Source organism: Pieris napi, chromosome 6, assembly GCF_905475465.1.
Source record: "Pieris napi chromosome 6, ilPieNapi1.2, whole genome shotgun sequence".
Lineage (NCBI taxonomy): Eukaryota > Metazoa > Arthropoda > Insecta > Lepidoptera > Pieridae > Pieris > Pieris napi.
This window is the reverse complement of record NC_062239.1, coordinates 5,111,511-5,183,599: the sequence shown is the minus strand read 5'-3', so window position 1 is coordinate 5,183,599 and position 72,089 is coordinate 5,111,511. Positions and strand designations below refer to the sequence as shown.

The 72,089-nt window shown below is 31.9% G+C and overlaps 1 protein-coding gene across 3 annotated transcripts; it reads right to left on the bottom strand.

Moving 5' to 3' along the window:
• Nucleotides 1-31,539: 31,539 nt before the first annotated feature.
• On the bottom strand, nucleotides 31,540-48,386 carry LOC125050667 (cell adhesion molecule 1). 3 transcript variants are annotated; one of them, XM_047650649.1, is made up of 8 exons: nucleotides 48,223-48,386; nucleotides 42,702-42,803; nucleotides 39,764-39,910; nucleotides 36,918-37,081; nucleotides 36,372-36,585; nucleotides 33,127-33,541; nucleotides 32,914-33,017; nucleotides 31,540-32,506 (listed from the first exon to the last, which is right to left on the bottom strand). In XM_047650649.1, exons 2-8 carry the CDS (start codon nucleotides 42,760-42,762, stop codon nucleotides 32,385-32,387), a joined length of 1,227 nt encoding a protein of 408 aa, XP_047506605.1. In that variant the 5' UTR covers nucleotides 42,763-42,803; nucleotides 48,223-48,386; the 3' UTR covers nucleotides 31,540-32,384. The 3 variants fall into 3 exon arrangements, with proteins under 3 accessions (XP_047506605.1, XP_047506607.1, XP_047506606.1); XM_047650651.1 differs by lacking the exon at nucleotides 39,764-39,910 and having other exon boundaries at nucleotides 48,223-48,385; XM_047650650.1 differs by lacking the exons at nucleotides 42,702-42,803; nucleotides 48,223-48,386 and having other exon boundaries at nucleotides 39,764-40,291.
• Nucleotides 48,387-72,089: the final 23,703 nt, after the last annotated feature.

The following is a 72,089-nucleotide window of genomic DNA, read 5'->3' as shown; positions in this document are numbered from 1 at the left end:
CATTTACCTCCTTCTCTATATCCATACAACATACCTATCAAACAAATAATTTTTTTTTTTATTGAAAAATGCAACCATCCCATCAATATATTTTTATGACGTTGTCACGTTCAACTATCGTCAGTAAACCGACTTTACAGACAACCGATTTTTTTTCTACAAAAAGTTTCTTGCCTATAAATAGTATGCAAAACCAATATATCAACGTGACTATACTAAAACTGCGCACAAATAAATCAATGTCCACCTACCTAAAACAGATTTAAATTAACCTAACCAAAATCACGACAAATGAACATCTAATTAGCATGGATATTGAAACAGCTATTTTAGTTGCAAATGAAACCTACTAATTATTTAGTTTAACGTTCATTGTTACACTATTAAATGTATTCGCTGCAAAGCGAAATTTATTCAAATTGCATAGAAAAATGTATATAAAATCGTAAGAGTAATCTATGTTTTAATATAATTTCTTATTATCTTTATTGAACAGTATATATTTGAGAGACTGTAGCTTAAGCCTGCGACTTTAAATTTTAAGGTTGTGCGTTCATATCGCGGCTGTAGCCATTTCTTCCTTTATAAAGGCAAGTATTGCGTTATGTGGAAACTGCCCAGTCTTTTGTAATAAACTACTTCATGGCGACACTAAAACTTAATACTTATTCTTTATTTTTTTGAAGCGGCTGAAAAAAATAAAGCATGCAAATACAGGCGTCTGGGCTCAGAATATGATTTTGTCCCATTCGGTGTCGAGACCCTTGGTCCGTGGGGTCCTAACGCTTTTAGGGTTTTTAAAGAAATTTCAAAAAGGTTAGTCGACATCACAGGTGACCGAAGATCTGGCAGCTACCTCGGACAAAGAATTAGTCTAGCAATTCAAAGGGGGAACGCTGCCAGTATCTTCGGAACCTTGCCTAAAGGGACTCCTTTTAATGATATATTTTAGTTTAGGTTAAATTTTCTATTTATTTTTAATTCATATTATTACTATGTAGGTTAAGAATATTGTAAATTCTGTATTTTAATTGTTGTACATGCAGTGTTATAAACAAATTATACTATTATGACATAATATGCTATGGTTTTTCCTGTCATCTTTTTCTAACGCGTAATCGAATGTGTTGTAACTAAAGGCATTTTTTTAACTACATACTATATGAACCATTTTACTGCAGACAACTTTGAATGAGATTTGTATGCTTTGTTTTGGTCACGAATGTTTTTCCACAGAAAATGTTCGCAAAATTCAAAACAAAGAGATTTCGGGTTTGCGAATGTAGAATTATGTAACAAACAACTTTTAGAAAAAGAGTATATGTATTAATTTTGTATGTTCAATTACATAAATTTAATAAACTAAATAATAACAGTAGTGTATCCTGTTAAAATCTAAATCTAAAAAAAAATCATAATCCATTATCATAAGTTATTTTATAAAGTTTGGCATCAGTAGGAAGAAGCACATAAAGTGAGAAGGACAGTAAATTTGAGATATTCCTAAGCGTTATGAAAAAAATATATTCACAAAGTTATTACACTATAATTTCTATTATATTAATATCCATTTTTTTCCATGTCGGAGGACACAGCTAGGCTTATAAGCACAAAGTATATTCTTAGCAAATAAAATAAATCTCTTGAGCTCATCGTAGCGGAAGACATTTACTTGGGGAAACGATGGGAGGAAATTTTAGAATACCTTATCTGAATGGTAAGATTTGTTCTGAGAATGATATTGCTTATTTGGTTACATGCATGTATTTAATATATGATACTCTCGTAACTGAAAATACACTTTAATACGCGTTTTATTATAATAGTTATTCAAATTGTTACGGCGTTTCTAGTGCTTTATGGCATGCATGATAACGGCTGATTCATTGAAATAATACTTTTTGTCAAACGTAGTTTTTAAATGACGTGGCTGCTCTGTGTAGACTTTAAAGCAGTGATTCCCAACCTTTTTGTGCCATTCCCCACCTTAGCCTTTCTAATAATCTTATTCCCCCCGAATCTAAGATAATATTTATTATTAAAAAAAAATATTGTTCACTAAAGAAACTCAAATGTTACGTTTTAGGAAGAAATTACTAGGAAATTATTTACGAAACACAGTAAGTAAATTTTAAAAACATGATGAACAACTGCAATTTAAATTCCAAATTATTTTAATAAATTTTCTTTCTTAACAATCTAATTGCCCCCCTGTGGGGCGTAGGCCCCACGTTATAATATATAATGATATTCTTTAAAATGGCTAAGAGACGTTCATAAGCGATCGTCACGTTGCATGGCGTTAATTAGAGTTGTTAATTAAGTTACATAAGTCATTAAACAAATCTAAGTTAAAAAATAAAGTTGTCACCCAAAAAAGGTTTGTTGGTAAATCAGACAATTTTAAAGCCGAGTAGGATTTAAAAAATTATTATATTAAAATAATAATAATTTAATATCATTAATTTTATTATCTACTACAGCTGTATTGCAGTTAAATGTCATCTACGTATGCCCTGTAGATGACATTATAACATGGAAAGAAACAATACCTGTCCAATTCACAAAATGCAGATTTGTCAAAGGCAGAACAAGTGTGTCCATTTCAACTTCAATATCGGCATTCTGAGTGCTCGAAATTGGAAAATGGTTTTGGTGTGATACCAATTGCGTCAGGTGAATTTTGTAAATCTCACTTGATCGCCAAGACTACTAAAGAATACTTAAAATTGGTATGTTATAATTAAAATTAAAGTGACTAGTTTGTAACTGACAGTTTAAATAATAATATTTTTTTTCATGGATTAAAAAATTTCAGTGTTTTAATAACTAGATATAGAATAAGTATATGCTAACATTATATATATCTAAAAGTAAAAAATATACCTAAAATTTCACGTTTTGCTTATATCAACACCAATTATTGTCACAATATATTTTCTAATGAAAACACGTTTATCATGTTTCGGATCAGGAGTTCTAGGGACTATTTTAAAATCAAATAATTTTTGCCAAAATGTTATGCAAATTTAGTACAAAAAGACGCAATATGCTAAAGTATAGTTCTCTTGAAGGACTGCACAAAAATTAATAGTATATAAACGTAGGATTGCAATACAGGTTTGGAAAATACTTGCATAGGTGAATAATGAATGCTTTTTGAAAATGTTTTCAGCAACTATTTTAACAGGATTAATATTTATAGTATAGGAGGAATGTTATACATATATTTAAATTAAGATTAGGATTAACCGTTAAGATTAAACTATCTACTTTAGGTACATTTTAGTCCGTCCTAACATAGACTAATAACTATTTGTTGTGTTTTCTAGTTTATTCGTGACCATACAAATAAGAATTTCCTCTTTATATTATTAAAAGAGATGTTTTTAGAAATATTTACAAAAGCTATGAATAGCTAATGATTCTATTCTCAGTATTAAGGATGCCCGGAAAAGAGCATCCCCATAAATCTAATCGTGGTATCTGCATTGAAACTCATGAAAATTCACACCCTTGTCCGAACTCGACAAATGAATCCTGACGAGGGTCAGTAGACATGGAAATAAATACGCCTATTCAGATCTTGTATTGTGCCTCGATTTCCATCTTTTGTGTATTTTTCATCATACATAACTACAATTTATACAAGATTTTGAAAGTAGGTAAATTTCCGTTAACATTGTATAAAGGTCAGTTAAGTCCGGTGGCATTTGTTGGAGGGATGGTCATACTACGAACTATCACATTAATTAGCCATAACAATTTTCCTCAGGTTCGCGGACTTCAACGAACTGTAATGGTTGAAGTCAGTAAGTAAAATGTCAGCCAATTTTTGGATTCAGGAAGTTCTAATAAATAGAATGGACCCAATTACAGCTACGAGCAAATCAAATCAAATCAAAATCATTTATTCATACAGGTAACACAATATACACTTATGAACGTCAAAAAAGAATTACATGTTAAATGCTAAATGCTTCTAATTTTACATTTACTGCCAGTTCTCAAATTAAGGGCGTAGAACGGAAGAGAAGAATAATTTATTGCTAGAATAAACTCTCCAACACTCTTTGTAATCGCCAAGTTTTTTGTTTTACACAATGTTTGTAAGGAGCTGCAACCATTACACCATGTTCCACATAAGATATTAAGTAATTATAATACAGAGACCTAGATGTCTTATAGATTTTCTTCATTATCTAAATGGTATTGACCATTAACCCCAGAGGCTAACAGCTTAAAAACGTAGCAATGTACGACCTTAATTCATTAAGAAAATGTTGTCGTATTGATCCGAACTTTAATTCCGAGCAAATCATATACTTAAATGCTCGCCAGCTCCCTTGCTATTAGTAGTAGGGTTGCGACGCTAGACTAAAAAAACTGTAACTATTTTGTTTATGGGTTCTTATATCTAAGTGAAACATCTGTTACCTTATAACAAATATATTAGGTGTTGTTGACCTATTGTACTTTCTCGGAAACGGGAATATTACAATATAACCGAAGAACTCAGTTATAACTACCAAAACTAACATTACAGAATTTATTGGTATGCGCTTTTAAATTATGAACTAAAATATATATAATGTGCGTTTGTTGTTTGTAACTCGTGTCATCTAACAATAATATCAAATAAGTTTATTATGTATAGTTCAAATACTTACAACTCTCTGAGACTGAATTTTAAACAATTTTATAAATACAAGTTGGCCTGTATACATGTGATGATGTTAGTTTAGGCTTCCAAACTTGTGCACCAAACTTCATAAGTGTATGTATACTTGTCTGGTTGTCTAATATATAAACTAAAATATATTTATAAATGAATCCGGTATTTCCCAACTAGGTGTTTTTGACATGCAAGTAAACACGCATTTTGGAAAGAAGATATGTATGAATATATAGGACCTAGGTAATAATTAAACGTAATAATTAAACTAGGTAAATAATTAAACGTTATTATAAACGTTACCACATCGATTTACATATTGCCACAATGTATATTTTAGTTTAGCATCAGGTCAGTCTAAGCGTTCCTTAAAAAAAAAAATGTGTGCGTGTACTAGGTGTACACACGTAAGAAGTGAAACTTCTTTATGACCTTATTTTTCGAAAAATGATCTACTATATGCAACTTAACGAAATTGGTTAAACATAAATGAAATTGGAGTTTAACAAAAGGCTTTTATTATCATAGACATGAATACAAATACAATTATTTCATTTTACCTTATTACTACTAAGATTATTACAGAATTTTTTGATTGTAATATAATTATTACTATCATTGTTTTCGTATTTTGCTACAAAATTTCTCCCATACGTCGATAAAAAATTCATTCTAACGCCGATAAAGAAGTTTGACTTCAAAAAGCAACATGGCGCGTAACGGAAAAATGTGACGCGTAACGAAAAAATGTTACACTAAATTTTTTTCCAACCCCGATAAAGAAGTTTCACTTCAAAAATTGTTACTTTTTCTTGGTGTCTGCGGTTGTGTAACGTTGTTTTCGTAATAAAACGTTTCAGTCGACAGGGCGGGCGCGTGCGGACGGCGTGAAGCAAATTGATGGTGCACTCCATCGCCAATGAAATGGCCCTTCAAAACGTACGAGTTCGGTCACTAAGTGAAATTCACGTTTGATTAACTTTCGCAATGCTCGAGAGCGCTCCAAGTTGGTCTAAAGATCGAATTCTATGCGCCAATTGTGAACAGCTCCCCAAACTTTATTACAAACCCTAACTTTAAATCAAGACGTTTATGAATTGATTAAAAGAAAAGTTATTACTGCGCAAGCAGTTTCAGTGTAAGTTACCAAGGATCTTATCAATTTTATTCTCTATTTAATGAAAATTCTTACAACTATAAAATCAAATAAATTTTTCATAATGTAAATAAAGATTCCTTGTACTATTTCAAATAATCTTTAACAAGCACAGTGAAGTGAGGCACTGTAACCTGTGTTGATATTCGAATTTAAATGAAGAACACACGTAATATGCTTACTATTGTATTCCTTAAGCAATAGACAATAGAAATGGTTATATTTAGTATCAGCACGCTTGAATAGCTTCTGTCGCCGGCCGCTATCTTAGAAATTATGTGTTCCTTCACAATAAACTAACAAGGGCCGCGCCGGTCCAGTTTCCAATTTATTATCTGTTAAATTGTTTCGCTAAATGGACTGCTTTATCGACGAAGCGGACCTTTTAGTTGTTATGAAACATATGTATCTTTCATATAATTAATGAGTTAGTCAAATTATATCATTTATATTTCTTGCTTTGTTAAATCACATATTTATAGTTTTTAAGTACTGTGTACGGTAGTTATAGTTATTAAGTGCATATGTACGTGTATACATGTGTTTAGTGTACAATTATTTTTGCAGTTTCTAGATATAAGATTTTACTGTGAAGCCATCTTGAAAACCTTTTTTTAATAAATAAATTTTGCTTTACATCAATGTCGCATTGTTTAAGCATTCAGATAATTCTACTATGCAATTCAATAAAGAAACATAGACATAAACATACATCATAGTTTTAGGATTAAAATTTGTAACAGGTGCGCGAGGCGACCACGTGATTTTAAATGAATCAACAATATCACAATACAAGGCCATATACAAGCTAAAATTATATTGCTAGGTTCGGTCAGCCTTTATGCGAATCTATTGTGTTAGATTGTGTTTGCATTGGGTACGTTAGTGATATTGGTTATTCTAAGCAGTAGGTACGGGCGCATATATCAATAAAGTACGTTAATCTAGCTGGGAGGAGCATCTGATACCTGTCTTAAATGTACTATAAAAAGCATGTTTCTCTTAAAAAGATCGAAATAATCTGTGAGGAATTGGTGACTGAAGAGCCACACAGCAGTACATTATCAATTACCTGAAACTATAGCCCTAAGAAAAATAAATATAAAATTATGTTTGAGCCTGTATACAATAAGCCTGTATATAATATTCTATAGCAAATTGTTTGTGTATTAATCGCCTTAATTTCATATTTATTTCTAACTGCCTGTATGACAAAGATAAATGGACTGCAATCTTACGAATTAGTTGCCTAGGGTAATTTACAGTTAACATATCCCTGAAAATGCAGTTATAATAGTAAAGTGAATTCGCACTTTCCAACTAAGTCCAAGTAAGACTGTCATTTATGACATATTTTAAGAATTACCAACGAGTAAAATTCAGTATGAAAACTGAAATATAAAATGTCGACCAGCTCATCGACATAATTTAATAAAAGCTTCTGAATCTGTTGGAAATACAACGAGCCTGTCACGTCCCTGCCCTTAGTAACGTGGGTGACAGGTGTGTCTAGCATTAACTTCATTCTAACATTGTTATGGGCCGTTACACCCGGATAAAAATTCACAAAAATAACGATTACAATACATTTTAATTAAAATCGTCGGAGCATGGCGATACTGTCAGCTGCCATTGTCATTATATATCACAGAGATTAAAAATAACAACGTCAAAACCAAATCAGTTAAACTATTAATAACATTAATATGAATTTGTATCGGCAATTTTTCACGTTGGGAAAAACCTATTATGACCGATCTTCTAATTAGTCATTTAGAACTTATTGCCGGATACGGGAGCACACGCATTTTTATGTAAACTTTTTATAATGTAAAATTTTATGTTGGCAATTTAATTAAATTCCAGTTTAACAAAGCAGACCACTTTTTGTATTATTTTGATGCAATTAATATAATTGCTTTGTATTACTAAGATAATTAACTATTAAGTGTAAATATATTTATTTATATCCACGAAGTTAAACACAAGTCTAATAAGGTTTAATAATTATTTTAAAATTAATTAAATTTAGTACTTGCAATATTTAATATATACGACGAAGCACGGTACACTGCTGACGTCAGCATTTTCTTTGTTAGCTGATGCCGTTTATTTTCCATTTTTCAAACATTTAGTTTTAACCACTAAATGGGATTTGGCACTAGCATTGCCAGTATTTATAGCACCTCAAATCGTGACAAGCAAGCTTCGTAGTTGGTAAATTCGACCGTGTCACTTACGATTGTCAAACATTTCATTTCACTTATACACCCCGTGGCATTGGTATATGCAGTTGATAGCGCAATTTATAAATTAATAATAATAATAAAGTCCGTTTTATTTCTAATCATGACAAAAACAAATTATAATACACAGCTTAGATTATTTAAAAAAAAAATTTCTTTTGCTTGTTATTCTATATTCTAGCTTCCTTCAGTACCGTCGATCGGAACCCCTTCACGGGTAAAGGCCTCCTCCAGCTTTTTCCAACTGACTCTGTCTATGGCTCTCTTTCTCTATTCGTTTCCTGCTACCGCTTCTATTTCTTCTATCCAGCTTTTTTTTTGGGCGACCTCTTCCTCTTGGTCCCTTTCATACAGTTGTCTTTAAGGTCCACCTATTATCGGTGTATCTTGCTATATGCCCCGCCCATTGCCACTTCTGTTTTAGGGCTAATGTAAGGCATCTATAACTTTTGTTCTTCGTCTTATTTTTTCTCATTTAATGTAACGTATTTTTCTTAGAAAAAAAAAATTAATAAATTAAATACATATAATTTACAGGATTGCTTTTTTGAGATTCTCTTCTTTAAGAAGATGATGTACTTGGAAATGTGGCACCCGTTTTGTAGTCCTGCAACTTTTTAATATTAAATTAGACATATCATGATTACAAATAATCACCTATCGACCCACAATTTCACCGTAAAAAGTCAACTGACCTAATATAGTTAATGTGCGATAATGACTTATCCTTCGCAAATTACCCACCCGGTCACAGTCATGTCGGATTAAAAGCCTACGCCATAGATTTGTAAGAACAGTTTTAACATAAAAACCCGTTGAGGAAAAATTATTTTATTATTTACATTAATATTCATACTAACTATACTATAATTTTTCATACAGTGTTATGTTGTTTAGTTAATTTTGATGTTACTCAGTATATCGCCATAATTGTTACACAATCTGGATGTTCATTTTTATATAATACTTTGTTTAAACAAAAACGCTATATTGTTTGTAAAATGTAATTTAAAATTACTAAAAATTATTATAGTACAGCGATGTCACAAATGTTTCAATAGGGTAAAAATTTTATGTCATACTGAATATATTTTAAGTGATCATTGGCAAGCAGCCAGTCAGAAACAATTTCTGTTTTGACGGGACCGGGTTGAACGTATTGAATAAAGCAATACTTAGAACAAATAAGTTATATATCTACGCTATATCATAAAATAATTTAAAAAAATCAGTGGCGTACAACCTCTTTAGGTCTTGGCCTCAGATTTCTGAATCTGTTCCAAGATCATCTAATAAGCAAGTAGGTGATCAGCTACACGCCGTCGACTTTTTGGGTCTAAGACATGTCGGTTTCCTCACGATGTTTTCCTTCACCGTTCGAGCAAATATTAAATGTGCACATAAAAAGAAAGTTCATTGGTGCACAGCCGGGGATTGAACCTACGACTTCAGGTATGAGAGTCGCACGCTGAAGCCACTAGGCCAACACTGCTTTTCACACGCTAAATCATAACCATCATAATTAATAATTTTATTTCTGGAGATGCAAAAGATTGAGCGTTTCTATGTATTCAAACTAAATTATTATAATCTGTTGTAACGCGTTGACCGCTAATCAGTAATCAGACGTGCCGAGCGTGACACACACAAATCATAATCTGAGCGTGTTAGGAGTGAGAATGAGTGACACTGTTATAATTATATTGCGAACTAAAATTATTAAATTTAGTCATGTTTTCACGCATAATTATTATGGGACTGACTTTGAAACCGTATAATATGTGTGACGAGGGGCAGTTTTAATTTTATTAAACTTCTAGAAGTTAATGTTTTCTAGAATTTCATATAAACTTACATTACAATTTAGCCAATTACGTCATCCAGTTTTAAGAGTTATAACGATTTGTTTTGTATTTATAAAATCGGGATAAAGTGGTATACAAGACACAATTATTTCAACCATTTTTTTGGAGCATGAGTAGTATAAATGAATCAGAGCGCCGTAGCATCGTAGCGACATATTATCCAATGTCTGTAAAATGTTATGCTGTTTTAGAAGAGTAAAATTAATAATTATTTATTTTCATCGGAATATTTTTTTGTTTCCCCAAGATCGAAATTACTACCTCGCTTAAAATAAGAATAAGAGATCTACGAACCTATAAACTGCATATACAAGTATTTTATTTACGTGAAAAGACGGAACACTTTTAAATTACGGACGTGATGCCGTATCAGTGCTTTTAGTTCGGAATTACTCAGACATACCGCGGTCATAAACTCTCTTCCAGCCATTTTTCACCTTTACGGGGCTATGGTACATTTGTGTTATATGCTTTTGTTTTGCAGGAATTTCGTTACATTTTTGAAGTTATACTTCTTTAGGCGCGTTATGAAAAATTGATGAGAGTGAAATTTTACGATGGGCGCGCACCGTGACATAAAATTACCAGAATGAAGTTGCCCACGGAAGATACTACGACAATAGACATAATTTAAAAACAACATTCGAATAATAATAGAGTTTATGTTACACTTAATGTAAGAGAATAATAATAACTATTTATTTATTTAATTTTTCAAATGTAAACTTAACTTTATTGACTATAATGACTCCTTTTCCAGTGTTTGATTATTTAATTGTAATTAATTATTTGCATGGAATCAAAAACTATTTTTAATAATGCCAAAGAAGTATAACTTCTTACGCGCGTACATAAGTACACGCACCCTTTTTTTTAAATATAATAGATACGGTAACTTGATTGTTAGTATAAAAAAATGAAACTTAGCGACAACAATTATTACATATATATTGTTGAATTTAAATATTTATTAAATTGTTTTAAGTCCTTATTTTATAATTTTTACTTGAATGTCTATTAAAGATTCTATAAAAATTACAAGGATATAGTTGGGATTTAAAATAAAATTATAATTAAAAATAATCGCCCCATTCTCTCAATGAAAATGACACCTGAGTTAAACTGTAATATCTTAAGATTTAGTATTGGCGTGTAAACTCCACAATCGCGCTACAATCCTGCAAAATTGAAACGTATTTAGAATGTACTCGTAGAATGTATTGTTATTTGATAATATACACAAAAACATTTCTGTAACTTCGCCGTTGTTTAGTCGTATTATACGTATAATTCTACTGGACGTAATCCAATGCTTGTATTGACGTCCAAGTGCGCAATAATTAACCCTCACAATGCTTTGAAATTAGACTCGCAATATTCCTGCTATAACATTTAACTCGGATATGGAGTATTTGCAATCACGTAACAAAGGGGCATGAGGGCAGATATATTTCTGCGCCTGTTTCCTTGATAGTGTTATTTTGTGTAGGTTTTTGTCTGTCCCGGTTCGCTGGGAATTGAACATCAATGGCCACAGAGGCTTCTGTAAGAGAGATTGGAGCAAAAAAGCTTTTTAATCTAGTTCTATAAATTTTTTAAAAGAAAGAAAGAAAACCTCCTATTTCTCTGCCTTTCTATCCTAAGAAGGTTTCATTCATTACTTTTACACTTCAATAAAAATGTAGTTCCACTATACCAATGTTATTATTATTATAAAACTATATTATATACTAGACATATTTTAAGTAGTTTTTCTCTAAGTTTAGGAATCTAACTTAACAGCGAATATGTTGAAATCACTTACCACTAAGTTGACGCTAGTTTTGTTAAGTATTTGTCGGTTTAGTATCATTACTGACAAGAAATCGTTTTCAATTCGAACAATAATTAAACGGTGTACTTTCGTTTAGTTCCTAAACATGGGTCGCTGCTCACGTATTCATGATATTATTTTATTACAGATACATAGTTTGCCTATAAATATTGTTAGGTCCACAGGATTGTTATCTCCTAAAGGGTCAGTAATGAAACCGCTACACGAATATTGCTAACCCGTTTCGTGTAAAATGTATGTCTCAGTGTGATAGCAAATGTATCAAATTGTTATTTTTGTTAACTGATATCATATGCAGCTAGACGTAAAAGACAATTTATTAACATCATAAAACTTGTATGAAATAAACTGAAGTAGTAATGCATCGTTCAAAAACAACGCGAAGTTAGAACACTGTGGACGGCCTCTGCCTAGGGGATATAGGAAAATTAGTCAAGTAAGTCATATAACAAAAGGAGATCAAAAATATATTGTGACAATATAATGCTATGTTTTGCCAGAAAATTCTAACAAAACATAGCTTACAAAGACTCTTTAGGTCAGAGACTCAGATTTCCGAATCTGTTTCATGATTATTTTTCAATCTAATAGGCAAGTAGGTGAGCCTCTTGTGCCTGACACACGCCGTCAACTTGTTGGGTCTAAGACATGTCGGTTTCCTCACGATGTTTTCCTTCACCGTTCGAGCGAATGTTAAATGCACACATAGAAAGAAAGTCCATTGGTGCACAGCCGGGGATCGAACCTACGACCTCAGGGATGAGAGTCGCACGCTGAAGCCACTAGGCTAACACTGCTCACTGTTGTTGTGAGCTGTTTCGTCCAAGATGATTAATTTTTTTTACTTTTATTGAAATCCAAAACTTATTCGGAAATTCAAAATTAACTATTACCTATCGTACAATAAATTGACAGTTTAGTAGAAATAATTGAAATAATTTCAAAACCAGCAGTTACCGTATCCGGTAGTCATATTCAATACTGATTTGACCAAACCATTATCATTTTGCCTTTATATCAAATAGTTTACCATTGTGGTAAATGGCTATTAAAATTGTCACCGCTAAATCCAAATTGTATGTACAAAATATTTATCGATTATTATTATTTCTAGCTATTATATGAAAATACATATATATCATACCATTCCACGTAAGGTTAAGAATCTATTGTATATGCTTCTACCCAATTCTCTGAAAATTCTAGAGCACAATTCTTTCTGATTTTTTTCCTTTGCTCTTTGATATTCTTAGCTCTATTGTAGCACGGGTTTCCCAGAAGAGATCCCATATAAGAGATAAGCCTATGTACTAAGCCTTTACATTTATTCTTGCGTGTCATAGTTATTGTTATTTTATTTATTTATTAGTAGTTCGATCGTAAGTTTATTACATAGAAATTTTTAACTAACCACACCTTTATTGTCAAGTTGATTTTTAATTTGTTTTGTATGTTTCAAGTATATATCTAAATATATTACATACACTAAAACATCATAGGCATGTATCAACATACGTAATAAAATAAAATATATAAGGCCATTGGGTTAGAATAATTAAAAATAAAGGGTGCGTGTACTTATGTACGCGCGTAAGAAGTTATACTTCTTTGGCATTATTAAAAATAGTTTTTGATTGCATGCAAATAATTAATTACAATTAAATAATCAAAGACTGGAAAAGGAGTCATTATAGTCAATAAAGTTCAGTTTACATTTGAAAAATTAAATAAATAAATATTTATTATTATTCTCTTACATTAAGTGTAACATAAATTCTATTATTATTCGAATGTTGTTTTTAAATTATGTCCAATGCCGTAGCATCTTCCGTGGGCAACTTCATTCTGTTAATTTTGTGTCACGGTGCGCGCGCATCGTAAAATTTCACTCTCATCAATTTTTCACAACGCGCCTAAAGAAGTATAACTTCATTGAAAATAATATAAAAACAAAAAAGTTCTTAAATAAAAAAGGACAAAATTATATAGTGTATCTTATGCGGGTATGAATGTAAGGTCGTGGGTGTGGTAAAGATCTCACAAACATAGATTTACTAAAAGATAAGATGAATGAAGACTGGTTAGTACTGCGAGTGTTGTTTATGTAATAACGATTTCGAAATCGTGTACCCGCTACATTAGTTTTGTTAAGTAAGTTTTAATTCAATTAGTTTCTCGTAGACTTGTAAGAGGTTTTAGTTGGTAGCAAGGTTTTCTTTACAACACTTACTAACGACTAACAAACTCAATAACAAGAATTTTCGAACTCAATTAATGGTAATCCAGTTTTTCAGGTGTCTAGTTAGAAGTGACAGGTAATTAAAATAATCTTTTGTGAGGTTCGTATAATATCTATTAGGAATATTCGTGCTATCTATTTGGCATTGTTGATGCTGCACATTGATGGTATGTAAATTCAATTATTTGTAAAATTGTATTAAATCTGTTTTAATCCGTAACTGTCTAATCCAATAACTCGTGTAAACAACAGATATTATAATGTAATAAACATTTGAAATCAAATAAAACGAGGGGTCAGTGACCTTATCTTTATTAGAACCACTTCAATAGGACGTTGATTTGGAAAACTTTATCAATATTATCTATACATATTTCCAAAGTTCTATGACCGCGATGATTCTGGAATTCATATTTACGGTATAAATGAATGTTATTTGGTTTTTAATTTCTCATAAAATTTGATTATGAATTGGGATAAACCAATATAAGGCGTCAAATGCATTTGACAAATTTGGAACACGTTATTTTATATTACAATTTGTGTTTTTAATACAAAATAATTTATCAATTTACTTTATTTTCGAATAATTTGATAATTAATTATCGTGTAATTCCAATAAATTATATTAAAATGATTTAATATTGTGAGGATTTATAGCAGAAAAGACTGAATTAAAATATATCTATCTCTCTTCTATTGCCTTTTTCAGAAAAAAATATTTGAAAATAAGTGGATTCTATGTTATGCAAACATGAATATTTAAGATATTCTATACATTCATTAAATTAATAAAATTTACAGGCACGCAGTACAAACTAATTTATTATCTATAATCTTTACCATATCCATACAAGAACAGATGTTATGTACCCACTGAACTACTGGCAGACCAATACTTTCATAAGCCGATTCCCAAAACACCATTTAACCCGACGGCTTAACCCCTTTGTTTTCCAGTACAAAGGTTCAAAAGCCTTATAAAGTACATTCCTAACACATGAATAGGCTCGTGGAAAACTACTTTCATACGAAAAATTTGTACGTCATTCTCCGGCGTTTTATTCGGAGCCATTTAAAGTTTTTCTCCAAGTTCTAAATGGTAGGAAAGTGTTTTTAGGCTTCCTAAGTGGGTGATTTAGGTAATGTTGCTTGAATAAAGAAAATACCTTTAATGTACTTGAAGGAACGTTACTCTTTACAAGGTTTTGTTGGAGTAAGTAGAGATTTATACAAATGCTGTCGAAAATGAGGTCCTGGATTTCTTATCACTAACCTGACATTAAGTTGAAAGTGTTGAATGTGGTGATGGTCATTTCATTGTACAGTTGTTAGGTTTAAACGAAGCATTAAATGGTGATTGATGGCAATATAACCCCGTTTATATTCAAAGATAAAAGTAATTTTTATTATTATTTTTATATTGTTATTTTTGAAAATATTGTTCGATTTGTTTAAAAACTGCGAACTTGTAAAACATGAATGAGCCTAGATGTGCCATGAGATATTTTTTAGGTATCTCACACTGTTTTCGCCTTTTTCTCGAATATCGTTGCGTTACTAAATTTTGCGCGTCACACACACATATAGAATATCAAACATACTTCACTAAATTTAAATATTTGGAATTTACCTTCGAAAACATACATTCGAACACTGAATAAACTTGATCCACAACAGAGATGTGACATGAATGAGAATTTTTATTTTAGTGACGTATTAGTGCATTTAAACAATCTTATAAAATTTAGTTTTATTTTTGTTGAAGCAGCTGAAGTATTAGTAGAAAAGAGCTTACCAATTCTTAAAGGGCCGGCAACGCACTTGCAAGCCTTCGGGCAATGTCCATGGGCGGCGGCATAACGCCAGATGAGCCTCCTTTAAATAATTTTAGAATGCAATTGTTTATTAGCCTCAAGAGGCTAGATTACAGTATCAATAGCAAGAGGGTTCCTAGCCATCTTCACCATTTCGATCTGAAATTACAAAAATCAATAATTAAAGTATTTTAAAATCTCCCAAAATATACTGTATTTTCAATTATTTGCGTCTCGCAAATAGAAACTTTAGCTAAAATTATATATACTTACTTTAGATTAAGAACAAAGTCACTTTGAAATTACGAAGAACATTGAAAAAAAAACTGTCATTTATCTCTAGTACCGTTAATAGAAGCAAAGTGTTCACTAAAATGTAAGACAATTGAGATGATCAAATCCGTTAAAATCGTTTTCTCTTTGAAGTGTAATGTCCCAACGATATTTATTCAATGTCAAGAATGTTCGATTAAAAATCTTTTGTAAAAAATTCTCCCCATATTTTATCAATATTGAAGACGGTACCATTCTTTGACCTTAGCAAAATGAGAACGCAAAAATATTCGCCATTACAACGCTGACAAAGGTTCGTCCTTTGGGGAGTTTTCATTGATAAATGATTCAAACAAATCTTCAATCATAATAATGCGATCTGTATCTATATTTTAGATTTAAAATTTGTTAATGATAATCTGAAATCGAAAGTCATTAAAAAGTAATTGCTAAAAAATTGGTCTGAAACGCATACGGTTTATTAAAATTTTAAAGAGTAGGTTATAAAATGAAGATGTATTAAATAATAATAATCTTATCTCCTTATAGTAATTAAATGACTCGACTTGTTTAAGCTATCGCGGAATATGCTGAAGAGGAGTATTAAGAATATTCACAGCGCTAAACAACTTCCACCATCACACAACACAGCCGAATTTACTTATTACTTGGTTAAATGTATTTAATATTTTTTATTGATTTTTTCCTTTCTAGTTTTCGTAAATGTTTGAATATTTTTGTTTATATTATGTATTCTATTTTGGATTATAACTTAAGTATAATTGTTTTTTTTTTTATATTGTTTGATAATGTCAGTTAAAAAGAATTACTTGATGAATTTTTGTTTTCACAGTTTAACTATTTTATTTATTAGTAAGTTCGTTGCTGGAACAATTGATGTGAATGTGTGATGTAACTCAAAAAGTCTGTATAAACCCAAACGTTGATACTAACAGTGACACACATATACAATTATCCGTAGTAGCTATGTGATAGAATGAAGTATTAAGGTTGTCGATGCAAAGGTTACATTGCTGATGGAGTTGATGGTAGGAACCTACGACTCAAGACCAATCAATAGTCAATATGTAAAACTTTCAAAATTAGTGCGTTATCATATTAAAGCAGTTTTGCAATACAGTCATATAGATTAAAGAATACACCTGCTTTTCTTTTATAGAGAATGGCCTGCAATAATAATGGATTCACCGCGATGGCGACACATGACACTAAGGCCTACGTGCGGCGTGCCTCTGCGGTAGGCCGCGGTATATACGGTCTGCCGTAGCGGCATGCCGTATTCCGGTTAACCGTCCCTATTGCGGTCCTATTGCGGTCTGCCGCAATCATCACTCGTCAGTGCTTCTTGAAATATTACAAATTCAAATTTAATGACGTGGAATAAGTGATACATGTATCTTATGTTCCATAATAAACATATTTTATTTTTTACTCTTTTAAAATAGGTTTACAATATTTTGTTTACATTTGTTAAATAATTATATGTGACGACGTAGGTAGGACGGCTAACCGCGCCGAGTGCGTGGAGGGGACGCGGCGCGCCGCATCATTCAACCGGTGCGGCTCGCCGCAGCTCCAGATCAACCGGAGCGGTTTCATGTAATAATCGATGTGCGGCCCGCCGCCGCAGCGGCACACCGCATCACGGCCAGCCGCTAGTGCGTTGTAGGCCTAAAGGCGGTTACCTGAACTGCAAAGTTAAGATATTTGTCAGTCCTAAATCCCACGAGGTAACAACTCCCAACAAATTATAAGGGAGTGCGAAGTAACGAAACTTTATGCACATAAATGCCATAACTTTCACCAAAGTATACAATTACATTATCATATACAGTAAATAAAAGGAAGTTAGAATATATATTTTTTTGAATTGAAACTTCTTTAAAATTAGGCGCATGAGGGTAAAATTTTTACGGAACGTCACGAAGATGTGCAGCGTTTTTGTCGAAGAAAGGGAGAGAGCGACGACGAGCGTCAAATGACGAATTTTAAATAGAATGCCACGTGTTTTTATTATCGAAGAAATAGATTAAATTTATTATTTGTATTAATTTTCGACACTTTTAATATTTTAATGACAATTCATTAAATTCCTAACATATCTTCCTTTTTCCCTCCCTCTAAGTCTCGGAAATCTATAATTTTAGATTTGTATAAATATGAACAAGAGTTAAAAATTAGTTTGCCAAAGAAGTGTCACTTCTGACATGTGTACTCTGTACGCAAGCACTTTTTTTGTATGAAGACGCCAATCGACCTGTAACAGCCAATTGACAATTAAAGTAGTAGTCAATTTTAGCTCAGACCAGCGTTTGGACTTTGGTATTACAAAACATGCTAACTATAAATATTTTAGAAAATATCGCTATAGCTATGAAATATTTTTTGTTTTATTTTATTTTGTGGTTGTTTATTTAATTCTTCCTTTGATAGATTGCTTATGTTCTAATGTAATTGATGTGTATGTGTGTTAGATTTTGATGTCATATCTTCTTGTATTTTTAGGCATGCACATTGTTTTAGAACGGATAAATAAATACACTCGGTGTATACATACAAAAATCCGGACTATGGTCACAATATATCTTGAGAAGTTTGGTCCTGAGTCATGTTATTCCCGTGTCATAAATGGATATATGGTTAAGGCACTTGATAATCATACTAACAAAAATATATTCCACATGCCGCTTCTTAAATTTATAAAGCAAAACGTATTATAACAATTAATATCCTATCAACAAAATGAATCTACGTTGTCACATTAATTATTTAGATAATAACTCCAATCTGACCATTCGACCAAAATATCGAAAAAGGTGATGACATTTTTTCTTAGTCAGCAGAAATATAAGCTTCCCGCAGCAATTTTCAACAAAAAGAGCCCGTATATCACACAAATAACCGAATGGGACACTCAATATGGGCGAAAAAAGATACCTATCGCTGCGGGGACGTGATCGTCTTGTCGATTCAATGTGTCTTCCAATGTTAATACTTTTCTATTGATGTGAGTGTTATAACCGAATTGTTTTAGCTGTTATTATTTATATTTTATAGTCTTAAATATAGGTTGAGGCGTTGTTTTATAGACAAGTGTTTTTATTGTAATTAATCAAGCGCGTATTTCGCTTAATGGAGGGTTAACATTTTTATTTAAAGAATATTTATCGTTCACTTTAGATTCTTTAACTACGTATATATGTAGAAAGAATACGTGATTACCTAAATTAATGAAAACCTTATTCATTAACCTTAAATAGCTTTCATACACTTTGTCCCTTCCACTTCAATTTGAAATAAACGAATGTGACTAGTATTTAAGGAATTTAGATATCAATAAAACCGTATAAAATTAAAAAATAAATTTCTAGAACCTTAACTTTATTTTTAAATTTTCTATCTACGTCAATATAATTTTAATATTAGAAACATTGGACGGAAAATACGCAATATTATTGTTGACCAAATGCCTGAAAAATGTGTTGAGAGGCCAAACTTTTTCTCCACTTTTTCAAAACTTTGCCTAGAATATTCCTTTATTCTTTGGCAAGTTCTGCTGATGTGTGAACTATGAGGAAACAATATAAAATGAATTATTCATATCAGCCGAACTTGATGGTAAAAGACAGGCTGGGTTTGCGAGATTCGGCCCTATTGATGATATTCCTATTCATATTGACGAGGTATAACGATATTTCCGTTATACTTAAGTTTTTTGTGATTTGTACGATTTACGTCTTACATTAAATGTATCCTGAAGTATTTAATATAAGCTTGTATATTGTAGAAGACATGACCTTTCTTATTTTTGATGAAATAAACTTGGAATATTTGCCGTACATGGAAAAATCTTTGGTGATAATTGAAAATACTTGATAATATTATCAATATTACTAATAATCCTTAATATTTTTACATAGATTTGGAAATACTTAGATAACGATTTGAGTCAATAATGTTAAATTTAGCATAAAAATTCAACTTAATGTTTCAAACATCAGGTCAAAGCTACCAAAATAAAATGTTCCCTAATGATCTATTGAATTTCTACATAAAGGCTATATTGCCAATTTTAACCCTTTCAATAGGCCAAGTTTGTTCATTATACAACTTTTGCTGAGTTGATATCTAGTTATAATTCAAAGCGAAATGAGCGTTTTAGTCAACTAAATTATCTTACTATGATTAAATGTTCCTGATGTAATATTGCTATTTGACAAAGGGCTCAATCTCTTAGGGGCAATAATACATTGGGTATAACTCAGAGCTACAACGAGTTTGTCCGCGGAATAATAATTGTATCGAATTCGAAGACACAAAATCTGTACTAAAACCTTAAATATTCTAGCACGGCATAAAATCTCATAAACACATGCAATACTAATAGTAGTATTTCCTTAGTTGTAAAAATATTCAGTCAGTATACTACAGTATATTAATAACAGCTGTATTCAGAGTCATTCATCATCTATAATTAATCTTAAATTAAATATGTTAAGAACGACTGTAATGCCAATTTGCTATCGACTGATCAAAGAAAGCAGAATGCAGTAAAAGTTTTTATGAATTAAATGATCATTTAAATCTTTAATAAATAAGTTGAATAACCTTTATAGCAGTGAATTTATCATAGTTACGATATAGTATACATAGTAATTAGGATGGCTATATTGTGTAAATATTTTTTATTTTGCTAAATCTAATATATAAAATTCTCGTGACACGTGTTAGTTACCATACTCCTCCGAAATGGCTTGACCGATATTTATGAAATTTTATATGCATATTCAGTAGGTCTGAGAATCAGCTACTATCTGTTTTTCAACCCCCTAAGTGATAAGGGGTGTCTATCCCAAAAAAAAAAATTGTTTTCTTAAAAAAAAAAATGTTTTTATTTTTTCATGATACAGCATACAAAAATACATACAGCCCTTAATTGTCAACCCTCTAAAATGAACCCTTATTTTTTATTTTAGTAGATATATATTTTATTGAACTAAAAAATTGTTTCCTAGAAATAATATACATGGCAATACGACGTTTGCCGGGTAAGCTAGTAAAAGATAAAAATGCTATGTTCTAGACATTAAAATATATCGCATATCGAATAAGGAAGATTATTTGGTCATCAAAGTTTTACAACGAAAGTTTTGATTGTGAACCTCAAGTACACAACATCTTTGCTGGCTGTAAACTTTGCGAAACTGTTTGAACACAGATAAAACACCGCCAACACGATACAACAATGTTTTCTATTACGGTGATATACATTTAGTAGCAAATGAATATATAGCACTTGATTCTAATATATATGTACCAAGTATTTAAATTCAAATTATTTATTTTATACTATAAAGTAACAAAAAATGTATACAATGTGTGGGCCTGTTTTAAATACAAATTACTTGTGCCAAAGGACCCAGCTCTTCCGTAACGTATATGGTAATAAATAAACAAATACGTGTATTGTACGAATGTACTATGTAAGCGTTTGTGTGTGTGCGTGTGTGTAAAAACTCAAGTTTTGCAGCCATATATTCAAATAAGTGATCACAAAAGTACAATATATTTAAGACATTGTCATAGTATCGGGCCTTAAATGGGAAAACCATATTATACGTCATAAAAAAAAATTCATTTGTGGTATTAGGTGAAATTTACAGGTGTTTCAGGTAAACAACTTGTAGATATATTTCTTAGACGAATTTCAATAAATGTACATTCATATAATTATTAAGTTAAAATTATATTTATTTTAAAAACGTTAATGGTATTGATCAAGTTATTACGTAATTTGTACATCATGTTTCAATCTTTTCATAATATCGTAATGTGTAAATAATGAACGAAGTTATATAGTGTCCAGAAAATTAACTATTTTTTCATTTAAGTACTTTTTATGTGTCTAATATCCAAAATATTTGTATTTATTGCGGTTTATATAACTTTGGTTCTTTAAGAGGTATTTGATAAGCTTTTTTCTATGGAAATACATAGTTTGTAAATCGTGGGAGTTAATTATTACAACAAACATAATGCAAACTGTTAGTCTGTATATGTTTTACCTTTGAAAAAGTAATAGAGTCCCTTATTTTAGGGTTCGTTGTATAATAATGACAATAGTTTGAGGTTAGCCGCTACCAGTGGCTACAATGTATGTGACAAGACCATTAATTTGAAAATTTGCCTGCCAACCGCACATACCGCCCACTAGATAATCTATACAGAAATCTGTGAAACTATTTATTCAGATTAAATTTTTGTTGTTGACGACTCATTGGTCTAGTGGTTAGTACCCGTGACTGCGAATCCATGGGTCCCGGGTTCGATCCCCGGCTGAGACGAACATCGATGTGATGAGCATTTGGTGTTGTGCTTAGGTCTTGGGCGTTTAAATATGTATTTATATCTCTATCTATATTTAATATGTATGTATATCCGTTGCCCAGTACCCATAACACAAGCTTCACCGGCTTAGCAAGGGACTAGGTCCATTGGTGTGAATGGTCTTTTAAAAAAAAATCATATTGCTTGAAAATACCTTATCTTTTGCTACCAAGTTGTTATTTTTAGTTCCACTTTATGACTGTAGATGACTTCACGACTTAACTACATTACATTTATTCTGAATTGATTTAAAGTCTGAACAAACAGCGTAATTTTATCATGATTTTATCATTAACACTTTCTAAGCGTATGATTTAGGAACTTAGTATTAGATGAATCTAATAAAAAAATAACATTAATTTAACGTTTTGATAATAAATAACCACAAGATCGTCATAAAAAATACAGGATCAAAATAAAATGCCAGTTCGACATTTTAATATTCTAACGTTGAAACATCGTAAGGATTTAATCAAAGAGCTTTAGAGTGGAGAATGATTTGTGATCAGTAAAAATTCGTAAAATTTATATTGATTTTAACCCTATTCTTTAATGATTGTTTATGCATCATATCCGAATTTATGTACCATTGGTCGTTAGTAAGTATATAGTCTAGTCGACAAGTTGAAAATGGAACAAAATAGAGATACTGCTCTTAAAATTATATGCGATAGCTCATTGGATCCGGAATGACGTCTAGAAAAATGTGCTAAAAGCGTGTATTAGCACATATAAAATTGCAAAAGTTATAGACCATTAAAGATGAAAAAAAAATGGCATTTAGTTTTTTGCCAATATTTAATAAACTATTAATATTTAAGAAATTTCAAATAAAGATACTGAAAGAGGAGGAAATTTCCAATAAAAAACTCTTGACTCCCAGAACTCTATCTTCATTATTTATAATGTTAATTTAACGCTGAAAATAGGTCTGCGGGTGACATTTTTAGGATTCGCGCGTGGCGTCAAAAGCGACTACGGCACATTAATTAATTTATTTAAGGTATTGAATATTTTTTTTTAAATTTGAAAAAATTATGGTGTGTTCTGAACACTATAATTAATTTATTCCCGTTGAAAATTTTACTTAAAGTTAATTTTTCAACAAGTTAAATAATTGTTAACTAACGAAATTTTCTCGAACGACTGTCTTAATTGTAAGTGAAAAAAAATGTTTAAATAATGGTCGTAAAAATATTTCGCTTCGTAGAGCCTTTCTTACATACATACTTAACAAGATCGTGCCATAAAAGTTAAAAAAATATTTATACTTTGTTTATAACAATTTTTTTACTAAAACAAAAACTTAAAAATCCATGTAATGATGTTAAAAAAAATTTTTTTTTTCTAAATTATCATATAATCGTTTTTTTATTAATCTATATATATAAAAGAAAGTCGTGTTTGTTACAACACTTATAACTCGAGAACGGCTGGACCGATTGCCATGGTTTTTGATTTGTTGGATTTGTTTCCGTCCCGAATAGCAGAATAAGCAATAAAATATCGGATAAGTTATCGAATAACAATTAATTAAATCATTTAAGGAATGCAAAAACCATATGGTGCCATCTGTTGACAAAACTACGCATCATTTTACGTCGAATTTGTGTCAGTTCAAGAAATTCCGATCTTGAGGTGAATGAGGAGATGCATAACCATGCTTTGATCCTGATTAAAAGATGTTGGATATCAGAAAGTACTTAACATGCAGTATCGCCATATTGACGCTAGAGAGATGATGCCTAATGTGTAAAACTGCCATTCTTCTTTCGCAATGGCAAGCAATAAAACATTTCTGTATTTGCAAAAAAGTTGTATTAATGTAATACTTAACATTAATGAAATCCTAAAATAAGTTAAATTAAAGTAACAACGATATTATAAGGTTGTAGGGCGGAACGAAGTTAGCCAGGTCAGCTAGTACAAGATATTTATTGATTTGCAAAAAAAAAAAATTCCCGCCACTTGTTGATAATTTTTTTTTTAAACAAATTGATTAAATCAATATTTAAAAAAAAAATTTAACACCTTATTACATTAAAAATTGTATGATTTTTAAAAAAAAAATTTTTCCTTAATAACAATATTTAATTGTTTATAATAGTTTTTTTTAATTTTCTATTGTTTAAATAATAAGTTAAGAATTTTTTTTTTTCTAAAACTTCTAAAATTAACAAAAACAACCATATATAACAAAGTATAAATAAAAGTAATATTCATGATAATCAAAAAATTTACAAAAAATTTTTTTCTATACTTTGTTATATATGGTTGTTTTTGTTAATTTTAGAAGTTTTAGAAAAAAAATAAACAAAAGTTGAATATTTGTTTATAACAAATTGGTAAGTTAATAAACAATAGAATTGTTGATTAAAAAAAAAAAAATTTCTGTTACTTTATAGAAGACTGTCAATTATGATTTTTAGGAAAAAAAAATTTCTTTACTAATTATTTAAACAATAGAAAATTAAAAAAAACGATTATAAACAATTAAAAATTGTTATTAAGGAAAAAATGTTTTTTTAAAAATCATAAAATTTATAATGTAATAAAGTTGTGTTAAATTTTTTTTTAAAAATATTGATTTATTCAATTTGTTTAAAAAAAATTTATCAACAAATGGCGGGAATTTTTTTTTGCAAATCAATAAATATCTTGTATTAATAAAAAAACGATCATATGATGATTTAGAAAAAAAAAAAATTTTTAACATCATTACATGGATTTTTAAGTTTTTGTTTAAGTAAAAAAATTGTTATAAACAAAGTATAAATATTTTTTTAACTTTTATGGCACGATCTCGTTAAGTATGTATGTAAGAAAGGCTCTACGAAGCGAAATATTTTTACGACCATTATTTAAACATTTTTTTTCACTTACAATTAAGTCGGTCGTTCGAGAAAATTTCGTTAGTTAACAATTATTTAACTTGTTGAAAAATTAACTTTAAGTAAAATTTTCAACGGGAATAAATTAATTATAGTGTTCAGAACACACCATAATTTTTTCAAATTTAAAAAAAAATATTCAATACCTTAAATAAATTAATTAATGTGCCGTAGTCGCTTTTGACGCCACGCGCGAATCCTAAAAATGTCAACCGCAGACCTATTTTCAGCGTTAAATTAACATTATAAATAATGGAGATAGAGTTCTGGGAGTCTGGAATTTTTTTATTAGAAATTTCCTCTTCTTTCAGAATCTTTATTTGAAATTTCTTAAATATTAATAGTTTATTAAATATTGGCAAAAAACTAAATGCCATTATTTTTTCATCTTTAATGGTCTATAACTTTTGCAATTTTATATGTGCTAATACACGCTTTTAGCACATTTTTCTAGACGTCATTCCGGATCCAATGAGCTATCGCACATAATTTTAAGAGCAGTATCTCTATTTTGTTCCATTTTCAACTTGTCGACTAGACTAAATATGTCATTGGTTATATAACATTATTAACCATTTATAAATCAAAAATAAGTCTAGACTATATTTTAAAATACTATACTTATGCAACTACACAAGATCTTTGCAACCAACTTTTCATTCATTCTTAGATGTATGATTACATAACGTACATATTTCTTGTCCTTCTTTAACCTGTCCTGGTTTAAGGCCATCTTTGTTTACCTTTTAAATCAAGTGAGATTAAATGAATAGTTTTTTTTACAGAACAGGGGCCAACCGGGCAGGAGGCTCATCTGATGTTAAGTGATACCGCCATTGACACTCTCAATGCCAGAGGGCTCAAGAGGGTGTTGCTCTTTTCTTGAAAGACCCAAAGTCGAATTGGTTCGGAAATACTTCAGTGGCTGATTCCACATAGTGGTGCGCGGCAAATACTGCTTTAAAAACTCTCAGTTGTGGGACTGCGGACGTCGAGGTGATACGGGTGGAATTTCGTATTCTGCCTCGACGTCCGATGATGAAATTCAGCTGCTGATATTTATCGAATAATTCCTCTGAACACTCTCCATGGTAAATACATTAGAAGATTCAGGTGACTCCACATCTCTAAGCAACGCCAAAGTATCAAGCTTTTCGGGAAGGGATTTGTCGTCGACGATTCGAACCGCTCTTCGAATATGGACTATTATATATGCGACTATATATGAAGCTCAGTCTATAGCTGTCATATATAAAAGCCGAGTCACGAATTATATAGAGGGCACATATTCTTGGAAATCCAGATAATCGTATATCAGCTTTTAGCAGATTTTATTTTCTTGTTTGAGCTAAGCTAGATCAGCACGCAGATGTCAAACAATGGGGAGATCCGTAATTAAATTGTACTATATCCAATAAGTAGAAGCTCTGATCAAGGCTATTCAACTAGTGAAGTGTAATGTATACCGAGGCGCGTCCTATCGTGCTATAAACAGTTATGCTATTTAGGGTCTGTTTCACAATGTATGGATAAAGTACCAAATAGCTATGCAACACATAAATTATTTGGAAGATAAATTGTGCTATTTGACATTCATCGGACTCTTAACTTATGATGGACGTTATGTGACGATAGAGCTATCTGACAGTCGTGAAACCCAACAATTGTGTTTATCCTACCAATAAGTAATAAATAGCTAATGGAACTTATGTAGAACTTATCCGTATATTGTGAAACAGACCCTTAATCTCGTACACCTTTAAAAGCCAACTAAAGACATGTGTACTTGTAAATTAATTGAGTCCGACAGCGTTTGAAAATTCACCGTCTAAAATCCAAATGTGCAATCAACACTTCACAGCTCTTCCGTTTTCTGAAATAATTAGTCGACATTTTCACGACAGAATTAAAATCTCCAGTTTAAAGTTTAACAAAATCTGGGACGCAGCTAGTATCATAAATAACCAGTAAAATTTTCTCATTACGTTACTCAGTTGAGTTTTTCTTAGTGCACAATTTTATAACAAACAGCTGACAAAGTTCGCACAGCTCTTGCGAAGCGTTTTATAGATTAAAGTATTTTTGAAACTTCTTTAACTTGGCAAATTTTTAAAATATATTTCTTTATTGCTACCACTTAATGTTTTTTTTATGCTCGTAAATAGGCTGCGACGATTATCCACTAACCAAATACATACATTTACATAATTTCAATCTGTGCTATAACATTTTTAAGCTATTGTATAGATTTTATCGTGGGCGCGGCGACAGAATCAAGAAATTCCGTAACGAAATAAACCTAACACACGATGACGTAATATAGGTGCGGCCAATACGCGTTAGAGCGGGACAGAACGCAAACTGCGTCTCACATCGGTTTAGCGTGATCGGATAGGCGTGTTAGTCTGAGTCTGGTAGAGTGGTAGATTGAATTAACATCAAAGAAAAAAATACTGCAAAAAATAAATAAATAATTATTTTGCATAAGTTAATAAAAGTTTATAAAAAATGCTATGCAATAGCTTTACCGCGGCAGTCCCCGTGTGCCACACGTATTTTTGATGTGAAACATCTATAAGCTCACTTGTAAACCGAATTGCTGGCGTGGCGACGCTTGCCGTGGCGACGATTGCCGTGGCGACGCTTGCCGTGGCGACGGCTCGCCACGCTATATCATGGTGTGTGTATATATACAGTCTATATGCAGTAGTGTGTACGGTGTGTGTATTTCGAAGTCACTGATTAAACGAATTAAGTAGCCACCATTTGAAATAAATTCGTAAATTTTTGTATTTAATGAAAATAAATGTTTATTTAATAAATAATCATCGTTATCTGGAAAAAAAATCATAATATTTTATTTTATCATTATGACATATTTAGTTCATATCTGTTGTTTTCTGCATACTCGTATTACTTTTACAAACGAATGTCGATGTTTCACATCTGCCAGGCGTAACCATGACGGCTCACATTTTTTTTATAAAGAACACTAGTTGCATAGGTTTTCTTCCGACATAGTTGTTGTTTCCACTCGTCTCTTACACGAGCTGATCATCTCCATCCTCCGGCAGATCGTCATACATAGGTTTTGTATAAGAATTAGACAATGCGCAAGCCGTGAGTCAATTACTATTAAAAGATAACACAGCGTGAGTTTATAATACAAAGATATAAACTACTTTATCAGGCATGCACTCACGTGCATCATCTATAACAAATGTACGTGATATGGAATTTTAAACAGACAGTACCCGTCTCAATTTATCTGTTCAACATTTTACTCGTATTTTTCTGATACTCTTGTTACAATTGTGTTCCGCATTGAGGGATTTACATTACAAAGATGTATTGAACTCTCTCGAAATGAAGCTAAATTATAAAATATATGAATATAAGGGTTATATTATTTAAAAATGAGTATAACGTATTTCTAAATAGGCCATAAATACTGTTACTTAAAGGCTTTTCTTTTTTTTCAACTTTTTAAGAATTTTAAATTTGGAACACGTATTGTTCATTATCGAATTATAATATGGAATGGGGTGTTAAAGAAAATAGGATTGCAGTGATCGCCTTGCACAAAGTGGGTATGAATGACCGAGATATTCCAGACACTTCAAAAGCTTGGTATCAGCCTTCTATCAGCATATAAAAACACTTCGTCTGTCGAAAACCAGAAAATATCGGAGCAGCTGCGTTCTGTAAGAACTACAAAGGTTAAATCCAGAATTAGTCGAAACCCCATTAGGAAGGAAAAAAATTCTATCGCGAGAAATGAAGATTCCTGCTAGGACTCTCTCGCGTGTTATAAAACAAGACTAGCCCTGCGATTCTGTAACTCAACTAACTCAACTAACTCTGAAAAGGTGGGAGCTTGTAGTTTATTGTTTATCAGAATGCCAAATCATAAAATGACTGCTTCACAACTGATTTCAGAGCGACCGCCGATGCGAAAACCGCTGTGTCAGTTCGAAAAGTGAGTTACAGAATCGCAGGGCTGAAGCTCGGTGTTTATCGTCGATATACAGGACAATATACACAGACAACATGCCATAAATAAATATTTTCAATTAAAGAGAGTGGATCGATCAAAACATTCTGTCGCGATACGCAGGTGAAAAGCTCAGAAATATCCTCTTTACCTATGAAAAAATTTTCACCATTGAAGAACACTTCAATAAGCAAAATGATAAAGTGTAGGCTCACAGTAGTTCTAAAGAAGCGTCAGTAATGGTTTGGTGGGGCGTCCCTTAAATATTTAAGATAAAGAAGTGAAAACTTCAGCTAGCCTGCTACACTTGCAATTAATAGGCATAATAATTGGAGATGGAATTGTAACCTACAATCTTTGCAGTAATCTGAGACTGTCATCATATTCTTTAGTGTCGTTTGAGGAACTATTTTTATATAAACACTTATACAATTTAAAATTGTTCGTTTTGTTAGTAATTAAGATTGTGTCCTAAATTTACTTGTGTTAGTTTTTCCTTAACCTGATACTATAAAACTATTATTCTTCATTGAGTAAGAACTCCTCTGTAGGTGGCCTTCTCCAAAGATAGCCAGTTCTCTCTAGATTGGGCTACTTGAATCCAGTTGGGGCCAGCTGTTTCTTTGATGTCGTTTTCCCAGCTAGCCACGGGTCTACCTCTCTTCCTTTTCCCTGTGGACCCGCCCACTTGGTCACCGTTTTCGTCCATCTCTTGTCGGCTAGACGCGCCACATGTCCAGTACGCTTATACAAGTACTCTTACTCAATTCGTTGAGAGCAGTCGGCCTGAATTTGACCATTCAAGTCATACCATTATGACAGTGCCTACAACGCTGATCAGTTACGTGACTGTACAAATTAACTGTGGAACGACGCCGCTTGTGAAACTACTAGTCTTATCTTATATTTTAATTTCACTATCCATTTATGGTACCTATAGATAAATTATATCTTAGCGTCTAATGACATAAAATTGTCTTAGACGACTCTGAAGAAAATCTTGCCATAAATATTCAATTCGTCCCAGGCCTCATTACGCTTTCTCTTTCGTTAGAGAAAATACGTACATTATTAATTTTCTCCATTTATGCGCTAAATCCTTGAACAACTAAGACGTGTGTGGATAAATATTATTAAAGACATCTTTATAAAATTCTTGCTTTGGAAAACTTTATAAAGTAACAACTGTATTGTGGAATATTTAAAATGGGTGCTTAGATAGGTAGATATACGACGGATAAGTTATGTCTATTTCTTTTAACTGAAGTCAGTTTGTAATTGTTATTATTTAGTAATTAAGTACATTATATTATTTTTAAAGAAATGGTAAGTTATCATAATTGTGTTATTGAGTGTTACTAGAATATTAAAATTTAATCATAACTTTAACTTAAGTAGCTGAATCTTCACAGGAAATTGCCACTTAAATTTACTACAAAAATGGGTGACTTTGAAGTGTATCAATCGAATCGTTAGCAAAATTGTATGCTAATCGGAGAAACTATGTCTGACAATAAAAAAGCATTAGGTAAATATTGAAAAATATATAAATTTGGTAGCGCTCTTTAGCATGCTGTTTGTTACGCACACTTATTAATCTAACAAACAATACTTGGGAGCTCGACAAAATTATGAATTTTTCAGAATGTTCGAAAATTGTTCATAAAATTCGACTGAATGTGATGTGTCTTTACGACGATATTTATTTTATTGCGCACTAGATTTGAAAAAGGTAATGGTACTTCGTATCTATGGCAAGCTGGTGCAGTGTCTCATTTTAAAAAAGAAAACTCTGCGCTTACTATTATTTATGGCCACAACTTTATTTATTTTATTCTATATACCAAGATATTATAAATTACCAAGAACGAAAATTGTTGCGATAGCCTTTTAGCAACAATATTTAATTTTCTCTTTTAGTTAATAAAATGTATTAAATTTATTAAGTAAAACGGGAGTACAATGCAATAAATGATTTATGTTATATACCATTCACCAATATTGAAAAAATTAAATAAGGTAACGCATCGCCATCCCATTCCTAAAAATAATAAGGAAGCAAAATTGATTTTACACAGCTGAATAAATATGTATAAATCAGAGTATAAAAAAAATATATATGTTTGTAATTAAAACTCACATTATCGTTATCAAGAATGTATTTATTCATATTACAATTAACATTCACTCTTCAAATAGAAGTCATAAATTGTAACAAAACAATGTATAAATAAAAACAAATCAGCTTGGCTGTAAACAATTGCTATGTAAAACTTAACATTTTAATATTTACATAAAATACTTGTCGCTTGTAATGTTTATAATGTTTCATCTAATTGATATATAAGTATTTAAACTAATGATTATTATATACAATGTACTTTTCTTAACATTAAGTTAGTTTACAGCTCCAAATTTATAAACGATAAGTTGGTCACCATAGCAACCTGATTCAATTCGCCGATTTCTTTATTCAAATATGAAATTGGTACGTAGTAGATTTTTCTTTAGGAAAAACCGACATGCTTTTTTCACAGAAACATCCACGGCCCGAGTTTTGGATACACGAGAGCTTTAGATTGATTAATCATTAATAGTTTTAAGCAGGTATCTTATTTGGTAAGTAGATTAGGAATATGAAAACGGATATTAGTAAAACATTTCACTATCACGCATTGCATTAAACAAAATATTATCAGGTGCTTACCAATTAATTTATAGATAAAGGTACGGAGCGAATTAAAAAGAGATTCCCAAATTGAAATGGATGATGCTGGATACGAATGTCCTCTTATAAGATATAGGATCTTATTAATCGATATTGAATAACTTAAAAAACATTAAAACTTACACAAATTAAATATATTAGAAGGATAAACGTGACATTGTTGAATTGTAAAGCCTTCGATAGATCTAAACGAGTCTCTCTTTTAAGGAAATTTAAAGCGTATTTAATCCTATATGTAACTGATACCAATTAATTTATCTAATTACCCAAATTAAGTAAAAAAGGTAACATAGGTATGGTTAGGAGATTGAGTATTTGTGGCTGCCAGAATAGGGAACCTTTATTCCAGGTGTCGTGATGTACCGCTGCTTGGTTTTCACCTGTAATAAGGTTTTGTTTTAAAAAATCAATTCTAATTTGCTCAATTTAACATACATTAGCGAGTTATTGCTGAAATATAACATAATTTAGCTGCAAATTGATCATAGCTTTAATTTCGTAAATAACTATTCCTGCCTGAGGTAAATTTACAAGAAAATTAAAAATAGTTTCGTTTAAATCGTTTGGATAGTTATCATCAATTAAATAAAGTTTGCAACCATAAAAAATAAGCGAAATTATTCTAACCACTATATTTTTATAATATACATATATATATATCTAAACGATAATACAATCCTAGGTTTTGACAACTGCCACAGATTTCTTCAGCCTAGTACAAACACCGTCGATTTTTGTATGTTAGACGTATTAGTTTGACCATATGAGGACTTTGTTAAGTACTTACCACTAAGAACGTGTACATTAATTATAACTTGAGAATGGTTTAACAAATGACAACTGTACAGTCCGCTGTCATTTTGGGACGCTGAAGACACGCTGAATGTAGCACTGCAAGAGAGATATGATACGTTCAAACAAATTCAGAGAGAGTGTAAAAAACTGCGTTATCCTGTAAGCCATGCGTTTGATTCCAGGTGAAATAAAAAATTACACTAACCTCATATTACGCCACGTGATAAATTTTTCTAAATCTTTCCCTTGCTTCCTCCATACTAAGCCATAAATATTATTCAATACTGGCCTAGTCACTGGTTGCATAGCTTGCGTCGTTATTTCATTCTTCATAGTTGTAGTACTTAAGCTAACGGTTGAAGTCAATGTTGTAGTTTCAACGCTCCAACTTTTGTTTAACATTAAATCTAATCTATTTAATATTGTGCTCATTTTTGTCGTTAACTCTGTGGTCGTTTGGATTGTTGTGGGTATAGCAGTTGTAAATATTGGCACTTTAGTCGGTAATGTTGATACATATTCGTCTGATATAACGCATGTTAGTTTAATCGAACTACCGGCTTTATAGAATTTGTCTTTGACGTCATGTGTTGAGTCCCCGTTGATAGTTAGAACTGGAGCTGAAAACGACAGGTATGAATAACAAACTGGTATAAATAAACTTCACAAATAACCTAGTTTATGTGGGATTTTGATATATAAATATCGTATGTATTATATATAATAAGCGTTAATTGTTTTCATTGATACGCAATAATAAGATATGGAAGAAAAGTCGTAATAGTCTTGTGACTAAATGAAGCAAGACGCCTATATCTCATTCAAAATATATGTAATTCGACACAATTCTTATTTTTCAGAAATTATACTCAGCGTTGACTAAATAACACTAGAAGTTTAAAATGCTTTAGAATGTTTAAATTGCTAAAACATCCCGATAATGCTGGTATTTTTGTATCAGTAATAATGAATTTAACATATCAAAAAAGCACTCTAAAAACTATTATACTATCGCTTTACTAACCCTAGTTTTAAAAGATAGAAACGGTTTAAAGAATTTCAAACAAACGCTCGTTTAAGCATTCGCCATTTCTTTAAAATTCATTGCTTAGTTAATGTCTTCACGGCTTAAAGGCTGCGCAATCTGATTATCTGAAGCTTTATAGAAACTTAACAGAACATTTCAATAAATTACAATGTCAAATTCGTTTTGTTATAATATTCTAAATCTTAACAGGAATGTCAAAGACTTATTAATTTCCTTCCTTTTTTTCTAATGAAATACATGATTAGAAAATGTATACGTAAAATACTAAACTGAGAATGAAAGTAACAATACTCCAGTGGCACAAAAGCCCTTTATTCCAATTCTTAAAAGACCGGCAACGCACTCGTGAGTCCTCTGGCATTGTGAGTGTCCATGGGCGGCGATATCATTTAACATCAGGTGCGCCTCATGCCCGTTTTCCCCTGCTCTATAAAACAAAATATACCCTTGGCTTTTGAGTGCATCTTTAATAATTTTTCTTCACAAGAATGTGATTCTTCTGAGCCTGACTTATTATCAATATTTGGGTCTAAGTAACCCAGTCAATGTCGAAATATATATACAGATACTGGCGTCTAAATCAAGGCCAAGACTCGCCGGGTCCCTTAAAATGTTTTCTTCTGCTAATAACCTCAACCGGTCTTGAGTATCCACTAAACTAAAACACCGTGCATTAACATTTCACTGTTTTAGCTTAAATTTTAATAGAACTCGTGTCAGGCGATATGCAGTGTGTTGGCGCGTTCACAAATTGTTCCATCCCACATCGTTATGTAAGCGATCCAATCACTGGCTGAGCCTATCAAACGGCTCTATTGCACCCGGGATCACAGCTAAGGGTACTATTTTATTAATAATCGGAGCGACCAGCGATTTAATTTACCTTTAAGGTCAAGACGGGCAGGCAAATTACTTTAGTTTTGTACTTTACTTGAAGGTAAGTATACAATGATTTATCTTATGAGTACCATATGTGATATAGGAAAGTGATCAAGTGTATAATAATGTTACGCAAGAGATGAAAATAGAAGTAGATGTGACGTTTAGATAATAATATTATCTAAGTTATCGTAGGTAATTACTATTATAATATAATATAATATAATATAATATATAACTATAGTATACAGGTGCAAAATAAGGCGAGATTTGGAGACAAGTGTTTAAATAATGTGCTTTTCTTTCGATATTAATGTAGATATAACTTCACAGTAGGTATGTTTTCATTAGTCTATTAAACATAATTGAATGGGCTAATTTGTTAATTAATACTAGCTTTTTCTATTAAATACTAGTTTGCCAAGTTACGAAAGTTAAATATTAATAAACATGATATTCCCGCCCTTCGCTTCTTTTATAGCCGCATCCTTATCGCTATCAATCTATATTAGCGTATTTAGGAGCCTTGCCACTTTTATTGCAAGTATTCTTTTCCGTCTACAACGATTTGGCAACAAATTTATGTTGCTTTTATAACTTTTTATATGCGAAACTTCATAAAAGTGTATTTATTATTGACATTAAAATTGTACGTAGGAAAATATTGATTTACAGACGTAGTATAAATGACAAAACAATGCTTCTAACGACTTTGTGAAAGTGATTCACAGAGCAACTGTTTAATGTACGTAAACCATCAATTCGGTACATGTATAAAATTTATCATAAATGTGTTTATAAAAAATGAACGACGTTGGAGTAGAAAACAAAAATGCTTAGGAAATAAAATATAACACTTAAAAATTACTCGAATAAAAGAGTTGTTCTGACCGCATGTTAGATACATATATGTACATTTTTTATCGCTATTTGTGTACTTAGAAATCATTTTTTAAATAAAACTTTATAAAAGCCGTAGAGAGCTTCTTGTAAATTCAATTTCAAATTCAAAATCATTTATTCATATAGGTAAAACAATGTACACTAATGAGCGTAAAAAAATAAACGCATATGAAATGCTTCTAATTTTACATTTACTGCCAGTTCTCAAATCAATGGCGTAGAACAGAAGAGAGGAACTGGCAATAAACTGTTCGCCTCTGTTTTTAATCGCCAAGTTTTTTGTTTTACACAACGTTTGTAAGGAGCATCCAGTCCACATGACGTCTTTAGTAATTAATAATAATAATAAAATAAATTGAAAACAAAGATTTGTCCTCTAAAGCAGGAGGCATGGTGAAATAGGAGCACGCATTTACATTCTCGTGGAAACAACACGCAAATACAAAGTCGTAATAACTAACGTACTGAGAGCATTCTAAACATCGAGTTATTTATTTTAAGTACATCATCAAATCACCATTTTAAAAATAAATAAATGAAGAGGGATTCGTTGAGAATATTCCCAAAGCAATCATCTATATTCGACTATTGGTCCTCATCATGCATAATAATATACTTACGTAATACTGAAATATCAGTATATATGGTCCTTGGTGGATGAGTCGATATTTGGCACATGTATCGGCCTGCGTCAGACCACTTTACAGGGTTGATGCTAAGCCTCCAGTTGTTTGGATATTGATATTTAGATGCTACCCTATTATCGCCGGCATATGGCGCTGGTCCCACGGTCAGAAGTTGTGCTGTTTCAGTGGCATGACGTAGCCACATTACCTGGCGTGGCAATACAAAATAATTGGCACTAAATAATTTAAAAACATAGAGAGTGTTATGTATAAGTAAAATAAGTAGAGTAAAATCAAAAGTAACTACTTCAAAGAATAGGAATAAGAATATTGTTTTAAATAATATATATTTCTACTATAAGCATCATTAGTGAATTGAATTTTGCCATAGTTATAACTTTTGAGCGTTCTTCTATATTATGCAACTATTAACTAAGGGCCTGTTGTCATAAATTCCATGTTCTTTTTTTGAATGTAGATGTTATGGCAATACCGGAAGGCTGTATAACAATCATGTAAATATAGATAATAAAATCTTACAGTTTTATCTTTGAGCATGACAACCCTACAGTTAAGTAGAGCCTCCGCCCCGACATGTGCCGTCACTTGAGTGACGTTTTTCTCCTCAAAGTACGGTCCCCAGTGTCGCTCGTGATGATGCAACTCTTGATACGGAGCATACTGTCGGGACTCCTCCGCCTTACCTATGAACAACCGCTTTTAAAATTAGAAATTATTATAGCTTACTTTCAGTCTCAGCATGCATCTCACGCTAAATTAGGTCATGTACCGGGACAAATTGTTAATTGAAACCTATGTATTTTGTAAATGTGTGCTTTTTTCTAGGCAAACGATCCGGTCCCTTTGAATGATGTGCTAACCGCCTATTGGCACCTGCAATAACAAGGGCGAGTGTGTTGCTGACCTTTGCGGAAATGGAACGTCAAATTTTTAATTCATTTATTTGTAGAAAACAAATTATACTTTAACTTTGCAGTTCGTAGAAATTGTGTTTTAAATACCAATTAACTCATCGTGAATCAACTGACAATTATGGCAATTAAAAAAATATTCGAAGCGATAAGACGAAAAAATAAAACTTCATTTAGCAAATTAATTATTAATAATAATAATAATATTAAAGTATTTGCTTTAATATGGTAAATAATTTACCACCGACGTTGTTGCAGTATTTAATCCTAATAAACAATAGAAACTATATAAATAAACAAACATTGTAGGTATTCCTTCTATCCTACTAGGTAAAGAACTTAATAGTTTTCGACATTAAGCCAGAGACACAATCGTTGGATATAATTTGCATGAAAAATTAGACTCATTTCATTCTCATCATCTCACTAATGTTCTCATTGTAGGAACACGGCTTATATATTGGGTTATAAAACGTTATCTGCGGACATTAAATGATACCTTTGTTTTCCATATAATATGTATCTTGCTTACAATGTTATACATAACAGAAATAAATTCTAAGAATTTGAATATACGTGAATGAGCAAATTTTGTTGTTAACTATATCAATATAAGAAAGCTTAAATCGAAATTCAAAGTTTTTTAGTTGGTTGGTTAAATATATAAATATATATATATATTATATATATAAATGTCTCGTGTAACAATGTTCGTTCCCATACTCCTCCGAAACGGCAGAACATACTCGACCGATTCTTATGAATTTTTATCCATATTTAGTGGATAAAAATTCATAAACCCTTAAGTGATAAGGGATGTCCATTGTCCATCCCAAAAAGTTTTTTTTTTGTTTTTTGGATATATATTTTTTTTTTATGATACATCATACAAAAATACAACCCATTATTTTCATCTATCCCTATTTTGTATTTGTCAGTTAATAACTTATAACTTGAACTCTGAGGTTTATACCTATAGAGAAAAATCACAGAAAAACCTAAAAAAGTTTAATTCCGGAAAACCGAACAATCTCTGGGGTAGCATAGCAAATTGTTCCATGTTGGTATGTACTAAAATGGTAGGCTAAGTAAAATCACATTAAGGAGGAACGAAGTTCGCGGGGGCAGCTAGTAATTATATAATAATTATTCACATTGTGAACAGGCCAATCTACAAATTCGTGGGATAAATATTTAGCAAAATGCTAATGCAATGGAGAAGTGACTCGGCCCGCCACATTTTTTTCTAAATTTCTTTGTCTTTATAAAATATAGCTTAAATGTCAATGTCAAATTATACTGCCAACTGTTACGTGGATAAAATATAATTGTTTAGTCTGTGTAATACGTTATACGTTTGTCTTGTTTACAATAGAATTTTAAGTTTAGCATAAAAATGAAATGGAAAGTTCTGATACTTATTTTATATTCTGTCCTACAAGTTTAAAATTAAAAAAAGGGTGCATGTACTTATGTACGCGCGTAAGAAGTTATACTTCTTTGGCATTATTAAAAATAGTTTTTGATTGCATGCAAATAATTAATAACAATTAAATAATCAAAGATTGGAAAAGGAGTCATTATAGTCAATAAAGTTCAGTTTACATTTGAAAAATTAAATAAATAAATATTTATTATTATTCTCTTACATTAAGTGTAACATAAATTCTATTATTATTCAAATGTTGTTTTTAAATTATGTCCTACGGCATTTGATTGCATCTTCCGTGAGCAACTTCATTCTGTTAATTTTTTGTCACTGTGCGCGCGCATCGTAAAATTTCACTCTCATAAATTTTTCATAACGCACGTAAAGAAGTATAACTTCAAAAAGACGTATCTTTCATCAAAATGTACAACTATTACAGAAGATTAGTTGTTACAAACGGGAAATAATAGTTCATTAGTTGGTTGTTCTATATTCCGTGGCATGAACGCTAAATGTTCCATTAAAGACAAGCAAACAATTAGCTGATGGATACCTTCTCTTTGTTTGAAATATGCTTTTTATTTTAGAGCGATATTGAAGGCTCGGGGAAATTGTTTATTGTTCGGCCGCTGTTTGTATTGGGTGTTATTTCTTACGCCTTTTCATGTTTGGAATTCGAATGATGTAGTTTCGGATTAAGTTTTTAGAATAAAGAACAACGTATGTGATTTTATAGAGTTCATATTAGATTTTTAAAATATGTTATTAATGTTATTTTACATGAGTGATGTTTAGTTATTTTATGTTATATAATATAAATGAAGCTAACTAGATAACATATATCTAATATCATTTAGAAATATTTGAACCATAGAGCCATAGACTATCATGAATAATATCTACATTCAAGCGAAAATGTTTTAGCCTAACATCAGAACGAACTAATTGGTTAGATCCCGCAATTAAAGAATTCCAACTTTAAGAAATTAAGTATACCTTGAAACTCGTATATAATCGATACTCACCCTGTAATAAATGATCGTTGTCAGTCGGCCCCTCTCGTATGCTCTGCCGTAGTTTCTTAGTAATATTCCTGAATATCTCTCTGGATAATGCGAGACCGTCCCGCTCATCGCTTCGACGCGTCCTGACGTGATTCTCGATATGCGGTTCTGCGGTAAAATGTATGTCTTCAATATTCGAAATCGGATCCATTTTTGAATAATAAACATTTGAGAGTCTAGTTCTATTTTCAAACTTGGAATTTTTATTATAACTTGTTAAATTTGAGATAATTTTGAATTTCGAATAGACATTTATTTTCCGTTTTTTAAATAAATATTGATAATGTTTATTACTTTATTAGCAAAAAAACATTATGATAGTCGTATTTTTTTAGTACATAATTTGAGAATACTTTCCCTGGCACACGTATTACATGACTAATTTTGAGAGACATTCTAATTTTGGGAAATCACTATATTCCACAGAATCCATTATCAGGAGCGGAGCAGTTTCTATGCAAAATACGTAACAAAGTAACTCTAAGAACTCGTAAAGTGATACTAAACTTGCAGCAAAGCGAACAATCAATTTTATTGTATTCAATTCATTCCTCATTTACATTCAGCCAGTGTAGCGATATCTGGTTGAAAAAACAGTGGATTCTAAATTCAAAAATAAAACAATTGAAACAAAAATATCAAAGAGGTTTGAATGCTATACATTTTTAATTGGTCTGTTGTTGTGACCTATTTATATTTCCCCTTACGACATGTAAGGGGTGTATAATATCAATTAGACGCTAAGGATAGATGTGTGTGTTAAACAAAAAGGTAAGTAGTGGTTAAGCGGTTGATTCCCAGGTGCGATGAACCTCGGGTGCAACAACGGATTGTTTTGTTAATGTGGTATTATTATGTACTTATGGAGGGTAGTTTGAAAATAAATCAGTGTTAAACCAACTAGCGTGTGTTTCACTACATGGTGACAGCGGTGGGATCTTACTTCTTACTTACTTACCTATAATTATTTGTGTTTACAGCTAAGTTATTAGATGTTAATTCGAATTAAGATTGCTTTATAGCTTTTTTATAAGGGGGAAGATGTGGTATTATTATGTACTTATGGAGGGTAGTTTGAAAATAAATCAGTGTTAAACCAACTAGCGTGTGTTTCACTACAGTTAATGCAATATATCCTTGGTAAAGGAAGGTGTCGTCAGAAAACCGGTATATCAAAGACGCAGAAATTGACGTGTCAGGCTCAGAAAGCATTACCTTTCGTATATTTATATTTTTTTCAATCAACCTTTTGATTTACAGTAGAGGTTTCCATGATGATGGTACGGGATAGAACTGTTTACTGATCAAGTTTTTTTAAACAACTACTTGTATGCTCTTCATCTCTTTCACCAAATCTAAATAATTTCCAAATTGAATTCCGGTTGTAGAGGATGTGCGTTATAGAGCCCAGTCGATTATAATTGCAGACATTGTTTTAAAACACAAAAACCAAAACCCACTGGCAAGGGAATCACTATAAATTAAATTGTGTTAAGAGAAAATCGCTTAAACACATAATTATTAAACAACAGCAACCGCCGATTTTAAAGTACGCAATCAAATTTTAAATCAATTAACAACAAGCAAACTGCAATCAACAAACTATTCCAATTCATGCATACTTAATTTATGACTGTGAACAATTTAAAACTGGTTTCATTAAACATAGGGTGATGCCCGCTGAGATATTCAGAAAATTTTCCTTCATCACTTTGTACACTTTAGCCTGAATAGTAGCGAGATTGATTTGATGATTGTAATCTTCTTTCCGCTCCGCCGACTAAAGGTCATGTTAAATTTAAATACGATTTCAAAAATGGAACAACAATTATTTATCATTATCTAAGTTATATTAATTAAACATGTGGATAAATTACATGAATAATTGTAAATAAACATAAATACTAATTTTTTTTAAAACATTGGTTCTATGGCAGCGCACCCTTAATGCTGGCAGAATTTCCACTCTATATTGCGGTGCTTATACGCTGAGCGAGAAAAGCACCAGCTACTACCAAGCGTCACCGTTACTGTCTACCATACGCTAACTTAAATCTACCTTCATCCAGTTTCACAATTCACTAAAACTAAAATAAGTTTCGCTACTAAATAAGTTTAAGGTATCATCGTTCTTTCATAAGATTAAGTTAGTAGCATGTCTTTGGTACACGTTGTTGTCAACAAATTTTTAAAAATAGTATTAATTTAAAATTCCAGTCAACGCGGTACCACCATGTTATTAGTCAGAACATATAAAGACTAGTAAATGAAAACATATAAACTAGATTAGTAACTGTCAGGACTTATATTACTACGAACGAGTTGCCCGCATCTCATAACCCGCTTACTTTACAGCATTGAAAATGCGCTACGAACCCTGGTTATACTGGGAACGGGGGTCGTTCTTTTTTCATTCGTTTCGTTTTAAGTACCAACTTGACGCCATCTTTTCCAGATGCCGTTAGCACAGCTATATTACAATATATCACAGCCAAAAAGATAATAACTTTAATCACAACCCGTTTCTTGCTGATCATGACTGTTAAAACGCACTCGAAACTATGTAAATAACGTAATAATTATAACTGGCAATGAAATTTTGTGTAAACTTGTCTCGTCTAGAGTGTAGTTTTCTACTAGTAAAATATTTTTGATTAATTTTTGATTTTTAATTGGAGTTTGCTTTGAAACGGTTAAATAAATGTTAGTAGCGTATTGTATTATCCTGTTCGATCTTTAAAGGCCACCATCGCATCAGCATGCGTTGAGTATTGAGATCTTCGCGAGAGACGGCTAGCACATGTTGGCCTATAAGTTTATCTTTAATCCCATAAAAAGCATTAATCTTGGTACATGACCTAATTTGAGATCGTAAAATACAAAGAGAAATATTTATTACCTGATGCGGTATGGAAGCAGCATAACGCTAGACAGACAAGGTTGAGGTGACTCCACAGCATATTAGTGGACACATCACAGGCGCTAGCACGTAACGCCTTACCTGAAACCAAGAACATAATAAAGAATGGCGGTTGTAAATTAAGTAGTATTAAGTGTATATGACTACCAGCGATCCTGTCAGACGTTGTCCTGTACACAGGTATTAAATACAAAAACAAAAAAAAAGATAATCATCAAATTGTAAATCTTCGCCATTCTCGAATTCACACCAAAATTCCTTAAAATCGGTCCAACCTAAACATTTTTTTTAAACGCATGAACATAGTATTTTTCGATATATTATGATATTTGGTATGAAATGGGTAACTTGCTAAAACTTGAAGTAACGTCACCCTCGAATGACCTCTATAATTATTAAACATGTCCTTATGTGCTTGGTCACATGAATCCCCCGCATGTGGATTTTGAAATGGTCTATTTCTGGCTCTGAAATTCCCCATTTTACATTTAGAACTCAGTTCAGGAATTTTAATATTATTTTGTAGACTGTGGGTTCATGTTTTACGGTTAAACTTATTGTTATGGTATTAGCAAGCTGGTAAACCGGGTCGAGCAATAAATCGGCAAATTCGAGCGAACAAAAGGTAGGTCAGGGCATGCATTAAAGATACTCGAAGCTTTAGAATTTCGAGAGTTGGTCGGTGTCTCTTAAAGCTTGTGCAGAAAAACTGTAATCTTTGTTTCAACCCACAGAAAACAAAACTTTGTAGTCTAGGTTAAGTATGCAAACTTTAAATACGAATATACATTCGTATATATGTTAACGTAAAATTGTAAACACCGTTAGATTGTAGTCTATCTCGCGAGATTATAAACTGTCGAAAGATTGTGAACCTCAGCTTACTGCTTACAATTTAACGTATTATTATTCGGTAGATTGTACTACACTAACTTAGTTATCATTCAAACTTCTTTGGTCAATTACAGATTAATTTTACTTTCCAACAATTTCATATAACTACCGAATAATAATACGTTAAATTGTAAGCAGTAAGCTGAGGTTCACAATCTTTCGACAGTTTATAATCTCGCGAGATAGATTACAATCTAACGGTTTTTACAATTTTACGTTAACATATACATTCGTATTTAACTAGAAATTGAGGTTTAGTAGGCAGCTGCTCATTATATTTTTATTCTTTTGTAGACAGACTTTTTCATATTTCCGCTCGAAGCATAATTTTTATATTTCTGGCATTCTGCTAGCAATATATTTGTACAACCACTAGTATATAAAATTTGGAAAAAATTGACGCTTTAGAAAGTAAGCTGGTATTTAATAATTAATCACATATTCATTTTACTGATGACTATACAACACCGGGTGCGTTAGTATTACCGAAATCTGATAATATAGACGAAAGGTTATTAATTATATACTAAGCTAGACACAGGGCTTAAACATCTGTGGTTTATATACAAACACATATACTCACGATCTCAGATTTTGTATCTGTAGCAATGAAAATTCCTAATCGTAATTTCGTAAATTTATGGATATTTTTTTCACTGTACGAGTTATTGAAAACATTAAAATAAAATTTCATTCGATTCTACACAAGACCTTAGCGGTCTCATACGGAACTTTCGTCTTTCGCTCTGAAGAGTTATTTTTTTTATAAATATGACCTGAATTATACTATTTGTAAAATTTTTGTTTAATTATAAATTATATTATTTGGTACTACCCAATACAAGATAAGTTCAGTTCAGACAGATTAGAATGGACATGCATGAAAATGATGTAAGTGATGAAAGAGAGTTAAAGAGAGAAGATTTAATATGATGCTGAACCAGTTGGTTTTAATAAGTAAGAAAACCGTTCTGTCGACTGAGCATTCTCCAAAAAAATAGCTTAAGGATCTATCTATCTATCTATCTATTAAATGAAATGAAACGATAATCCAAGTAGAACGAGATGGTAAATAAAATCCTGGCATAATCATCCGGGGCGTAGTTGTGATAACAAAACACGCAGCCCTGTTCAGAAATGCTTACGCGAAATCTTAAGGGATTAGAATCGCAAATAGAAGTTATGTAACGAGTTCGTGAAGTCAAGGTGAAGGTGTGAATAGGAATACATCAAACTTGTATATAATATGTAGGTAAAGAATTTGTAGAATTTGCCACATCAAGTTGACAGATAACTATTTGATATAATAATCTATATATATAAAAATGAAACCCGTTTTCCGTTGTCACGACATACCATAAAAACGGCTTGACCGATTTGTCTGATTTTTTTTTGTAATATACCTTGAAGTACGAGGGTGGTTCTTACGGAGATAAAAATTTAAAAAAATTGAGTGAAAAAGTCTAAAAACAACACTTTTCTATATTCATTCACAAAATATTTGTAATTAAACTTAAAAGTCAATTTGAACTTTAATACCATAACATAAAGTTCAAATGTTAGTGGAGGGGTTCTGGGAAGGTAAATTTTTATTTTTTGACATAATGTATTTTTTGTCTTATTAATTTTCTTTTTTTATCTTTCTAGCTAGACCGGTGTCCCGAATAGCAGAATAAGTATTTTAAACAAATAAAGAATCGACTGTTAGGCGGTACGATGTTCACCAGGCCAGCTAGTTAATAATAATATAAAAATGTCAACTATTGACGCTAAGTTAGTTAGACGCTTGTTTTTTAGTCCATCTTATTTAGTTGTACATCTTATCTGGGGTCATATTACACTAGCCAAGGTTCCAAAGACAATTGGATCTTCAACTAAATATGTCTGAAAGTAAAGTAGTATTTCATGTTTATCTTACATTTTTAATATAAGTAAAACATGTTTAATGCGAAAGCTTTTAGTACTAAGCAGATTAACATATTGTCTAAACACGAAACTCCACTTTGTTCACATTTGCATTGGTGTCTGTGGTAATCTTAGAAGTGTAAAGTGCAAAGTTAGGCCTTGTATTATTGTAGTTATGTTTAGGGAGAGATTCCTAAGGTGGGCCTTTGACAATACTTATAACTTTTGTTACTCTAAAACTTATAATGTTATTCACGAATTAAATGAAATATTTTGTCACGTTTATTTTTGTTTAAAGTACCATGAAATTAATAAAAACAATACTATACCCGTACATTACGACTATATATATTTAATAATATATTTTAGTTATTATATTTTAAGGTTAGTTATTGTTTTTTTGTTATACATTTTAATTAGTTATTTATTTTAATTTGTACTTGTAACATTAAAACATGTTATATTTAATTCTACTCTTTTTTGTACATTGATACTATAAACATATTAAATATATAAAAGAAGTAACATTATATTTTAAACTGCTTTAGTAGTATACTGTACGTTATCATATGAACAATTTTAGTGTCGATTTCATGATATTTTGTTTTAATAAAAGCGCTAATTGTATGCCAATTACAACACCTACAGATGAAAAAGAAATATATAAGGGGTTTATTTTTTAAATAGCCGAGGATAAAAGTTAGTAATATTTTTATAGTACATTGAATTTCGTTGTTTGAAATTTGAATTAATAATAAAATTCAAATCTTATCATAACTTTTCAAAAAAATTCTATGTAAAATAGGCACTCATTAAACACTACTGTGACCTCAATGATCGAATTTTGATAAAATATTTATAAGTAATATTATTAGCATGACCCGTTTATTACGAATGGTTGCATATTTTATTTTATTGAACCTTAAGTCATAATTGTTTACGGATTCTAAAACTGTCTCCTCACCACTCATCCTTCAACATTACCTACTATTGTTAAGTACTAGTAGTAAATTTTTCAAAGTAAGTAAAAAAAGTAAAATTCGGAACAAATTCGCCCTATACCGTATATCCACGGAGCAGTTTTTTATAGCCAAGCAAACAGAAATGTCTTTCAGCCTTGCGTTTCTTGTCTTAATAAGGAGGAAGCTTGTAGTTTATTGTTTATCAGAATGCCAAATCGTAAAATGACTGCTTTACGACTGATTTGAGCGCAACCGCCGCTGCGAAAACCGCTGTATAAGTTCGAAAAGTGAGTTACAGAATCCCAAGGCTGAATGCCAAAACCAGACATTTCCTGTTAACGTAATAAATAATATAAATAAAAGCATTTTCAAATAATTATAAGTCGTTGTTTAAAATAACATTTATTATTGTCTTTTCAAACGCTCGGCCTTTTAGCCTTAAGCTTCACATAATTCATTTCAGTCTTCTTCTCTTAATTACACTTAGTATTAGCCACCTAGAAAATAACTTTACTCATTTATTATAGAACTAACGATCTAAAGAAATGACATGAGAAGGAATTAACCTAATCTAAAGAAATCTAAACGAGATTGTATTAATCAGCAAAGCTTCTTAAATCAATTACAATATCCTGGCAATAAGGTGCGATTACGTTCTATTCTAGGAATTGATCGCTGTAAATAGAATTGGATAGGCCAGTGGGATCCAGATTATATTGATTGAGCTCTCGATTTGAATCCCCAAGTAAAAGGAAACGTAGATCAGACCTGTTGACCACCTAGGTGGAAAAGTCTAGAACCTAAAATAGATACTCAAATGAAATCAAGCCGGTGATTTAGACTTCAGACAGGTACTTCAGTATACTTTCAGTCACAGTCCAGCCTGCAGGAACAGAACTTTAAGACAAGAATGTTGACAAGAAGTTCTATGATTTTAAGTATCAAAATCTTAACAGAATGAATACGTTTAGTTTTTTTAAGTACATAATATCCTTACGTGACCATTGACAATATTTCATTCAATTAAATCAAGAACTATTAAAAAGTTATAATTCATATATGTATTTAAAAATTTGTAGGTAAAATTCTTATGTTATATGAAGAACACACCTTTAAAGTAGCGAAACGTGTCAAGTAGTACATTTTTTCATAATGTATGTCGACTTCATTGCGTTCTCAGTCGTTTAATTAATTCATTCACACGTGTGTTCTAGCACTAGAGCTGTTAGCGGAGACCTAATTTTATGAATACGCTCAAAATTAACACGGTAGCAGAATTAGGGCAATATGTGATAGTGTAGAGGCATTTTGGTTACGTTGTATAAGCCCAGTAAGTAATGTGCTAAACTTTATACCTAAATATAATTTATAATATTAATTCTAACATAAAATAAATTAAGAACCTTATACAAAACATAATTTTGCATTTTGAAGTCAAATATAGTCAATAAATGCACAGTTCGCAGTCCTGAGTATGTTTATAAACCATTTTCGTCCTTAAATATAAATGGTATTTCTATATATAAAATAATTAAAAGGTAAAAAACTCACACTGTTATACGAGGAGTATAATTATAAGAATATTTGATATTTATACGTAAATATGAAAAAAATACTAATAACTAATTTAAAATTTTTAGCTGTAATAATAGAATATAAAATAATAATCATTTAATAATACGAATACAAATTAAGCGGTGACACAACTTCTCAAAAACTTTAAAATATAAAATACTCACATTATTTAATTAATTTACACATTAAGTGACGCACTGTGAACACTTATCACAACATTATAATTCCGTTTTTAAAATCACGTCACTGCACTCCACACTCGTGAATTTAATATGGCAAGTTGCGAATCTCCCGTTCAGTAGAGAGCCTGTCTGCTACTGACTGAATCGGGAGCAAGAGGGTGTTATGTGACGTTACGTCAACTGAGTGTGCGTAGAACGTTTGAAATCCGAACTACAAGTTCGAATTTAAACTGTTTATATTCATTTTTAAATATTTTGTATGTGTGATATCATATAAGTAATTTCGAATTGTAATAAATATGTATATGTGGTATATTTATAAACGAACGAAGTATTATTTGAACCTCATTTGTATTTGTAAAAAAATAATTAGATATAAGTACAACAAAGAATATATACTAGTGGTGTTCAATAAAAAGTGGTAATGCAATTGATTTTTTATTGAATAATGCCGTAAAAAGAAACTTCTCTAGATTTATCTTCAAACTTATGGTACATTTAATATCCTTTAACCGTGCAAAAAAGGGTTTCTCCATATTCAATGGACCTAGGTCTCACTAAGACCTAGGTCCATTGAATATGGAGAAACCTCCATCAATTCGAAGCCGATTCGAAGCTTCTTGAATAGCGCGCGGGGTAGTTATTTTGGTGAAACATAAAATCTCGTCATCGTTCTCGGCACCCAGCACACTGACACTGTTTTTATATCCAAATGTTAGTGTATAATATTATGGACACTTTCTGTAGAAATCCAAATTTCTTCTGCTAAAACAAAAAGTAACACGACGATCCACCAAGACAAAGTTTTCAACTTTTTTAATAATTTCTTTAGTCACTACCGATGAAAGGCGACCCGTGCCGTGGTTGTCGATAATGGAAGGTCTTCCTTGCTTGAACTTGGCACACCAACGCACAACCGTAAAATATAGAGGAGCATGAATACCTATGGTTGCTATCAACACTTCATTTACCTGCTCCACTGTACATTTTCCAAGCAGAGATATGTTATTACCGTGCGAACTTAATTTTATCCATTTTCAACAATATGTACATTCCGATACAACGCAAACAAATGACTTTTATTTTTAAAAAGACAAAGAGAATTGATAGATTTTGACGTGATAACGTCTTTAAAATCGTTTTAGTCGGGTGACATGTTCAGAAACTTGTGTCACACCAAAACCTCACGAGCGCGATCGCAGGTATAACGAGAGAGAGACGGACCGATCTCCCGTCTCATCTCGAGCGCTGCCAGTCATTCCGTGAAACTTGTCACGCGGAATCCTCACGAGCGGAGGCTGGCATAGCGTTCGAGTGAGTGGACCGATCTTCTGTCTCTCTCACTCTAGCGGCATACAAACGAATGGAGATTTGTTATCTTCATTAATTCCTTACTTCCCAAAAACTTATACCACCAATAAGACGTTATCACGTAAACATCTCGATCGTAAACCTACTTTACAAACAACCAATATTTTTTTATCATTACTTTCTTTTATATCTGGACTTTGCGTTAGTATTATTTTTTTTTTCTTCCAAGGAGAATGTACATATCATTATTTATTGAACACGCCTATTATTACCAACCAATAATTTCAACTCGTTGCGAATCCTTCTAGCTTTGATAGTTTAATAATTTATCGACATTTATACACAGCCTTTCTCTACAGGCACGATTGATTTCTATCATCCCTAGCGACAAGTATCTATTGGCTTCTCGTGTATACCAGATCGCTTCCCAAGGGAGCCCGCTGGCCTCTACGATTTAGCTTCCGGTATGTGCATGACAAATCAGAAGACATTCGTAAATTTGTGTTTCATAATTTTCAAGGTTAAGTGCTGTCTGGAAAAAAATAACACAACACGTGTAGATTAACTAGTGTTGTATTATTATATCTCACATTAGTGCCATTTTTAGAATTAAAACATTTCTTATCTTTTAAAAAAGAGCCAAATTTTAATGCATAATTCATTAAAACAGATAATTACTACTATCTGCTATTGAATGAACAAATAGACCACAGATTATAAACAGAAACGAATGCTGCATGCGCAAAAGACAGGAACTTGGACAGGCGTCATTTTTACATTCGAAATTTAAAATTTTTAATTGGAACTTGGCAAATAAAAACTGGGTTACTAGGAGAGACTAAGTTTATAATTATTGTAAATACTGTACAGCAGGTAAATAGCGTCATAATATAACTTTTAGTAAGTAAATATTTAAAAAAATGTATACTGGGTGTAGTGATTCAGTATAAAATCAACCTCTTCAGATCTGAGCCTCAGATTCCTGAATCTGTTTCGTGATCATTTTTAAATCTAATAGACAAGTAGGTGATCAGCTTCCAGTGCCTGACACACGCCGTTGACTTTTTGGGTCTAAGACATGTCGGTTTCCTCACGCTGTTTTCCTTCACCGTACTTACATGTTAAATGCGCACCTAGAAAGAAAGTCCATTGGTGCACAGCCGTGGATCGAACCTACGACCTCAGGAATTAGAGTCACACGCTGAAGCCACTAGGCCAACTCTGCTCCACTCAGTATAATTCACTCACAGTGATTCAGTATAATTTACATAATAAAGCACCACATTATGATACTGAGAAAAACGTGTAGCTTTGTAGGCACGACGATGTTTAAAAGCTTACATACACTTGCCAGTATTTTGTGTCACCTATGTAGATAAATATTTCATGTTGCGCTAAAAAATACTGTATTGCGTAAGAAAAGTTTATAGCTGTACATTTTGAGTTTCCTCAATAACTTTTGTAATTTCTTACGGATAAAAGTCATGAAAGTGCCCTACTTAACTTTAGTGTTTGGCAAGTTTCCTTATTTTAAAGTGAACTTAATTATGTTAAGTATTGTTCAGATTTATACCGTTTTGTGAAAACAATAGTCACGTTTAAGCTTTATCGTAAACTGGAAGTAAGTAAATTAAACGTTATAACCTTTAATATACATTTAGCTCTCACCTACAAATTGGGAAAAAATGGTTTATTTCGTTATTTTAGTTTAGTATAGTATAATTCTAGTGTTTTAATTATTTTATGTTTTTTTTCTTAATTATTAGATGCAGGGGAATATTGGAAAATAGTAGCGAAGATGAGAGGTAAATTGAAGAATTTGGAGGAAGTTTTCACTCTGTCAGAAATCGTGCATCTACTAATATTAAATATAATAACATAAACTTAACGTAATGCTTACATAACAGTACTCAAATATAGGCTATTTTGATTATTATTTTTTATTAGTGTTTTTTGAAGTGAAAACTTCTTTAGCGGCGTTGTACACTTTTTTTGGAATGGGTAAAAAATGTTAAACTCGCGTCAGGACACGTGACCTGATCGAAAATTCGTAAGACGGATGGAGAGTAGACAGCTGACGCGGCGTATTTAATGTAATATAAATTGTCATGTTTGTGTACGATAGCGCAATAAATAAATATTGCGCATTCCAAAAATATCAAAAATGCACAACGTTAATATTCAAGTTTTCACTTCTGCCGCACTCTCGGAGTGCAACCCGTCGTTTTTTTTCTATACTAGGGTTGCCTGCAAGAAATCGTTTGTTAGCGAGGCACCCGTTGCCTACTAACTAATGTAAGCTGTTTTTTATATGTATGTTTGAGGTTACGGAGCGTAAATAAATAAATGTATATGTCAAATACAGAAAAATTACTAATAAATCTTAACTTATTCACGTTTGAAATGTTCGTGAGTTTGTTTTTAAGAAGTAATCTCTGGGAAAAACAACTGGCTATGCAATTTTTAGCCATGTGATTGAATGTTAAAATTAAGGCTGTGCACTAATTTATTATTCATTCTATGTGCCCAATTCACAACCATCATGCCTCACACCGAAAAAACGTTCACCGATGAACCACCAAGAACGGTTCGGTGGCCGTTGATACACTAATAATGTTCATAATACGCACAAAAACTCACTAACTACTATAATATTGAGGACATAACTAATAATGAGTATAATTGGCAAAGAGGTAATAAAAAAAATGCGTCTAGCATAACCCAAGTGAAACAAAAAGCAAGTGATCAAATGTGACGATCGACTGTGTTAAACTTTTCTGTTAGATATAATAAAATATTCCTTAAAATTATTTTGTAATATCGCTAACAGCGACCTCTCTAAAACTAAGAGAACATAATGCTGCGCCTGGTAAGAATTTATTTATTTTCCTATTTATATTAGATAATGGAGTTTTTCTGCCTTTGGGCTTATCCTCGGCGTGATCTGCTGTCACAGAATTTGTATGTAAATGACACCCGATCGTTTTCCATACAAATGATTGTTTTCAAGACGTAGGGTCTTGGATAATGGGGCACACAGGGAAAATGCATGACAACTAACACAATTTTACGGGTTAGACATCAAAGGAAGACAATATCGTTCAATATCATCTGACACTTCTCCGTAATTTGAAGTTGATGCCATTAAATCCAACAAAGCCACAGATTGAAATTAATTTATGACTCAGTATTACCTATGTGTTATACTCTGTGGTAAATCTGATCCTCGGTATTGCTTTGACCAGCAGAGGGTTTTAGTGTAGTTCTAGCCAGGCTACGTTACAGACTACGTGTTTGACATTAAAATTAAATAGAGTATTATATTATATAGTGTACACACTATGTAATATGTGTATTGGGTAATTCCTTAAAATATATCAAACTTTTAGGGATACCATACGAATTTTTTTTGAATTTGCCGTGCTATTTCGTTATCTTTTTTCATTAGCCAGACTCTACGAAGTTTTTAATTCCTAAGCATACAATAGATCTATTTATACGGAATATAGAAAACCACACATATGATGACAAAATGTTCGTTCAACTTTCTACTCTCTCACAACCAGCCATATATTTATTTATTTATTTATTAACAGCTCTATGGCCAAAATTAGACTAAAAACAATAAAATACAATTAAGATTTACAAAATTTACAGTACAGGGTAGCATTACCCTCTTATCCCCTCCAGGTACACTCTGAAACCACAGTATACCACCCCCATAAGCTTCCCAAACAGGTCGCTCTCCGGTGAAGAGTCGAGAAACCCATTAGCAGTGAGAGTAACCGGGGAATGGGCGCTTGTTGTAGCTGGACAGTGCGAGCCGAACGCACAGCGAAAAGGTTATGTTTCCGGCAGCGGCAATATTTGTCCAGAACGGATAGCCTCATGACATATATATATATACGTGACATCCACCGAATAATAATCTTGTAACACCATCCTATATATATAACTACTCAATAAGAATTAGTACTGTATAGATACAGTGTCCCTTATATTAAAAGGGGAACTGTTGGGTTTGCTTGAAGTGATACTGCTTCTACTAAACTGTGCTCATAATACTTTGAAACATGAGACTGGCTCCCTGTGGCAAAGTGTTAATGTAAAACTTTGGTTAAAACGTTACAGCGAATGTAAGAAATATTTTTATTTTTAGAAAGAATTTTTTTTTGCGTAAATTATAACAAAAATTGTTTACAGAATAACTTTTTTATTGTAAAAACTTGATTGCCGTTCCGTGGTTGTAATAAACGAAACTTAAATTGGAGCTAATCAATAGTTAACATACAACAACATATCGTTCGTTTATTATCCATATAGTATATACTAGCTGACCGGGCAAACGTCGTTTTGCCATGTACATCATATATAATAAAAAATAGGGGTTGATCGCAGAGGGATGAAAGTTAGGGGTTGTATGTATTTTTTAATGCTGTATCATAAAAAATAAAACCAAAAAAAAATATCTAAAAAAACAAAAATGCAGTGGACTAAGTGTTAAGGTTAATGTTATCTTAACATTTTGGGGGATGAAAAATAGATGTTGTCCGATTCTCAGACATACCCAATATGCACACAAAATTTCATGAGAATCGGTCGAGCCGTTTCGGAGAAGTTTAACCACAAACACCGCGACACGAGAATTTTATATATTAGATATAAAATACCTGAATACATAAGTTAAATTCGAACATCTCGTATTGTAGTAAGTATCTCGTAAGTATGTTTCGTTTAAAACACTCGCAGATAAGTTTTACTCAAACGTTTCTGTTTTACAAAGAAAATCGAGTACAATAGGACCATTGTTTTTCCTAATGCTCCCATATATCGTTGTCTACGTTTGACCCGCACAAAGAGACCTAAATGAAAAAGTATTTATTACATATTCTTGTTCCACTCAGTTTTATAACCTTGTTTTGTGGCGTCACAACATGGCTTCATGTTTTCTCTAAGCAATTTTCACATGCTTTTATGAGTTTAGTTTTTCATACAATATTGTGTAAGATTTATTTTATTAAGAAGAATGATTTCTGTTCATTATCATTATTATTATCAGTACAAATTATTTGAAGAAGTCTATTAAGTATGCAGGCAATTATTTAATCAATTACCGTCTAGAATTCGTAATATTTGCGCGTTTAACCACTTCAAAAGGCATTAAAGATACATATATCAGAATGAGCATAGTACACTTAAATTGGGTCGGCTGATGGCAACGTGTATCTCGTTCGTATTATATTATATACATATTAAGTTTCTCATGTAAATAAAATTCTTTAGGCGCGTTATGAAAAATTGATGAGAGTGAAATTTTACGATGCGCGCGCACCGTGACACAAAATTAACAGAATGAAGTTGCCCACGGAAGATGCTACGCCATTTGATATAATTTAAAAACAACATTCGAATAATAATAGAATTTATGTTACACTTAATGTAAGAGAATAAAAAATATTTATTTATTTAATTTTTCAAATGTAAACTGAACTTTATTGACTATAATGATTCCTTTTCCAGTCTTTGATTATTTAATTGTAATTAATTATTTGCATGCAATCAAAAACTATTTTTAATAATGCCAAAGAAGTATAACTTCTTACGCGCGTACATAAGTACACGCACCCTTTTTTTTTGTAAAGGGAAATAAAGTTCTTTAAACATTATCAGCGTATATGAGTTTCTCTATTATGTGATCGTCCATCGTACTACACAGACCACTACGGCCAGAGGTAAACGTTGCCAGTTTTAAGGATTGGGAAGCTCTATAGACCCTTGTAATACTTCGATGAGGAACTGTTTCAGACAGTAAACGTTCCTTTATGAAATGCGTTTCGCAAAAAATCCATTTAAAAAATGCTATTTCGTAAGTACTTTATATATTTAAAGAAAAAACTTTTTAACCGGATTAAAGTTATGTATTATTATAAATTTACAATTATTTAACATAATTTTAAATTTAACCGACGTTTCGCGTGCTTTACAGCGTGCGTGGTCACGGTGACTGAAGACAAAAGGAGTTGAATGTCAAAAGATCAAACAGATAATGCAACTTTTTCTACAGTTGTGATACTTTTTACATAACTTTAATCCGGTTTAAAAGTTTAATCTTTAAATGTGTAAAGGTTATGTCAATAAAAGACAATACTACTTTATATAATATATTAATAAGTATTCAATTCTATTAATGTTCTATTTTAAAAGTATCAGCATTAGACTGTATCGTTTCAGAATATTTGACGCCGTTTTCAGATGACTACATCAGCTGCGATGAATGCCTTCACTTAATGCTATATTACTGTTATATTTTACCCTGAACGATTGGGGTGGATTGTTTGGTATGTTAATGTGAATTTTAAAATAAAGCGTCTTACATTTTTGTTATTTTTATTAAGGAAAATTTTATGGAAAATTTTCTAAATACTAGTCTGAACAATGATTGTTAGTGTTTGCGTTAGTCACAAATACCCCAAGAGAGCGCTGTTAATTCTAACTCAGCTGCAACCATTACACCATGTTCCACATGACATTTTTAAGTAATTAATAATAAAAATGTAAAAAAAGAAAAAAATAATTTCTCCAAAAAGTCCTCTATCAGCAGTTGAAATACAGCATGGTGAAATAGGAGCACGCATTGTCTTGGAAACAACACGCAAATTCACTGTCGAAATAAGTAACATCAAGTCTAACCAGTCACCGCAAGTAGCACCCGTTCACGAGAATGACCCATGGTCAGCCATCGGCCCCTCGCCATATTTTAGGGAGAGAGACAACCTGACGCATGGACGCCGCCACAAGCAATGTCATTTAAGCGAGCATGACGATCCTTGAAATGAGAATTTGGCTACATACTGAACGGTGTACTATGTATATATTACTTAGAATAAACATTACTGGTGATATTAAAACCTATCTCCTGCCAAATTTTGTGTAAACAAAGAAGTAATGGTGTGTATATGATCATGACTCTCATTTTGTAATAAAAGGATTGAATGACGTAACAATATATTTGGTGCAGCCCTTATTCCGGTATTTTAGTCTTGAAATCCACAAAATGAAGATAGTTGGAGCTATAGCTTTTTATTTTTTTATCAAAATTTACGTGATACATGATTATTATTTTGTTAATAGTTCTTAACAAAGATTTTTATTTAAAAAAATACACCTTTGTCGGATCAAGCGCCTTTGTTTGCAAATATCATTATTTTCAAATGTAACTGATTTAATCTTTGAAGTAAATATAGCCTATGTTACTTCGGTATTTTTTAGAAAGAAATGTTTTAAGCCTATTTATTACAAGCAATCAAAAATACAAATCTTCCTCTTTTAGTATTAACTAGCTGACCTGGCTAACTTCGTTCCGCCCTACAACCTTATAATATCGTTGTTACTTTAATTTAACTTATTTTAGGATTTCATTAATGTTAAGTATTACATTAATACAACTTTTTTGCAAATACCGAAATGTTTTATTGCTTGCCATTGCGAAAAAAGAATGGCAGTTTTACACCTTAGGCATCTTCTCTCTAGCGTCAATATACGATACTGCATGTTAAGCACTTTCTGATATCCAACATCTTTTGATCAGGATCAAAGCATGGTTATGCATCTCCTCATTCAACTCAAGATCGGAATTTCTTGAACTGACACGAATTCGACGTAAAATGATGCGTAGTTTTGTCAACAGATGGTTACCATGGTGACCATATGGTTTTTGCTTTCGTAAAATTAATTAATTTATTTATTGTTATTCGATAACTTATCCGATATTTTATTGCTTATTCTGCTATTCGGGACGGAAACAAATCCAACAAATCAAAAACCATGGCAATCGGTCCAGCCCTTCTCGAGTTATAAGTGTTGTAACAAACACGACTTTCTTTTATATATATAGATTTAGATGAATTTTGCTGTCCCACTTACATTTCTTCTTTCAAAGAATGCACCAGACTGTATCACACACAGAGAAACCTTCAAAATTTTAATAGCGATTAATAATTGCGTAAAAATCTAATATATAAAATTCTCGTGTCGCGGTGTTTGTGGTTAAACTCCTCCGAAACGGCTTGACCGATTCTCATGAAATTTTGTGGGCATATTGGGTATAGCTGAGAATCGGACAACATCTATTTTTCATCCCCCTAAATATTAAGGGTAGTACACCCTTAATTTTTTTTTTAATTTTTAGATATATTTTTCTATTTTTATTTTTTTATGATACAGCATTAAAAATACATACAACCCCTAATTTTTAGCCCTCTACGATCAACCCCTATTTTTTATTATAAATGATAAACATGGCAAAACGACGTTTGCCGGATCAGCTAGTATTAATATAAAATGCAAATTTGTTCTCATTTCACCAATAAACATGCGATTTTTTAACTACTACAATAAGTTTAGATGGTTGATGCTCATATTATTTGAGTTATCTTTCTTATTATTATCATATTATTTCCCTTACTATAAATCTTATATTCAGCTGCGCTCATAGCTGTGCTCTGGACTTGATACTTTACCTGTGAAATATGGCCCTTTTTGTTTTGGATCATTACTTCGATTTACTAAAAGGTTTTGTGAAAAATGTTGTAAACAGTCGTGGTCAAGACACACTTAAAACTTTTAATTTTCTTACGAAGTGTTCTTGACTTATAACCTTTATATATTTTTTTTAAACTATGCTTTTATTTTAATATTGCTCTGTTTGGGACTTAACTTTATGAATATAATATACAAACTTTGTCTTCTAAATTCTTCTTGACTGAATCAAAGGCTTGCAACGAAACAATTCACTACATGTTACGAGTAAAAAAAAATCAATGGCGCTACAACCTTTTTAGGTCTGGGCCTCAGATTTCTGTATTTGTTTCATGATCATTTGGTAATCTAATAGACAAGTAGGTGATCATCCTTCTGTGCCTGACGCACGCCGTTGACTTTTTGGGTCTAAGGCAAGCCGGTTTCCTCATCATGTTTTCCTTCACCGTTCGAGCGAATGTTAAATGCGGACATAGAAAGAAACTCCATTTGCGCAGAGCCGGGGATCGAACCTACGACCTCAGGGATGAGAGTCGCACGCTGAAGCCACTAGGCTAACACTGCTTTGTTACACATTTTACGAGTATCGTAAATAATATTCTAAATTTATAAAAATCTAAGTTTTGTGAAAGAAAGCCTCTAGCCATTAGCTAATGGGGGGCGGCTCCAAATGCTTTCAAACAATTACACAGGGCTTACGCTGAGTACCTACAACCTACTTCTCATTAGTGTAATAAAATTTATTGTTATGGGAATTTCTGATGAAAATTAAATGTATTTTCTTTACCTTACTCTACTACGACTGGTGCCTATTTAACTTGGCTAACATATGTCATGATGCTGTGGAATTCCCTACATATTGATATTAGACGAGCTCATTCCTTAAATTTATTTAATAAGCTACTTTTTGATCATTTTCTATCTGCCTCGTAATTAGGTCTGCTGATAAGTATTAATTATTGTGACTCTGTTAACCTTTTGATTGTATTTTAAATTTTTGGTTAAGCGTTTTTGTAGCGATAAGGCCGCCCGTTGCCTTATAACTTTTGTAATCTGTTTCTTTTTATTTTTGTTATGTGTATGTTTTTGGTTAAGGTAATATAGTATAAATAAATAAAAGGCTTCTCATCACCATCAGGCAAAGTGCGTGACCATGGACGGTATCAACTAACATCAGGTAAGCCTCCTGCCCCTTGCCTCCTGTCTTGTAACATAGCTATTGAAATTGGACATAAATTATCTAGTGTTTGAGCCTCCCAAATTAAAAAAATAAACTAGTTCATTCACAATTTAGCACGCGGTCTATGTTTATAATGGTTCGAAAATATTCGATAATGAGTCGTGAACCTAATATGCATACCTTACATAATATTAAAAGCTAATTTGCCCTTGTTTGACTTTATAAATTAATTAAAGTATATTGGATAAACAAGTAACAACATATGATACCCCTAGAAAGTTGTAACAATTTTCTCCTTGAGAATTCATTGTAAAGGCATAATGGATCCTTCTCAATACGAATCATAGGCGATTATTAAATTATTAAATAAATTGATCATAGCTAATAATTTAATTTAATATTGCGAAAAATAGATACCATAGATAAAAACAGATTTCACAAAAAATGGAGGTGAGCTGTCGGCACACTGAGGGACATTCTACTTAAAGTGGGGTTTACACTGGTGACTAAAGCCGCAAGCCCCAAAGTTGGGTAGCGGCAAAAATTTACCCGTGTCCCCCTTAACGCATCGTGCTGTGCGGGTGTTCCGAGATATGGTGAAAGTGATAATATTTAAGTCAGTTTTGCGAAATCGTTATGTAAGTAAGTAAATTGAAACAAATAGAGTTTTGGAAGTGTTTCTCTCTGTTTGGTAATGAAATTGAATTCTTCTTATTGTGATTTCTAACTAAGAACAGATTAGACGAGATACGTATTTACACGTTTCACTGTTACTATGTAGTGTCTTTTATAGTATTACCTAATAACAATAATCTCAAGAAAATTTATCCTTATCCTTTCTTCCACAAAAGCCCTTTGACCGGGCAGATCTTTATGATAGTGACCCGCGAATTTCGAATTTAGATACATCTAATATATACAATTCTCGTGTCGCGGTGTTTGTGGTTAAACTCCTCCGAAACGGCTCGACCGATTCTCATGAAATTTTGTGTGCATATTAGGTATGTCTGTGAATCGGACAACATCTATTTTTCATCCCCCTAAATGTTAAGGGTAGTCCACCCCTAAATATTTTTTTTTATTTTTAGATATTTTTTCTGTTTTTATTTTTCTATGATACAGCATTAAAAATACATACAACCCCTAACTTTCACCCCTCTACGATAACCCCAATTTTTTTATTATAAATGATATACATGGCAAAACGACGTTTGCCCGGTCAGCTAGTAATATATAATATTACAATCGTCTCAATACTAATATTGCCAAAGACAAATTTCATAACAAAGTATTTTCATAACAAGCAATAGGAGTGAAGAGTAAGTGCTCAAAGTTTATTTGAAAAAGTGACAGCCCTGTCTTATCGAGTTGAAATATTCATGACTTGAAAATTCCAATATACAATGATCACACTGAACAACCCTGGCTCTATTGTTTGGTGCCTAATGAGAAAACGAAATTGAAATTCAGCAGTAAAACTGTTGTCTAAGTTCTATGTAGAGTTTATATCGCATAGGACCGATATTGCAATTTAATCCTGTATATTCTAATGCCAGAAATATTTTTGAATTAGACATTCTATTTTAGCAATACTGAATGACGCCTCGCAAATATACCTACTATGCATAACTTGAAGTCACGTAGGTACTCACTTTTTAAAGATATCTCTAGACTACAGCCTACAGCCCATTTGGCTGGCATTTCAAAGGTGAAATGCCAATCAAGCGATGAATTAGACTTGCCGTATTTAAACAATAATAAAATAAAAAAAACATTCAAGATTATTCTTAGTTAAGAATAATATTATTAATTAAAACAGACCTGTGGCCATTTTACAGGATTGCACACATAATTAAATTCCTTTTAAACATTATTTATTTATGAGAATAACGTTTCTTCTGGTTAAACAATTTGTTGTGAGATCTTAAGAATTGAAACTTCGTTTCTTCGTTGCTCTATAATAATGCAATCGACTGTCAAAGTAAAGTGGTGGTGAGCGGCAAAAGTCCTTAATAAGCGCTCTGTCGAGGAACGCTAGACGCCGAGGTTATTCCCAATCTTGTTTACCACATCCTTATAACCTAGGTATAAGTTAACAAATGACGTATTAAACATAAGAAGATCGCCCAATGTGGTTATGGCAAGCTTATCGAAAGGACCAGGATATCATGTGACCCAGAGATAGGCATAGTTTAAATATATTACGCCAATTGTCTGGGCCGTATAAGATTAGTAATTAATAGATTAGTAGCGAGTGTGATAAAATTTGCAAGATGCAGGTATATACAAACTGGATTGCGACTGTGGCCTGTCTTACATAGGGCAAACTAAACGCAATATGTCCAGCAGACTCAAAGAACACATTGCAGACATAAGACATAGACGACACACAAAATCAGCAGTCTGTGAACACATACTAGATAGGCCTAATCACTACATACGCTTTGACCAACCGAAAGTACTTGCGAAAGAGAAAAGATTCTTCCCAAGATTGGTACGCGAAGCCATTGAAATCAAAAAACACCCCAATTTCAATAGAGAAGACGGCCTAAAATTGTCAAACACCTGGGATCCAATAATATCCAAATTAAAATCTCAAAAAGAAAAACAATCCGCAAAAATAGAGGACACCGTGAGCCATTTTTGCCAAAACCCTCCATCTTTTAGTCGATACCAACTCCGGGGTAATAAATACAGATAATGCAACTTTCTCTGCAGCTGTGTACTTTTTGACATTCAACATCTTTTGTCTTCAGTCACCGTGACCACGCACGCTGTAAAGCACGCGAAACGTCGGATAAATTTAAAATTATGTCAAATAGTTGTAAATTTATAATAATACATAACTTTAATCCGGTAAAAAGCGTTTTTCTTTAAATTATAAATATTGTTTTTCTTAATCTATGATAACTGATTCTGTGTGCCTACGGGCAAAGGCCTCCCCCATTGTCCTCCATTTTTCGTCTTTCCAGCCATTTCCATGATTTCATCGGCCCACCTTTTAAATTGCCTACCTCTGTTTCGTTTATAGCCTATTGGTTGCCATAGTGTTACAATTTTGCTCCATTTATCTGCTCCTCTTATGGTATGTCCAGCCCATTTCCATTTTACTTCTTTTGTTTTATACATTATTGTCTTTTGATTATATTCGGTCAAATAGTAGCATATATGAGCAAAACTTAATTTAAATTTGAATAGCATTTTAGCGCAAGGTTAAAGTCGCCAACTATGAACACAAACTGCATTGCGGCTACCAGGAGAACATAATTGTGGAGGATCGCGACTCAAACATTAGTGACGGCATTTGGGCGCTTCATAACATTAACCATAATAAAAGTACGTGATAATAGTCTCTCCATAGTCTGAGATTTTAAGAATTATTTTTTGCTAATAAGCCGCATAGTTTTATTTTTTTAGATTCTAACTGCTAATAAGATTTCGAAAATAATTTGAAATACAATAAGATTTATTTGCAATAATAGATGTTACATGGTATCTCTTTAACTCGTTCCCTTTCTACTAAATTTAAATAACTAGTTCGAGTAATCAAGTTGTTTCAGTTTCGTAGCAATACGATACGTAGCAAGCTATCGTAGTTCCGTAGAGCTTCTACGTACTTACAAGGAACCGTGTATATTAGCTAATAAAGTAATTTATAAAGTGTACCTATGAGGCTTCGTAGCTTTGTATAGAGTGTTTTAAATCTACCTCATTATATAAGTTATATAAATGTGCTGTTTTATACAAAGAAGTTTTTTTTTTTATAGAACAGGGGGCAAACGGGCAGGAGGCTCACCTGATGTTAAGTGATACCGCCGCCCATGGACACTCTCAATGCCAGAGGGCTCGCGAGTGCGTTGCCGGCCTTTCAGGAATTTGTACGCTCTTTTCTTGAAGGACCCTAAGACGAATTGCTTCATTGGGCAGCTGGTTCCACAAAGTGGTGGTGCGCGGCAAAAACTGCCTTGAAAAACGCTCAGTTGTAAAACCAGATATATAGATATAGCTACGTTTTCAACGAATCTTCCAAGTAAGTTTGTGTATTTTTCGAAATCTTTAACAAGTATCCGGTTCTAGTTTTAATCTTGAAAGGTTATTTAATTACATATATCTTAAACTTTTTGTCGGTAAATATTTTTTTTAATTAGCTATGTATGAGTTAATGGACTAATTAACAGTTTATATTATTGTATTATTTTCAATTCTAATGTTCCAGTATCGTGATAGATAATTCGAAAACTTATAAAAAACGGTAGCGCTACAACCTTTAAGTTTTGGGCCTCAGATTTCTGTTTCGAAAGGAGAAATATAAACTTGAATTACTAGTTATAAATATAGATTCGTTAGAATTTATTTCACTGATAAGGTAAATAAAAAATGACTGTCTATTGTTTGAAATAAGCGTTTAAGCTAAGCCGGAAATTCGCCGTGGGTATTAAAAAGGAATGAATTCGGTTTATGGGACATCCGACCCTTCATTAAGTTTATCAGTGGAGTTAATTCAATGGGGGTCTTCCCTGTGATCAATTATTATTAAGCTCATATAATGGGATAAAAGGTTTCGTTTATCCAGTGAAATTAACCAATGCCTATATCCAACAATATTTACCCCAAAACTCTTCCGTTATAAATTTTTAAATTTGGAAGCAAACGAAATGAAGCGATATCAAAACAAATATAGAATGTATCTAATAGACGGTGTACCAAATAAGTTATATAACCATACTATAAGCAACATTTATATAAATCCTTTTTTTTTTACACAAAAATTCATTACTTATTAATAATATTTTTTCTAATCTACTACGAATATGGTTATTGTTCAAGTCAATTGTCACTATCTGTCAAATGTCACATCTTGGCTTCCAGTTTCCTCTTAGAGTTCCCGCAATAAACAATGAAGGTTACACGTAAAGACAATAAAATTGTTCTGTAGCCATCTCAGGTGCACTCAAAGTAGGTAACCTCAATGATTTTATTTTGTCAATAAGTATATAAATAATAATAAGCAAATAGAATATTGTTGGTTGAATCAGAAGGATAGAAGTAGTATTGGTAATAGTTGAAGATGACATTCCATACGAACACTTTATAATAGTAATATAATCATATAATTTAACCGTAGTAGAAAATAAATACCCCTGTTAAAAGAGTTTTACGTAAGATAAATAATAGCTTGCCATCCACATAAGTGTCTTATCTCGAAAATAATATATCTTAATTTATTGTCTTCTTTACAGCATTATAATTAATTATTACTAGAAATCGTTTGTCTATGTCACTACAGATTATATTAATATAACAACAAATGATTATTTGTAATAGGAGAGACTATTTATTTTGTTTATATGTTTCTAATGCAAAAAATGGTAACAACACGGTTCTATATCTAAGCAACTCTATGTACTAAGACCATAGTAATATTTATATAGTTATTAAAACTGTAAAATTATACAAAAAGATATAATAGTAGCGAGCATCTCATGTTCCATACACAGGAATACCAGACAGGAATTAAAATGTGTACGTCGTTCCTATTGGATCCTGTAACTAATTGGATATAAATAGGAATAATCATCAATACCGTAGCAAGCAATCCCGAAGGATTTTATGGCAACAGTACGTAGGTTAAATCCCGTATTGACGGCTATACGAAGCAAATAAATAGAGGTATCTATCGAATCTAGCCGTTTTGTCTCGAGATAATTGTTTGCGTTTACGTTAAATGTATGTGGAATGTTATATTTGAAACCACGGCCAAGCTCGGTATAAAAAACTAAATTAGGACTATTTGATACACATATTCTTTACTCTTCCGTTTCGATTGCAAATCGCAATTGAAGACTATTGTTTATGGAGTGCAACATTAATGCGAGCTAATTCCATTGTTTTAATAACTTTTTTAAGTGCTTTAAAGAAAGCGTGGTCAGCGAGAGACTTCCACATCAACTCCACAGATTTTTTGTTATAGTTTGAGTTTATCGAAATGTTGCCATATTTATACCATCTATTGCTGCGAAGTAGGTAAATTTCGTGTAATTTTACAGTCTTATGAGGTTTTGAATTTCTTTAAGCTTAAAATTTTAGCTGCAAATTATATTTTATTTTGTTTTATTTATTCAATTTAGTATTCTTTTTATTTCAATTGCCTCAATTTCCATTGGATGTTTGGTAGGAAAATATTTTGGTTCATTTAAAGATTGTCGACAAACTGCTGATTTGAAGAAATAGCTGTGTTTGAAATCCGCAATCTGTTGTTTTCATATATATATCACGATATGCATTTACTTAATATTACCTATTTGTAATGCTAATGACATAATTATCTTATTCACCTATGTCGTTACGGCGTAAAAGGCTTTTTTTTATAGAACAGGGGGCAAACGGCAGGCTCATCTGATGTTAAGTGATACGTTGCCGGCCTTTTAAGAATTGGTACGCTCTTTTCTTGAAGGACCCTAAGTCGAATTAGTTCGGAAATACGTCAGTGGGCAGCTGGTTTCACAAAGTGGTGATGCGCGGCAAAAACAGCCTTGAAAAACGCTCAGTTGTGGAACGGCGGACGACGAGGTGATACGGGTGGACTTTCGTATTCTGCTTCGACGTCCGATGATGAACCTCAGAATCAGCTTTTATAAATCCAATCGCTTAACCATACAGGATGCAATTACATAATGTTGTAATCGTCATTAAGATTTAATTGATATTTTTTGTTGTTAGAAAATGAATAGGTGCACAGCCAATGTTTGAACGCACGTTATAAGTGTTATAAATCGCCGTCTTAACCATTAAACTAATACTGCTCACATTTAAATGATTATTTCTACATTTATTTTAAATCTAGTAGAAAAGTGTCGCAAATTTTGACCAAGTAAAATAATTTTAAATGAGAACGAACATACGTACTTCCCGATGCAGTTACAAACTTTTCCTTCTTCAACTGATATAAATCACAAATAGAATTAGTTCTCAACGACAGGATACTCATCCAAGGAGAATTAATAGCTTTTCGATTAGTAATACTTTGTAAGATTTGAATTATGGCACTTTGAGGAACTTTCTGTGTACCAAGGTGCACGAAATCGCTTTTGCAGACACAGCAGAGAGATTCGCACATTAATTAAACGGAATTTAAAAATCAAATCAAATATATTTTACTGTGTTTTGCAATACAACATCATTCATGTTGTATTTTTATTTTGGGTTCAACAGGTTATATTGGAAAAAATAAACAAAACGTGTCAAATAAGTCATTACTTATTGTATATCATGATATAAATTTTTTTATACTCATTTCATTTTTTTATTTATCTCAAACTATAGTAGTAGCATTCTGAGTTACCAGGAGTTAAATTAAATATAGGTTTATTAATATGACAGATAATGTAGTCTTAAAGAGGTTGCAACTCTGCCATGGAGTTTCTATAATCAGTTCACTCTAATAAAAACATGTTTATGTTGCTTTAACTTCATATTAATAACAAACCAAGTGCGTCACTTAAACTTAAGTTGTCTGAAGTCTTAAGCGTATTTTACTGCTAATTATATCTCCGATGTTTCTAATTAATGTCATTCTTGGACTAAAAGGACACTGCAGCATCTCCTTTTATCCTATAACAAGTTTTAAAACCTTGCAGAAGCTTTGAAACAATTTAGCTGCATTTTGCATAACATTCTTCGTCAAACTATCTCGCCTCCGATAAGTTATATACGAAATAAAATTTAAAAGTTAAAGATGAACTAGCCGCTAATGAAGTTATATATTATTTTTGTTAAATAGTATTTCACGTACAGTACAAATTAACCATCCGTATTTCAAATCTTGTCGATGGCTGTTTAATATGTCAAACAAAACTGAAATAATGTTTTAACAGCTATAGAAACTATATCTAAACTAAACTAGATTTAAGTTCGATTGGTTCTCAAGAAAACATCTTATGTGGGGCAACAATGGCCAATTACGAATATTGAAGTACCATCCCTGTTGTTTAAGCTTTTGTTAAATTATTATTGTCCTTAAATCACGAGCTGTTTACATAATATACTGTAGCATGGCCAAGCTAACAACGCCTACAAATGCCTACAATTGAATAGTTATTACATCAAATGATTATATTTTGAAAAACTATGGTGGGCGTATTTGGTAATAAACAGAAGCGATATCAATCTATTGAATAGGCCTAGTGTAGTATCTAGAAATATAATACATTGATACGGACAGTGAATATAATGTATGTAACACGATACTGGTAAGGTATAGAATATTATTATTACAGGCATTATTATTATTAATCTTATTTCACGCATATCCAGCCTTTCACATGATAAAATTACTTAACAATAGATTAATCAAGCAATAAATTGTACTTGTGTAACGTCTTGTTCATACATTTTTTTATTTATTTACACTTTGTTACATTTATAGAAAAACAAATAACATAATACATAAAAATTATAAGGAATGCAACGGGCGGCCTTATCGGTAACAAGCGATCAATTCCAGGCAACCTTAGTAAGGATAAAAAATGAAAAAGAAATATGAAAGTCTAAGAAGTGCATAACCAAATCTAAAATAACCTTAATCTAAAATAATACAAAAAAATAAACTAAAAAACTAATCTCACGGATTTATGGATGGTCTTCACAAGTAAAAGTCAGTCACAATATAAATGCGAATCAGTCCAATTGTACCGTTTTAACATAAGTTATCATCTGTCTCTTTTCATCACAACGTAATTACAATGTGACAGAAAGAGACGAAACAGTAATTTAGTAAAAAGCGTGCAGACTGAATTAGTTTTTATGAATACAGGGTGTAAATCATTCAATACATCATTATTTATCTACTAAATTATTTAACGTACAATAAGGGCCGTTAGAAGCTTTTCGAAACAAAACTCACAAAAATCAGTTCCTAATAAAAAGTGAAGGTAAACATTTTATTGGCACGCACTGTGTAGGTTACAAATTTCAGACCGTGTAATAAAACCAGAACACGTTTTCGTACTAATTTAACTTGCACGACCGTATTTACAGAGATCTGTATTTACGGTGGATGTGGTATTAATGAGGTGAAAATACCCACACTTATATACGATACGGGGTAGTACAGGTATTTTTTTAGAATATCAATGCTGACTAAAAACATTACTAACCGTTGGCGGTGACGCATTAATGGATATTAATTTTTTAAATATTTAAAAATAATAATAGCTCACTAGAAAATAATGTTGTAGCATCCTAATGTTAAAGGAATTTTTGATATCGATCTAAAGCTTTTTTGAATTAATTGATTATAAACATTCAAATCTCTTTATAAAATACAGATTCTTCAAGATCTCAATAATAATTTTATACTGGTGCAACTAGCTATCGTGAAATTAAATTATATGGTAAAGATAATTACTCAGACAAGCCACGTCTATCTAATATATAAAATTCTCGTGTCGCGGTGTTGGTAGTTAAAATCCTTCGAAACAGCTTCACCGATTCTCATGAAATTTTGTATGCAAATTGGGTAGGTCTGTGAATCCGACAACATCTTTTTTTCATCCCCCTAAATGTTAAGGGTAGTCCTCCACCCCTAAATTTTTTTTATGATACAGCATTAAAAAATACATACAACCCCGATTTTTTATTATAAATGATATACATCGCAAAACGACGTTTGCCAGGTCAGCTAATTTCCATATAAAATTACTCCTTTTGGAAAATATTTTTGTCTAGGACCCCAGCCCCCAGGCCGTTCCAACTACGGAAAATCGTTCCAACCACTGAGTATTCATCTGTATATTGGCCCCAATATAGAATTAGTTTGGATTACATATCCATCTATGTAGTAAGGAGGAAATAAGATTCATTCGCGTGTGTGTTGATAAGCAATATTACATGCATTTAAACTCAAAATATTTGCTTTTATATACAGTCAAACCCTGTTAATACATAATACATAAATAAAATTGAATTAAGTAATCGTACGGTTTGGTGTTTCTCTTATCCTTCAAAAAATTTCATTTGTAATTTGTGGTCCTATAGTAATGATTGTCTGTGTAGACTTATTGATTGGAAACATTGGTATGTTATAAGCATTATATTTGTGCACGCCGTCCGCACCTATTATCGACGATAAACATCGGTTGCCAATTTTATAACTTCTTCTATCCTGTTTTTTATTTGTTGGCGCGGCTATTTATAAATATATAAATTATATTTATTTATATACACCAATCGATCGCACCAAATTTATATAGCATCAAAATTGAATCACTGCAAATAAATGAATAAATGACGAAAAAGTTAAAAAAAAAAAAACAATAATGATACTTTTTTCTACTTATATAAATCGTGTTAGAAGTGATTCATGAACGTAATTGTAAGAAATTTCAGCTCTGTGATGCTTTCTATGCGATTTATGGTCATTTTCATGATATACAGCTAAAACAATACAGATTTTTCATTTAGATAGAACATTTTTTGGCATTTATCTTCGACGCCGCTTGGAATTGTGCCCGTTGACTGCTTATGGAGGCTATACACTTACATTTTCTAAATTATTTATTTTGCATATCACCACCCCGACATACTAACTACGATCTAGAGTTGAACTATGAATGCTCTTGTAGTTCCACATGTTACGGTTGTTGAATATAATTAGGTCATATTATATTACCTGCAATTTTCTTAACCTACATAATAATAATTAAAATTTATTAAAAAGAAAATTAAAACAAATTTAAAAAGTTTGGTCTCTGTGGCAATGTATCTTTAACGCTGGCAGCGTTTCCTCGCTGTATTGTGATACTTATTCGTTCAGCGAGGAAAGCATCAGCTCGGTCACCGGTACTAACTATAAGGCGCCAACTTAAATCATTTATTAGCGTCTGTGCACTTGATAATAATAATTATTCTATAATTTTACAAATAAATCGAATTTTTAGTTATTAAATTTACATACGAAATACATCTAAGTCCTGAAAACTATAAATACTATGGATATAATTGTTATGATCCAAATATATAGGTAGAAAAGATTAGTACAAAAACAGTGTAAATACCTCCTAACTGTTAATGTTTAACCATTGCGCGTTGATTTAATGTTCGAAATGTCCAAGCTGCCATCTCCTTTGTTCTGGTTTCTTTAACTAATTATTAAATTTACGAATAAACACCGCTTTTTTGATGTCTGCATCTTTTTATATTTCATGTTAATTAGGATTATTCTTTACAAAGTTTTATATCTTTTAAAATGAAAATAATTCTTTCAAGATAATGCAATGAAGATTATAGATGTTAGCAAAGTCTATAAGTCTTTGATATTACCATAGACCCGTGGTTTTGCAACCTTTTAATTTTTGCGTGGTAGGGGATAGTACTAAAAACTATATGTGTGATTTAATCTCACTAGTCCCATTATACTGGACGCTATTTCAGGAAAAAACATGGCAGAAATGAACCTAGTATTATAAAATTGAAGAGAAAACAATATTATACGGAATATAAATTCTATAGTTATTGTTTAAAAATCTATACAAATAGATAGCTAGCTTGCCCCCGCGAACTTCGTTTCTCCTCAATGTGATTTTACTTAGCCTACCTTTTTAGTATACCTACCAACATGGAACATTTTGCTATGCTACCCCGGAGACTGTTTGATTTTCCGGAATGAAAACTTTGTAGGTTTTTCTGTGTTCTCTATATAAACCTCTGCGTTCAAGTCAATAGTTTTTAATATACAAATAAAAAATAATGACTGATCGTAGAGAGGTGTAAATTAAGGGTCGTATGCATTTTTGTATGCTGTATCATAAGAATATAAAAACAAAAAAAATTGTATAAAAAATATTTTTTTTTTTTTTTGGTGTGGACACCTTATCAATTAGCGGTTTGAAAGATAGATATTAGCCGATTCTCAGACTTACTGAATATGCATAAAACATTTCATAAGAATCGTTTGAGACGTTTGCGAGGAGTATGGGAACGAACATTGTGACACGAGAATTTTATATATATATTATATAACATTTATATACTTGACTCGATTACGAATGGTCTTTTTGTATTGCATGACACAACACTGACTCAAATTAACGCTTTTGGAACAGCCTTGCGATTTTGTAACTCACTTTTCGAACTCTCACAGCGGTTTTCACAGCGGCGGTCGCGCTCAAATCAGTCGTGAAGCAGTCATTTTACGATTTGGCATTCTGATAAACAATAAACTACAAGCTTCCTCCGCTTGTCAAGACGTAATGTGAAATTGTTTAACAGAATACCATGAGATTCCAAAAATGACGTGAGTGACGAAGGGAGCGTTGTTAGTGCGAGGTGAACTCACGGATTAACAGAATCGCACTGATGTTTTAATTATAATTGAAAAACGTATGTAGAGTAAAAATTAAAAAAATAATATCTTTTTGGCAGCTGAAACTAATTTATATGCCAATAAATTTCAGCAAAGTCTGAATAGAATTTGACTTGAATACTTTAATTAAATGCCTCAATGTTTTGTAAATAGAGGAATAATAGCGTAATGTTCAATTTGTTATACAAAGTGAGAAGCTGTGTTGGCCATAATCTGTTTATAAGCCCCTTTCAAACTGAAATTTTGATCAAAATGTAAAGACTAAAGGTGGGAACTGACCAATGTTACGAGGTGTAATGTAACATGTAATGTAATGTTGTACAGCGAGCATTCGTGCAGTCAGTACGTCGTGTTACGTTGTTTTTCCCCGTAACACGACGTACTGACTGCACGAATGCTCGCTGTGTAACATTACATTACATGTTACATTACACCTCGTAACGTTGGTCAGTTCCCACC

Bases quoted from the DNA above. Each gene is read 5' to 3' on its own strand.
- LOC125050667 (XM_047650649.1), bottom strand. From the start codon at position 42,762: ATGCTGTGGAGTCACCTCAACCTTGTCTGTCTAGCGTTATGCTGCTTC. The intron at 37,082-39,763 runs GTGAGTATCGAT...GGTTGTTCATAG, and splicing joins CAACGATCATTTATTACAGG to GTAAGGCGGAGGAGTCCCGA. The intron at 36,586-36,917 runs GTAAGATTTTAT...TTGCCACGCCAG, and splicing joins TCATGCTCAAAGATAAAACT to GTAATGTGGCTACGTCATGC.